This window comes from Pleuronectes platessa, chromosome 1 (genome assembly GCF_947347685.1).
Source record: "Pleuronectes platessa chromosome 1, fPlePla1.1, whole genome shotgun sequence".
Lineage (NCBI taxonomy): Eukaryota > Metazoa > Chordata > Actinopteri > Pleuronectiformes > Pleuronectidae > Pleuronectes > Pleuronectes platessa.
The window spans coordinates 17,384,537-17,440,703 of NC_070626.1; the positions used below are offsets into that span (position 1 = coordinate 17,384,537).

The following is a 56,167-nucleotide window of genomic DNA, read 5'->3' on the forward strand; positions in this document are numbered from 1 at the left end:
CAAGGTTGAAAACATGCAGATTAAAAAGGTGCAATTGATTATTGATTGATAAAAGTATGGATATCATCTCTTCTCTCACCTATTCATGTTATTAATGATATTGGAATTCTTATTTTTGTTGTATACTTCTAACTAGTATCATTACCATTATTGTTTTATTATAAATAAAGATTTTAAAAGTCAGGGATAAACAGACACGTTTCTTGTATGATTGTACAGAAGCATCAGCATCCGCATCATTGGTGGCTGTACAGCAACACTACCACCTCCAGCTCAGCAGGGGGCGGTAGACGGAGCACTTACTATAATCTGGCGGGATGCGATTGGTCGGTTCGTTTGCTTTACTTCGTTGGCGGTTTGTTTGGACTGTTTCTAGTGAGTGGTGTTTCGTTAGGCGGAGCTGCTGGTTTGATCAAACCCATTAAGAACCCTCGGCGCAGCGGTTGGATGTGATCAGGCATCAGAGGGAGAATGGAGGACTCCACCAGACGCGTCCTGCAGAGACTCATCCGCCGGATTCCGACTCCACAGTTAAAAACAACGCTGGAGAAGTGGAGTGGTATGACGGTGGCTCAGCGGGGGTCCATGGATTACACTCAGACCAAATGGGCGTTAACGGAGAAACTGCTGTCTCTCTGTGAGGTACCAGACCCTTAAACATCTCTGTGTTTACCTTAAAGTGTAAAACCTGTGTTTAGAAATGAAATCCAGCGTCCAGCACAACTCTACCACGTTTGGGTTTAACGCCATTTTAAAATATACCGCTACTTTCCACCCAGAATCAACATCATTTGTGTTAAACTGGCTGCTTCGCTCACTGCTTTTCATCTTCACAGGAAAACGACTGGACAACGAAACACATCACAGAGCTGGAGATGATATGTAAGTCCACTGAAATGACTGATCTTATTTGGTTTTGAGTAACAACCATATCCTGCCACCAAACAACTAACCTTTGTGTTCCACTGTCTCTCAGATGTGATCGACAACCCAAACCAGGGGATGTGGCACGGGTTCCAGCTCCTGGACCCCGAAGGTCTGTTTTTAACAACACTTACAGGTTGTACTGGGAGAGAAACCACTATCAAGTATTATTGTAATATTGTTTTCATCAATAGCGACATAGCAAAGGTTCCATGTTAATCCATATATTGCTTCAATCTGTTAAGTAGTTTAACAGATGTTTCCTTGGTCGTACAATCGTCCTGTACCACTGCACTTAACTTATAATATTAATTTTCTATTTGATTTTTTTATTCTATTGCCTTTTTATATTTCTTTATTCTCTTGTCTACCCAATTCTGCTGCTGTAATAACTGAATATCCCCGGAGTGTGGATCAATACAGTTTTATCTGATCTTATCTCTTGTTATTCATTGTGTAGGAGCAGTGAGGAGACACATAATTGATCCTCAGATTTGTAAAATGATTTGCTGTTAACAGTTTTGCTTACTTTTCAATCAGTTAAATAATCTCATTGAAATAAAGGGAATATTATTATTCAACTGATTTTGCTACTCAAACCCATATTGGTATTTAGTTTAGATTTGAAATCTGATTTAGCTGGTTACATTTTTTCTAGTTTTTGTGAGGGTATCACCGGTAGTTGGTATGTGGACCGGGTGCAGGTTAAATTCAAATATTCCCACTGACATTGGCTGTTAATGGAAGTATTTATTCACAAAGGAATTCCAATTTCTGCCCCTTTTACTGTATATTTAACATTTTTGTCTTCTTGTTGCAGATGATGCTCACTCTGTCGAGCTGACACAGTTCAAGGAGCAGTTTAAGTCCCACCTCGGGGAGCTTGTAAGACATGTAAGCCTGATGTATAAAATCCTGTTTTGCTGCAGTGGCATTATTATGTAGTATTTCATGGGCAACTCTGTGTTGAACATTTAATATTGAAAGCCTTCTTTTGACATTGTCTTCAAGGTGTCTGTCAAAATAAAGAAGCACACAGACGAAGCTGTCTGGATTCGGATCGCCTGGGGAGACAGCTTCTCTCGGCCCAATCACCTGAAACCAACATATGTTGTTCACCACCTTCAAACCCCGTATGTCTTTGTGACCGGTCTGACTTCAAAACAAAAGCCCCTGTTATCCCAGGTGAGTAATGAGTTTTATATTGAATCTTGACAATTTATTCAGTTGCCAGGCAGCTGTCTTTCTGTCTTTCTAATGTCCTCAAAGTGAGTGATGTTCTTGCCAGGCCCTGGTTCTGTCCACCAGACATCACACAATTAAGGATGCTAACCTCAGTGGACGGAAACTCACTGCCATCAGGGACTTGCTGATGAAGCAGTACCAACAGGTAAGCATGTCGGGATCACAACAGAACAAGACGTTAACCAGAAGATCAGGGAAGCTGATAAAGGAAGTTACTACACAGAGCGTGTTCCTGTTATATTTAAATGCCTTCTGGCTCGAGTGAAGTCTTCACATTATGATCTCATTAGGATACAGGCTCAAATTCAATTTAGGTGGACTGTTGTCCCACTTCTGATTTTTGACATTTGAGTATCTTGATGTGTTACTCAGCTTTGAAACTGAACTCTGCGATCACGCGCTGGATAGGTTCTGATTTATGTAAAAATTGGTTTAATTTGTGCAATAGTGTAATGAAAAGTATCTGACCAACAGAGGGGAAATCTAAATTGCCATGTTCATCCTTTTTTAACCTAAGGTACACTTAAACCTTAAATATTATGTATTTGATTTCTAAATCTAGCAACTTTAGCAGGAGAGATGTTTCATTAAGGTTTCTGGTTACATGTTGACCTTTGCACTTGGATTCTGTGGGTACGTATGCTGTGTTTGTCGCTTAAAATCCGTTGAGTAGATGATGAGGTTTGGGTAGACATTTGTTGTAACCATGCAAGTTATGTGACGGGGTCAGGTTTGTCATTATAGTACCACAACTTATTAGTCTGAAAAATGCCAAGAATTCTGAACAACAAATCATCAAATTCCCAAAGACTTAACTGTTTTATGTTGTATTTTTTATTTTTCAGTAGAATCTGACTTTTCCTTTCTTTGTCTCTAGGTGTTTCCCACTAACTTCCCCAGCCCTCTTGCAGAAAAGAATGAAACTGTCTCAAGTACGTTAATCAAATCATTCAATCAGGCCAAAGCTATTTTAATATTTTCTGCATGATGTCACACAAATTGATTGTTTTGCTTCATTTATTTGAAGTGTATGTGTAGTTCTGGTGGAATTCTGCATTATCATTGAGTTTAATTAAATTTTGGGGCTTTTATGTGTATTTATAGACCCAAAAATAGAAAGAGAACAAGCTGGACCTGGAGCACACAGACATCAGATGGCCTGTGAGGCCTTTGGTGATGGGATGTTGCCTCAACTACAATCTGCAGTTTACAAGGTACCCTAAAGGCCGACTGGTGTTTTTTAATACTTGCTGCTGAGTAGAGGTAGAATTATTCAAATCAAATATACTTTTATGGTCCCATAGGGAAATTTATTTTGGGCCAAAGTGCTACTGCAGCTGCAGAACAGCTCGTTGAATATCAGAATCAGTATCAGAGATTAGCATCATTCTGTGCTGTGATCATCTAATGTTTTCGTGTTCCTGTCCCCAGCTGGAGACAAAATTCAAAGACCACACCAACAGGACCATGACAGAGCGGGACGAGCCCTTCAAATGCATTGTCAAGTTTGAAAGCACCAACCTCCTGGAGTCACTCAGATACTGTGCAGCATCAGGTACCACTACTCTGCTCGTCACAGCCTGTAACAAAACCAATCATGTGTTTGGAAGTAAATAATATTTACATACAGCAAACAATTTAGAGCGTCATACTACTTGCAATTACATATGTTGACCACAAGAGGGCCACTACACTCTTTTCATTATGGTCAGTGCACTGTAGGCCTTGTTTTCTCGAAAGAAGTTTTTTTTTTACATCTTTGCACCTGAACCTCTCTTCATACTTTTCAACTGACATTGGAGAACTTGTGCACGTTCCCCAATCGAGGTGGGAAGGATACATTCACCTTAATTCCCACAAATGTCTTGTTTTTCTCATAGTCACAGTTCCTCCCATCCATGATACCACTCTAATATGAGTCACGTTTTGTGTATGATGTTTTGTGTAATTACCATTTGGACAAGAAAGTGCTTTTTTGTATATTTCTGCTTTTGTTATTGTCCAGACAAATAACTGTGATCAAATATCATCTCAACAAAGTCAGAAATAATTGTGATTACAGTTTTTTTGTTTGACATCTTAACTAATTTTGTTTTCATATTTTACAGGCATTGCCTCCACCCCTGTCACCCCCCTGCTGTCATCTATTCCTCTAAAAGGAAGGAACTATTTTGTCATCACTGATAATGGCCCCGGTCCCTCCTCGCAAATGCACCAATCACAGAACTGATGGGTGACAGACTCTTGATTTAAAGGACTCACGGTGTAGCTTGTTCTTTATTTCTCCATCCATGGTTTGCTTTTATTTCATTATGGTTCCTGTTAATGTGGCTCTTGAAGATTCTTTACTCCCTGGATTTTAGAATCAGTTATTGTTCCCCTCTTTTTTTTGCACTTGCTGCTTCAAATATATAAATACTGTGCAATGTATACTTGTCATGTAATTATCTTTCATTTCATCTTCGATTTAATGATCTTTTAATTCATTTAATATGTTCACGATGTTGAGTCAGCAGGATTCTTGCAGGTTCTGTTTGAAATTCAATAACTAGAATTTAGTACTTTAAGTGTCTTTAAATATTAGGTCCTGGGTCTTAAATACATCAGGTAGGTCTTAATTATGTTAACCAGTGTTGTGCATGAACGAACGCAAAAGAACGCGCTCATTGAACACGTTCACTTTTATGAGAACGATGAACTGAACGCAAGTCAATGACAAATAATGAATATGAACGGTGAACACGTTCATATTGTAGCGTCCTCGCGTATAGACGACAGGAAACTTCTCTCTTTATGTGTAACTTTATTAAAGTCCAGCGAACACGACACGCTTCTTGATCGTAACTCTGACACTCCTCTCATCCAGCACTATTCTTCACTCCCCTTCCTCATTCACCCTTGATACGCCAACGCATCAGCCAATGAGAGCCTGGCATCCCACAAAACCCTACAGCCATTGGCCTAGAACTGTCACGTGCCCCACCCCTACCTGTTCACTGACCCTCGGGACATTTCAATACTTTCTCCTCAGAAGAGACGCTGTCTAAATCGAATGCTTTCACCATGTCGTTGCTCAGTGCCCGTAAAATGTCCGCGATTTAGCCTAACCGAAACCAACTAACTAGACTTCGCACTACGTTACCCATCACCCATGGCACACATATGCAGACCAAACAAGCAACGTATTCCAAGTGTTTTCTTCTCTGGCCAGTGTCTCGGCTCCGTACCACACAACTTGGTAGAAGGAAGCTTCATGGATCAGAGACTATACGGCTCTATTGAGCCGTATAGTGAATGAATCTGGAATCTTCTCTCAAAAAATATTTCCCCCCCCCCCCACTGGGTTATTCTCTAACAATAGGTTTCATCCAGTATCTAAAAGCCAAATATATAAAAGTAACTTTTAAGTAAGGCTGTCAGATATATGTAGTAAAGTAGAAAATATTTTCTCTGAAGTGTTTATCAAAAGCAGCATAAAATGACACCGACACACACATGATAATTTGTCAATTTAATTAGTGTGCTTAGTTCGGGAGGAAAATCATCATCAGAAGTGGCCTAGTCGGTAAAGCATCGGTCTCTAACAACATCGACCCGCGTTCGAATCCCACTCATTCCCATTTTCAAGCTGGCAATATATTACACTTAAAATTGGCAGGACTTCTTCTATTAATTGCAAAAAAGCTTACACTATGTTAATTTAAATTAATTCAATATAAAAACAGGAAAAAATATAATTAAAAAAAAAAAAAAAAGCTGGCGCGCAATTCCTGCGCATTGATGCAGGATGTGCGCAGTAGGCTTCTGCGCAGGATGTGCGCAATGGGCTTCTGCGCAGAATGTGCGCAGTGGCCTTCTGCGCAGGATGTGCGCGCGCAGTTTTTTTTTTTTTTTTTTCCCATTTAATTTAATAAAAAAATATATAATTCATTTAATTAAAAAATATATATTTAATTTAATTTAAAAAATATATATTTAATATAATTTTATTTTTTTATATTTAAAATTGTTATATTACATTTCATCATCATTTCTCCGCGCTGGTTCAGGGGTAAATAATGCTGGTCTTCACAGGTGACTGACCTACGCAAGCCTGTAGCCGCCACCCCCCCACAGGAGATTATGTGCGTGTGTGTGTGGCCGCGGCGCTTCCTGGTTCTTCCCGGCACTACGCTGCCGGTGCGAACAGCCAAAGTATTTACCATGGGCGAGGAAAGGAGGCGGAGCGCTTTTCACAGCGCTTCTACCTCCGGTGCGTCCCGGGGTTAGAGGATGATGGTGTGACGTTAATGTATTGTTTTACATTGCATGTGTCACGTCATGATAAATCCGTCTCCTATGTCGCCTGTACCAGGAGCCGCCCCTGTCACTGGTTATCTTGGCTCGCTGTCTGGCCGGTAACCAGCCGTCCGGACCGCTCCGTGAAGAAGGAGGAGGAGATGTTTCTTTACTTGGAATGCGGCCATTTTATTTCTCGGATATACAGCAGGAGCAACACTCGCACCACCTCTAGGTGCTCCGTCACTTCTCCTTATAAACACACTTTTAGCGTATTTTCCCACAATACCCTGGTGTACTACGTCACACACTACACACTTTCCTTAAAGGGGCAGGCCATACCTGCAACACAACAGCTCTCGATCTCATATACAGATGGAAAGAGAAAGCAGAGACGCAGACTCAGCAACTACATCCGAGATCCGATGCACCTTATTATTATCTGAGGGATTTTTACACACTGTCTGATAAACATTCCGACAGTAAAGGCAAGGGGTAGTGATGGATAAGGTTTTCTTTAACAAGTTAAGTCTTTCATTCTCACTGTCCACCTTAAAACTATGAAATGAACTGAAATATGAACTAGTTCAGAATTTAAATGGTGAACTATGAACGTGAACTATTCATGTTTACTTGTATGAACTGAACTTTGAACTTGTTCATGAGAGTAGTGAACTTGCACAACCCTGATGTTAACGCTACTTCCATCAGAATTTTAAGTTAATCATAATTTTATGAGAACTGTTTTGGTGGAAGGCAGGATTTGTAATGTCTCTGTTGTGTGTGGTTGCTACAGATATTAGTAAGCTGAATTAAAACTACAACAAGACCAACATGGAACTGATACCTGAATCTACAAACACACAACTTTATTTTAGTGCACTCAGCTGGGCTGTGGCAAAGACTCTGCGACTTCACCATATATTCAATTCTGGGGAAGTGCATACTTCTGGGACTCTGATATTCCTTCAAATCTATCTTACTTGATATAGCTCTGAATTTTCCTTTACTAGTGTAGTGTCTGTTCTGAACATGTCTGTTTGGAATGGGCTGCTTGCTTGGCCTGTGTCAATGCTCCGGAGCCCACTTCAAAATGATGACCTGGCATTAGTGCTCACTAATGCCCTCTAACAGCTTCAGGTGGAATCAGCGTTGCAGACAAATCCAACCCAATTGAAGTAAATGTTGACCACTTTGAGATTTGAGAACCATTGCTGTATAGGGCACACCACACAAAAACCATCACTCACATTGGGCTTTTATCCAGAGAATCAAGTTGGAAAACAAGCGTAACGATGAAATTTAAAATCTTTTATTATGAAAAACGGAAGCGTGTTGATGAGACAGGATGTGACGCAGCCTCGCCCGCCTCCTCGTCCTCAGCTGCAGGAAGCTGAGCTCCATCTCTTCAGGCGGAACCGCGGGACGTAATGCTCTCCCATCGCTGCAGCTGCCGGGGCTCCTGCCTTTCACCACAGAAACATGGCTGCCCCTGCCAGGACCAACCACAGACACCCGGCTCCTGCTGCTGCCGCCGCCGCCACTGACAGTCCGAGCTGCCGCGAGGAGCCACGGGAGATGATAACACCCACCATCGTGGAGCTGACCAAAGAGGTGCGGACGAACATCCTCTGCACCGTGAAGGGATGTGGCAAGATCCTCCCCAACTCACCTGCGCTCAACATGCACCTCGTCAAGTCGCACAGAGTCCAGGTAACCCCGCCTGTTCCTACGCCAACTCACTGTGGAGCAAACACTGTCGTGAAGGGGGGGGGGGGGGCGCAGGTGGTACGTAGCCTCTTGGGGGGAGCGAGCACCAGAGTAGCGATGTGTTGTAAACATCACGTCACAGGTAACTTGAGCTGAAGTTCCAGTCGCTAGCTCTGGTGTGTGTGTGAAGCACCGCGACGAGCTAGCTCCACTGCAGCTAGCTGCTTGTGTCATCAGTTATTGATTAGGAGCGCACGTGATGATCTATGCTTCCTGCAGTCGCCACTCAGACCCACGTCCTATCTGCTTGTCCAATCAATCAGTCCAGCTTTATTTGTATATTCACATATCACAGTGTTTGGGACGAATAAATGCATCTTATCTTAACAAGGGGCGACAGATCCTCTGTTCGTCAACCCCCAACAAGAGTGAAGAGAAACTACACAAACAACTTATTAACATGTGAGGGATCCTCTCCCAGGACGGACAAGAAGTTCAGTAGATGCTGCGTGTAGCTGAACACAACTAAATAAATAAAAGTAATTACAACATTGATTAGAAGAAACAACATAATGGAGACTAGTCAATGTTTCCAGTGTTTGTACATAAGACATTGTCTAATAGAGATGTAGGGAGCAGCAGTGACCATTGAAAGAGATGAGTTATTGCCAGTGATGGTATAGTATGTGAGAGGGCATATAGTATATTAGGAAGTGTTATTGTAATCATTCCATGATCAGCTGCCACCACGAGACAGATCCATGATCTGGTGAACTAGTAATTGTGGCCAGTAACTAGGGACCTGGGTAGTTTTTGATTTGCCTGTGTTATTTTGACTTGTGTGCCTTTTAACTAGCCCTATTGGTTATTTGATTACAAGTCTATGATTAGTTGTAAGTAGTCAAGGAAATGACAGGACACTGATAAGAAGGTTCCAGCTCCGCATGCTATTCCCCCCTTAACCCAAAGGAGGATGATGGCGAGCTGGTTACGGGTAAACAACCAGTCCCTCTCCCTGCTGGACACCATCACAGCACTGGGCAGCTCCTACAGCGACACTGATCCACTCCAACTGTCTGAAGGAGAGGTGTCGCAGGTCGTTCCTAAACAAGCTCTGCAAAACAAGATTTGCAAATCTTCCAGTCATCCACACACGCAAAATCTGGGACCGCACTATAAACTTGGGTTCAAGTCATTTAATTGTTTAATGTAATGTACTCAGTTACACTATATATAAGATAAGATGCACCTTTATTGATCCTCCACAGAGGATATTCCTAATTATCTGTAATCTGTTTCCCTGTAAATACTCTGCTCTCTTAAAGGATTATCTTATCTTAAGTCGAGGCAGTCCAATCATGTGGACTAGATTTCACCTCTGACCCTGGTTCCTGTCTCCTAACTGGACCGAGCTTTTTTTTTCTGAGGGGCCCAGTATTTCACCGTATCCCCCTCCATGAATGAGGTTCTTTACTTGGATAGGCTGCCTCTTGTCCTGCAGCAGACTAAGCTCTTTGTTTAAAATAGGTGAATGTGAGAATTTGAATGAGCTCTTAGGAGAAGTCCCTTTCGCCCAGAGACCAAAGGCTCAATCTGTGGTTTCAACGTACTCTTTGAGGTGCCATCAGGTTCTTCTTTTAAGCTGAAAGTCTTAGTTTTCAGTCAAGAGTCTAAATAAACCTTTAAAAGAAATGGAACACTTTTTATAGCCAATATTTAATTCCTGTTCATTAATGATTCAAAAGATTGTAAATAAAAAAATGATTTACAATTTCGAGTCCTGTGTGTGAAGTTTTTATTCTGCAACCACACTTTGATCAGAGATTGGGCCTTTGGTTGTAGAGTGAGAAGCAAGTGTCAATGCCTCAGTAAAAGATGGAGCATGTTATTTTTAATGCACAGCTCTCCTCAAGTTCTGTCAGAAATAATGACGTGCTGGAGTCTCTCACTGTGCACACTGCAAGACTGAGGCCGGATGTGGAACACCACATCTGTTTATATCACGTCCACTGTCACACCACTGGAGTTCTACTGCAACTTGGACATGCAGCTTTGCATTTTCTCATCATTGATGGTTAATGTTTCCTTCTGCGTAGCCGCTCCCTTGTACTTTCTATTTCGTTTGAGCCTAGCCCAGTTCAGATTAATTTCATGAAGCTAATGTGACTATTTGGTCCTTTAGCTGTCTTCCTATCCTCAACACTTCCCCTAACCGCGAGGGAAAAAGAGAGTTTAGAGACTATTACTCTGTTCCATTTCGACACGGCACAATCTCCCAGAAACAGTGAACAAGCTCAGAGAGGCCATACACAAGACTGTGGACTGACCTTGGTGCAGCAAAGACAGGGAGTCTTGACTCTTTTCAGCTCTTTACAGCCCACGACCAAATAAATGAAGCTGAAGCAAACTACGAGAGCATATTGTTTGCAGAATATGTATTTTTGTAAACCCCTTATGATAAACAAGCTGCAGCTGTTCGACTCCCCTCCAGTGTTTTAGCAGATGGGGGTGACCTTGACCACTGGAAGGCTGGAGCAGAAATGACTTATGGAACGTGATGCTTTATCTTCACACGTGATAATGCACATGACGGTTTTGCAATGTACATTTAGTGTAGGTGCTGTTGTCTGTAAATAGCATCATCGGTATAGAAAACACTTTGATACAATGTGCTCACAGCTGATGTAGCAGGTCGACCATGGGATTGTGAGCGGAGGAGTTACAGAGGAAGTAATACAATCCCAAGTGCATTCATTTCTTTATTTAATTATTTAGTTATTTAAAGAAGAGCTCACTGTACTCATAGATTTTATCTCTTACATAATGTTACATCTGTTATACAAGTATTTACCCACCCTGGCTTAAGAAAGAAAGGCAACGCACAACCATTGCTTTTATTTATAGACCTTAAGATGCAATATAAGTTAAAATGTACATAAAAAACATTAAGTGAGTTTGATGCAAAGCACAGACGACCTCAACGCTGCTTTCAGACATTCACTGTAGACTGGAATATTTTTTCCCTGAAATGCGAGAACTCAAATATCTGCGTCGGTTGCTCCGGACATTTTAAATTTCGATTTACATTTGACTTTTCCTGACAGAACCCTCGTAAAATGTCAGTGAGCTGATGTGAGAATACTGCAGGAAAATTCACAAAGAGCGAGTGGGCTTGCGGATGACCTTTCTGTCACATGACCCATGTGAAACTGTGAAATGTGAAGAATATGAATTTCTGTGGATGAAAAAAGAGGCGTCACACACGTAGAATAAATTAACGAAGATGTCGACAATGAGACTTAAGAGCTTTTGGCATTAAGGGCTGACGCTGGTGATGGTGCGCCGTAAACGGAAACTTTATTTCCATAGTGGAATCCTTACATCATCTCCACCGTCTGCATGTTCTACTTCAGCACCAGCCCTCGCATGAATGTTGCAGAAATATTGCAAAACTTGTCTGAGCTGCTGCGCTCTTCAGAAAATAGTCACAATTTCCAGAACAGTTTGACATGGCTTATGAAATATTTCCTTTCATCAAGAACTTATCGTGGTGATGCATTTATTGGAATGTACAAAAAGAGATGATAAACATTTTCCAGAAACAATGTCTGAAAAAGGGAAATAGCTGCTGGTTTTTCTGTTGGATGCTGTACTCAAATAAATAATGCAATTATTGCTCCCCTTTGTCATCTGTCTTCATCCATCGCTGTCATTGTTGATCTCAGGATGGTATGGTCAATCCCACGGTCAGAAAGGACATGAAGGGCTCTCAGAGGCTGTACTCCTGTCCCATCGAGGGCTGTCCCAGGGGGCCCAACAGACCCTTCTCCCAGTTCTCCCTGGTTAAACAAGTAAGCCTTCCCTCCATTGACCTGTTTGCATGCTAACGTTGGAGTGGAATGTTGGTGACTCAGTTCTGTGAAACAGCTTCTTCTTTAATACTCTGCACCAAAAATGTTCCCAAATCATTTACGTGAATTATGTATAACTGGTAGAAATAAAGAAAATACCAAAAACATACACTGTGAATTAAATGTATCCAAGTATAACATCTTCCACGTTAAAGAAATTCTTTGCGTGTTGTTTCTCATCCACCATTAGCAGTGTTTCTTATGCAGCATCAATGGCTAAAAACACTTGGGATCACTGCCCTCATTTCTTAATTTTGTCCAAATTATACAATTGTGTTTGGATTAACAGACTTAGAGATAGCTGTCATTTTTCCTTCAGGTGTTTGTGTATGTTGTGAATTGTTATTTAAAAGCAATATTGTCTTAAAGATCGAAACAACATACACTGATTAACTCAAAGCCTGGTATACGTTTTAAAGTTGTGGCTGATCGTTGTATGTTAGACAAAGTTTAAGCAATCATATGATATTTATTCTTTGCTCTGTGGTTTGTTTCATTGCAGCACTTTATGAAGATGCATGCAGAGAAGAAACACAAGTGCTCCAAGTGTAACAATGGCTACAGCACAGAGTGGGACCTAAAGAGGCACATAGAGGACTGTGGAAAAACCTACCAGTGTTCATGTGGGTGCCCCTATGCCAGCAGGGCTGCTCTACTCTCACATATCTACAGGACGGGACACGAGATTCCTACAGAACACAGGCATGTATATGCTTAGGCCACGTAAGCTTTTCACAAAAATGTTGTGTTAGGTTTGTCTAAGAGTTGATTTCAATTGACTTTTTTCTGCATCTGTTTTGTTCCTTTTATAGAATTCCTCCAGTAAAAAAGCGGAAAATGGAGAAGCTTTTAAGTGATTCTGAAAAGGTTAAGACCAGAGAGTCAGCCTGTCAGATCATGCCCACAACTATCGAGATGACGGCGACTACTCCCCCCTCTCATACCACCATTCACATCCAAGACTCAGTGAGTCAGAACTCTAACCCTCGTAAGAGCCTCCAGAAGCTGCTTCTACCAAAGCCCAAGATGGCATTGGTTAGTGTTCCAGTGATGCAGCTGGCCCACCTGCCCGTCCTCCTTCCATCCACAGAAAGTGGTGCTCTGAGGTCTGTAGTGCTGGCAGTCGACAGCCAAGGTTCTGTCAGTACCCTCCATCTCCTTCAACAAGCAACCGGAGCAGTAGTCCCCCAACTTGACACTAAGAGTCTTGGTTTCAAGGACAGCATGCAGACTTCCTGTTCTAGCCTGGGGTTTGTTAGCACAGGAGTCCAGGTCAGTCTGGACTCTGTAGGCACTGAGGAGTCACTCGGCAGCCTGGCAGTACACCGGGGAAGAAGCACCTCAACTAACATTCAGACGGACAAATCGTACTTGTCGAAAATGCCCACAGGGGTGGTTGTAGGAGAGGGGATAGGCTTGTGCTCTGTGGTTGAGTCCTCTGTGTCGTCCTGCTCCCAAACAGACATCAGCGTGAGTGCCCAGGTCCTCCTCCCAGTCAATGTTGAAACCCAGACATTCCCTTCCCAAGCCAAAGCCACCTCCTCTATAGCAGCTCAGACAGACGGCCAGTGTCCTAGCTCAGTTCCTTGCTCCTCCTCATCATCTGTACTCCCACACAAAACCAGGCAAACACAGACACACTTTGCGACGCCACAATCAGAGGAGAAGCCTCCGGAGCAAGGTATCATGTGCTCTGACCTATTCGGCAATGACTCCCTGAGCGTCTCTACCCAGACAGCTCTGGACATACATGACACCCTCACTGCTGCAGGAAGCAGTATATATGAAGACTCAAAGTCAGCAGTGGGTATGTGTTTTGGGATGCAGACAGACGAGCTCAACTCAAACAACATGGCTGACAACCAGACCCAAACGATGACCTTGTTAAATGACTTGGAGACTATTCTGTCTAACAGTATGTCCGGCCACCAGGTGCTCACAGAGGCCTCTGCAGCCTGTGGCTCAGGTATGGGATCCGTTCAGGAGCATCACAGTGGCATAGACTTTGACTTTGAAGAGTTCCTCAATGCTGTGCATATTCAGACGCAGACAGAGGAGAGTGAGCTGGGAGGACTGGGCAGTGACACGCCTCTGGAGTCTCTGGACATCCATACCCAGACTGACTTCCTCCTGATGGATGAATTGAACCAAAGCGAGGGACCAAGTCGCACCCAGGTCAGCGATCTGGAGCTATTTGACACACAGACTCAGACTGACCTCAATTTCCTGCTCAACGCCGGAAGCCAGATGCCCCTGAGCAGCATCCTGCGACATTCAAGCTTTTCCATCAGCACAGAGTCCTCAGATACAGAAACACAGACAGATATCCCTTCATTTGCCGCTGGCCTCTCTGCTCAGGCCCCTGTCAGTCAGGGGGACCATGCTAGGCTACTGAACAGCACTGAGACGCAGACTGTGACGAGTCAGGCCGAAGGCTTGGGACACCTCTTTCTGACCAGCAACGAAACACAGACTGTCATGGATGACTTCATGTCTGCAGACCTGGCCTGGAATATGGAGTCCCATTTCAGCTCTGTGGAAACCCAGACATGTGGAGAGCTGTATGCTCTCTTTGAACACACTGAGAAACCCAACAGTTGAAGCCCTCATTGTGAAGCTGCCTACAGCTTTTGCAGAACAGGCTTCTAGTTTCTGCCTCTTCTTACTAGAGGAGTAGTCCTCTGGCAGATACTAGTCTTAGCAGTAAGAAGTCTGTAGAGATATATCTGATCATTCCACTGGGGGCGTCATGTCCAGCGCCTGCTCAGGTATAGACCCTGACTGCTCCGCTGCACTTTAATTCACTCAGTGGGCATGGTTTAACAGCTCCTCTGACAGTTTACATATTTATTTGCACATAAAGTAACATATTTTATGTGTCTTGTTTTAAATGCAAGTTTACTTCTATATTTCAGTGTTTAACCACTGTGACTGGTTTCACTGTTGGGCCCTTCTGGTAGTTTAAAAATAACATTTCATCAATGTTAGATCTGCACTTAAAAGGGATTCCATCTTTTGCTGTCAAAATAAGGATATAAAATAGTTTCAGCTATATCTTAGCCTTCAGACATGCCTAAACTGCATGAACAAATTTTCATCTGTTGTACAGTATATACAATATTGTACAGTTAGTTTATGTATGTTTGAAAAGTGCACTTGGTCAGCAGCACAAACGTGAAATGATGATTCTCAGCTTGTGTATCTGATGGAAAACTCATAAATATCTCCATTAAGGCCTTTAACAATGATCTAAGGTGTTAAAGGCATCTCTGAAATATACCTGTACTCATGCAGATATGGCACAAGTCTAAATTAAATGTTCCCGTCTCGTCGGTTGTTGCACACGTTCCGTTTAAATGTGATTGTGAAGTATGATCTGTAAACTTGTTTTTGTGTCTGGGTCTGTGCAGCTGAGCAGTAAGTCAGTAGGAAAATTAGGGTGTTGCTGTCTTTGACTTATTCATTAGCTGCAGAGTGTAAGTGTATACAGTAGCAGTGCTCTGTGCTTCAGTGATCCGTTTATGTTCACTGTACAGACACATTGTGGATAAGAGCAAGAATTAGCACAGAGCTATTGTTTTTATCCACCATTGATTTTGACTGAAGGGAGACCTGTTGAATATCTTCCATGGAAATCTTTTGGTTCCACCTTTAACAATTTGATAATAGTATTTTAATTTTAAATTCTTTTTTTTAAATAAATTCTCCAAGCAACTAAACTAAATGTTTTTAGTTATGCTGCTGCACTGAGTAACCTCACCAAGCACAGGCACCACGTGGGGACTGTGTTCTGCTAAAGAACAAGAAGCTGTAGGTCTTGTTTGTTTTGTTTCGTTGGTGCCTTAACCCAAGTATTAAGTTCAGTTCTGTTGCACAAAATTGAGTTGCTGCTTTTAGCTAAACTCTTTTTCAGAATTATACAAGAATATGTTTTGGTAAATGACACAAAAGATGTCAGAATCCATTCAGACTTTGCTTTGCATGTGTAATACCTTCTGTTGTGGTATTTTCCTTACTGTTGCATGCAATAATGGAATTTACGTTATCGATCTCCATGGTTTTGTGTAGAAAGATTTGTTCTGTCACATGGAAATGATGATATACAGCATTTTGTTGAAGAGAATTTGTTTGAAGCCATCTCGCCATGTTTGTAGATGGGCGGGTAACGCTGTTGCAGTTCATATAGGTTTGTAGAAGCTGAAGAATGTCCAGAAGATGACACTGTGCCCAAGTCTGTAACATGCTTTGTTTTTTGCACCATATCCTGACATTCAAGGATATTTTCCTGTCGTTTATAACTATTTTGACACTTGTATTTAATTTCAACAGTTCTCGTATTGAGATTATTTCTTCTCATTTGTGGTTCTTGAATACAACATTGCTGCTCCCTGCTGGTTTAGTGGAATGGGGTGGGGAATGCCTTGCTTAAAACAGAACGTTGTGTAGAAGCCTTGTTAGTCTCAAGTGTCCGTTGAAGTGCTTTATTTTTCTCTCTGTGTGGAGTGCATGCAGACAGACATCTTTGTTTTAACTCAATTTGAGTTTTCTTGCCTGTTTGTTTAGAGTGAACGTTGCCTTGACTAATTGCTGAAGCTACACTACAGTTGTTCTTAATAAACTGCTGGAAAACATACATTATCTTGTCAGTTAATACAGAACAAAGGTTAAAGAAAAATAAACAACTTGAATGATGCAAAACTAACAAAGATAGTAAAAACTTGGGTTGCGAAGCAGCACTGTGTGGGATAGAGCACTAACTCTGGACCTGATGCGGGGGAGGGCAGACGGGGACCGGGCTAAACGGCTCTATGTTGCATTGGTTTTGTGCAACGCAGGAAGGATAAAAGCTTCACTTCCTGTGTGCACACCACAAAATGTAATTTAAATCAAATTACTTCCTGTTGCCAGTAGGTGGCGCTATCAATATCACTACATACGGACTAATAGATCTGCTCAGGTCAGGACTCTGATCAAAGGTGAGAATTTTGGGGCCGGTTGGACACTCCACAATGCACAGTGGAGTTAAAAAACTTACTGTTTCGCGAAGAATAAGGAGGTGGTGCTATGACCCTGAGTATATTTACATATGGAGCTGTTCAGGCCAGTACTCTGATCATGTGACAGGATTTTGATGCTGATTGGACAATGCACAGTGGAGTTATGACATTTCCAATTGCTACAGAAAACGTACATTTTTACCAGGCCTCACACGCCTGTGAAGATTGGTGAGTTTTCGAGGATTTTCAAGCAGACAAAAATGAGATTCATTTACCTGAATAATCAAACAGCAATAGGACCTTGCTCGTGGGACTAAAAATTTGTAATTCTGTCACATGTTGTCACAATGAGTTTCCAAAAAGTGCAAAAGAGTTCATGTATCCAACTCAACCAGACTGAAAACCAAAAACAAGCTTGTTCCTTAAGAAAATAGGCAGCTGGTCTGGAGATTGGTTTGGGCACCTGCTGCAGTGCTGACCTGGAGGATCCGTGTGAGGCTCTTACCCAACAAGTAGCGCCCGTATTGCACTGTGTCAGGATTGGAGGACATGGGCAACTGAAACCTTTTGGGAATAGAAACACCTCCTTTATAAGACAAGGGTTTGTTATTGTGACATGTCTGGTGTGTGGAGGTCAGGGATGCTGCGTGAAAGGGAAGCCCAGCGTTTGCAACAGGCTCCTCTCTTTTTCCTCTCCTCCCACTTCTCTTATCCAACATGAAACCTCTTTCCTGCAAGTTCACTCCCCCTGAAGCCTTCCTGCCACTGCAGGTCTGGCCCTCAACCTTCGGATTCAGATGCTGTGGCTTGATTGGTGGTAAGAATGTGTAGGTCTTGATGGGAACCACGGTATTGTTGGCCCTGTGGCTGTGTTTCTGAGGCTTAACAGGCCTTTTCTCTGACACAATGCATTTTGTGGACAGATGATGAGGCCGCCAAGTCTCTACAAGAGTCCTTCCTTCCTCTGTCGTTTCTGGCCATTCTGTGTTATCTAGCTGCAGAGCTTCAACAGCATCGCTATACCAAGATACCCCCAGTTGGTTAAAAAGACCTGGACATGACTCACAGTGCTGCTGTGGGATGCTGGCAGAGCTTTCTGAAGTAACAGGTGTCAGATCTTCTGAGATGTTTGGTTTGTCAGCCTCCTTTGGCTCTGGTTTCCTGTCTTTCTTCTGAGTCAGAAGAATGCAGCTCAATGGAGCAACTCTGTCCCAACCACAGACCTGTTTTAAAATCAATATATATTGTTAAGAATGAGAACAACAGCTTGGATGTGTCTAAACTGAAAATATACCAGAAGTGTTTTATCATTTTGTAAGATTGTATAGAATTGATATCAGAAAAAAGATGAGGTATATCAAAATATGGGAATATATTTCACCAGACATTACCATCAGATATATTGTAAATGTATTGTCATGTGAAAATAAAATATATTGTGTAATTTTTCCACTAAGAGAAAATAATTGAAAATAGTTAGAAGATATAGGATATAAGTAAGACTGGACGATATGACCCAAATTTATATCATGATAAAAAAATTATATTTTTATACTTTAAGAGTTTAAAGACTTAATAATTATTGATACTGTTTTGTATCAATAATTATTGATACTGTTTTGTTGCTCAGCCCTCAGTATAAGCAGTACAGGTTATTGATCGCTAACCCTGAAAAACAAATGTTAACTTACAGCTTCTTCCACACCAGAGTACAGATGATAGTGATATGGCTCCAGTTCTTTCAGGTCGGCCTCCTCACTGAGATCCAACAGGATGTCAGCAGGACTTATACTTCTTCTCCTCATTGGTTTGTGGTAATGCTGCTCCTCCTCCTCCTGTGGTGAGGGGGGCTTATTTGATCCACACACTGTGAGAACCGGTTCTTCACATGTCGCCATCAATCGCCTGGTTTGTGCAGTGAGGGGGGGCGAACTCTAATCGTGGCAGCTGCAGCTCTTATAGGCCTTTTCGGTGGCAAAAGAAACTGCCAGTGATGTGTAGACGCAGCCTTTGAGGACACACTACAGGCAGTGCCTTTGATGGCAAACTGTTCATAGGCACCTGTCCCTCTTAGTTAAATACCCTAACATTATTTGGTGTACAACCTTTGAAAGAGACTTGCACTCCTTCAACTTCCAAATATTTGTTATGAGTTTTAAACTACTATGGTCTAATAGCATCTGCGCATATACTAGACAAATGACAAGCCAATCTGTACACAACAAACAGCTTCTGACCTACTACTTTATAACCAAGTTTTAGTCTTCAGTATTTATATGAATTCAGTTAACTGACGATGACATGGACAGCAATATTGATAACCCAATGCAAACTGAAATAGATGTCCGTTGGACAAAAATGACAAGCGCACACAAACCCTTTACAAACACAAAATATGGCGAATACAGTAAGAAGTCATATGCAATTCTCTAGTTAGATTTGAATAATTAGTTGAAAATTTAATTTCACAAACAATTTACATGTTAAACATTCGAACTGGAGCAGGATGGCAACTTTGGTGTTCTCAGCCATGATAATGTACTGAATCAAATACATTGATAATAGTGGAAGTAACTAACTAGTGAGCTTTCTCACTTCCCTCATCTGTTGAGACTGTACATTAATTATCCACAGCAGAACAATGAACAAAGTGGCACTGCTGACTCGTGGTCAGGTTACTCTAGCTAGATTTCTTAGCTAGCTGATTTTTCCTGCCATTTTTCCCAGTTTGCCTGACTACTCAATATTTGCCCAGCCTATTAAAATGAACGTATGTTACACAAGAGATGTTTTACACCATGACAATATAACTCCCGATCACTCTTTTAGTAACGTCGACATGAAGAATCCACCAGCATCCACCTTCTCTGTTTCAAGCTAGCAGTAGTTAGCATTCACTTGCTGCTAGCCACTGTTCCCAGAAGAGGATGCAGTCACCTAGAATTAAAGTAAAATCTCAGTCTCAGCCAGAAACCTTTTAATATAAGACACTAGAAGTGAAACGCCATCACTGTGGAAACTTTAACTTTAGGTCTCTTACCTTTTGCTGTTTAATTTCCTCTCCTTTTCCCCCGTTGTCACAATCAAAAGGAAGATCCCTTGGCTTTGGAGCAACTTTAGATTATGATGATCAGCAACAGTCTATAAAGTGATTGGTCAATAACTTCACACATGTTACTCAGTTGACAATTTTATTCATAATTTTTTTGACACATATTTTTTATATTTAACACGTGTTGAAATAGTAAAAACACAGAAAGTGTGTTGGATTTGAACACATTCTTCTGAGAGTTCTTGTATCCAAATCGACCCGACTGCAGCTCTGCTCAGGGGAATAACATGCACAGGTTGAACTTCTCTTCAGTTTGCAATTTGTTCTCCTGTGTGAAACCTACAAACTGAGGGACTGAAGGAGATTTGGGTTTACCAACCCTTTCTCAAACTTCTTTATTGCCTCTGTCAAAGGGGTTCTATTTTCCCCTATTTACTTGTTGGTTTGTTTATTGTAAGCAAGATGACACAAACTACTGGAAAGATGATCATGAAACATTGTGGAAGGATTTGGTATAGGTCAGCAAATAACCTAATAAATATTGGTGCTGCTTATTTTTCACTACTTTTACATTAAAGACGTGGAGTTCTTCAATATTTTCAGTTTCCGGGAAATGGAGTTTGATGAAAAACATAGGTACATTTAGGGGAATGATATCTGAGTGTAAAATTTGGTGCAGCTTTGACTTTAAGGGAACTGTTGTGCCATTCTAGTTTATTTAAATTCACTAGATCCAAAAACCCAATAGAACCAGACTTAAATTCACTTTATCTGTAGGTTTCTTTTATTTCACAAGGCAGCTCAATACAAAAGAGGTAGTATAATAAAGTAAACAGCTTTTCACAATGTAAGTAGTAAAGGATTTTTGGAGATCAATGTGAACTCGGTTGATTTAGGGATGATGGTATATTACTGCTCTGATAACCCTTTTACACTGTACACTGACTGGGAAACTGAACAGGTGCAGGAGTTTGGACACAGTTTGCCCATCATATATCGACAGAGGCTACATGTGTAATACCAAAACTGAATTCAATGGAGTTTGAACAGCAGATTGTGAGAGGAAATTGTTGCTAGGCAACTTGAACAGCTGAAGAAGCACTTGTGGGAACTGGTCAGAGGAAAATAAAGTCCCAGATGACATAAAGAGCTCAACAATGGACTTCTATTGTTATGGTGAGTAAGCTCCGGAGGATGAAAAACAAATTATCTCTGCAATTACTGCAATTTCTTCCATCTACAGTGATGGCAACATTATATGATGGAGTGAGGACTTTGTAGAGCCTGAGATATTAAAAGTTGTGGTACCATCATCATCACATGAAATAACAGGTTTTATTGCACAGGCCTCACCCAGCTTGACGACACACAAGATTGCTCCTTAAGAAAACAGGCAGCTGGTCTGGAGATGGGTTTGGGCACCTGCTGCAGTGCTGCCCTGGAGGACTCGTGTGAGGCTCTTACCCATCATGTAGCGCCCGTATTGCACTGTGTCAGGATTGGAGGACACAGGCACCTGAAACCCTTTGGGAATAGAAACACTTCCTGCATAAAACAAGGGTTTGTTATGGTGACATGTCTGGTGTGTGGAGGTCAGGGCTGCAGGGTGATTGGGAAGCCCAGCGTTTGCAACGGGCTCCTCTCTTCTTCCTCTCCTCCCACTTCTCTTATCCAACATGATACCTCTTTCCTGCAAGTTCACTCCCCCTGAAGCCTTCCTTCCACTGCAGGTCTGGCTGTCCATTTTGGGATCTGGACCCGGTGGCTTGATTGGTGGTAAGAATGTGTAGGTCTTGATGGGAACCACAGTGCTGTTGGGCCTGTGGCTGTGTTTCTGAGGCTTAACAGGTATTTTACCTGACACGGTGCATTTTGAGGACAGATGATGAGGCCGCCAAGTCTCTACAAGAGTCCTTCCTTCCTCTGTCGTTTGTGGGAAGTGATGTGATGTAGTTTTCTGCATGGCGTTGACGAAAGGCCATTCTGTGTTATCTAGCTGCAGACCTGCCACAGCATTGATAAGGCAAGATTCTCCTGGTTGGTTACAAAGTCCAGGACACGACTCACAGCGCTGTTCTGAGATGCTGGCTGAGCTTTCTGAAGTAACAGGTGTCAGATCTTCTGAGATGGTTGGTTTTTCAGCCTCCTTAGGCTCTGGTTTCCTGTCTTTCTTCTGAGTCAGAAGAATGCAGCTCATTGGAGCAACTCTGTCCCAACCACAGACCTGTTTTAAAATCAATATATATTGTTAAGTATGAGAACAACAACTTGGATGTGTCTAAACTGAAAACATACCAGAAGTGTTTTATCATTTAGTGAGATTGTATAGAATTGATTTCAGAAAAAATACATACAGATGAGTAATATCAAAAACTGGGAATATAATTCACCAGAAATTAGTCTAAAATATTTTGTAAATAGATGACTAGTTGAATAACAAAATATAACATATATAACTATATAGATATGACATAGATATAATATTACAATTGAGGTACAGTTGGTATAAGGACCACTACTTAAAGGTAACATGAAGTACATCCAGTAAAAGCAGGCGAAGGTTTTGCAGTAGGAATATATCAGCTCAATTTAGATGTTTACATTTGAAAAACCTTTGTTGTCATGACATTCACACGTGTTGCCAAAGCACCATTACAATATAAAAGACATTGCTCAGCGCTCAGTATAAGCAGTACAGGTTATTGAGCTATGACCCTGAAAAACAAATATTCACTTACAGCTTCTTCCACACCAGAGTACAGATGATAGTGATATGGCTCCAGTTCTTTCAGGTCGGCCTCCTCGCTGAGGTCCAACAGGATGTCAGCAGGTGTTTTACTTCTTCCCCTCTCTGGTGTGCGGTGAAGCTCCTCATCCTCATCATCCTCCTGTGGTGAAGGCTCCTCATCTGATCCACACACTGTGACATCTGCTTCTTCACATGTCGCCATCACTCTCCTGGTTTTTGTCAGTTTACTTCACGGTGAGATCTAGACAAACAAATATAGCGTGTGGAGTGCGCATTGTTTGGTGCTTTAGAATGTAGATAAGTTTGAAATGTGAGGTTACAGCAGTTTGTCACAGACATCACTCACCAGGAGGAGGCAGGCTGTATCCCATGATGCGTTTCACTTGTGTGTGTATCGCTGTTCTGTCTTCAGGAAGCAGCAGTCATGGAGGAAGTCCTGCAGCTCTTGCTGGAGGGTTCTCTCCGCTCGACACCATAGACTGTTTATATAAAGCTCGACACAAGCGGAGGCGCTGGATGCCTTCACAACGCTGTCTCCATGACGACCCGTAGAGGAAAAGCGTGACGTAAACAAAAGGGGGGAGGGGCTGATGTTGCGTTCACGTGCTCCTCGGAAGGTCCCATTTCCCGAGTTGTGAAGTTGGTGTGCTCCTTTTATGACTGTTTACAAGGTGTTCAACATGACTGCTCCCCAAAAGTCAACCTAAAGCGTCACGATCGCCATCTGGTGGCTGGCTGCAGTGCAGGTCATTAATCCCAACTCTGTTAATGGAGGGGACAAATAAAAAGTCAATGTATGTTTCACTGCTCTTATACAGTTTTCTCAAAGATGGTCTCTGTACTTTTCAGATAAACCTTATCACACTAAAGCTGCTTTAAGACATTCAATGAACTCTGGATTTTCTCAATGTGACCCAGTGAGGCGCTCTCTGCTCGGCCTCCGGGGCAAAATGTTCAATACAGTAGAAGTCGATTGGTGAACCCAGTAGGGGATCCCCTGGTTTATATGCGTCCATGTGCCCGTTTTAGTTTGGTTGAGTGCATGTATCGATTGGACCTTCCTTCATCCTTCACTCACTTCTGCACAGACTCTGGCTCCAAATGCACAAGATGGCAGCAATCATATGCAGCGTATTTTAGATTCATCTCTGGATATCGGGAGGAAGTGGAGACATGTCGTCCATCATTCAAAGTCCACCTGTTGTTCAACTATAACTAATGTGACTTTATCACTTCTGATATTGAAGGTTACATGTGTTCTGTCATTTTAGGTAGATCTTATCACCCTGCTGTTTGTTCAAGCTTTCATTTGTCTGGTTTATTTGTTCGCATGTGTACGGACAGAACATAAACTATGTGGCTCCGTCCCCTGGTCCCTACAGCACAAACTCTTGCTCCAAATGTGCAAGATGAATGCGTACGTATCCAAGGTATTTTAGATTCATCTCTGGATAGTGGAAGAAACTGGGGGACACTTTTTTCCTTTTTAATTAAAACCCCTTTTCTAAAGTCTATGGTTCATGTACTTTTAAGTTGGTAACATGGACGCTGTAAACAAAATGTGTCAGAGAGCGTCCTGCACATTTGGAGCCAGACTCTTGCAGAAGTGATAGATGGAGGAAGGTCCCATCGATACACCCACTCAACCATTGATCAGTCTCAGCTGCCAATCATGTGACAAAAGTTCACATTAAAAGCTACCCTTTAGAGCTGATTGTTAATTATACTAACAGGTTCGTACGTGATGTCTTCAGCAACTTGGCGACTCCTGAACCATATTTTTTTTTGGGGGGGGGGGGGGTCCTAGTAGTTGAGACTGTAAGTGGTGTTCACATGCATTTCTTCGGTTCTTCCCACACCACGCGAACGCAGCATGACTGCACGCGCTGAACTACTGTCAGTTTCTCACATCTGTGTTATGCAGTTAGCCGGATTCCGCCATATTAAAAAGTAAAATTTAAATATATTCTATTGTAAAAGTCGTTGGTTCTTTTCCGGGGAGCTGTTGGGTCATTGTGACGTGACAGCGTGACGCAATGGGGAAGTTAGCCCGGAGGAACGTTCTGTTCTGCACGTAGAGCTCCGGCAGACGTCAAACTGATCAGCACACATGTGCAGCTCAGCGGGGGGAGGAGGCTGAGCGAGTCTGCTGCGCAGAGAGGAAGAGAGGGGTTCTCGTCTTAGTCTCGTATTGCCTCGTCTGAGAGCGAGATATATGTTCTACTCTCTCGAAATGTAAAGTGGCCGATCAGCAGGGGGAACTGGCACTTTGCTGACGCAGAGCATTTCCTCGGTTTATTGGTCCAGAGCCGCGGAGTGTCAGCGGGTGACGCAGCCGGAGCACCTATCCGCGAGGGGGACACTGACACCTGACGGCTCCATCTCTCCAACCGCCGGTCTCTCCCCTCCAACCCATCACGACCACTTCGGCTCTGCAGTGCGGGGACTGCTGCGTTTTATGGAAGCGGACTGCGCTCGTCCTGCCCCGGTCATGCTGCCCCCGAAGAACTGCCTCCCGAGGAACTACAGCTGCATAGCCGGGCTGTTCGGGAGCCTGGCGGCGGCGAACCCGCGGCTGGACGATGGGGAGGATTATGACATGATGAACGGCACCTGCGAGCCCATCGAGAGCCCGGTGGTGGACGAGAGACCCCGGGGCAGAGAGATCTTCCTGAAGCCCCAGCAAAGTCCCAACCTGCGGCGGAGATGCAAGTCGCTTCCCACGCCCACCGAGAGAGCGAAGTTGGAGATCTCCCGCAGCCGGAGTCCCACCAGTCAGAAGAAAGTCCGCTTCGCCGACTCTCTGGGTCTGGAGCTGATTTCAGTGAAGCATTTCGATGATGCAGATGAACCAGAGGTGCCGGAGCGCATTCTGGCCAAATTACACAAAGCACCCCTGCAGCTGAGCCATTTGGACACAAAGTTCCCTCGCGCTCCTGCGCAGTCGGTGTTCATGGAGCTGCAGTTCACCAACCCGGGCACGCTGCCCGGCTTCGAGCAGAAAGTGAGGGAGGTGAGAGTCCTGCTGGAGACCGTCGAGGCGGATGAGTTCAGCCTCTCCGGCTTTGTGCGCGTGTTAAATCTGGCTTTCGAAAAGAGCGTCTCTTTGCGCTATTCTCTCAACAACTGGATCACGTACATGGACAGCCTGGCGTCCTATGTTCCCGAGCCAAGCGCAGGGGACACCGATAAATTTCGTTTCAAAATCGTCACGCCCACCTACCTCGACAACGGAGGCACGCTGCAGTTCGCGATTAGATACTGTGTCGGCGGTCATGTGTTCTGGGACAATAATAATGGCAACAATTACAAAGTGCGGCGTCACCGGTTCAAGATGTCCCCGCCGCGGGAGTGGGAGAATGGATGGATTCACTTTATCTGAGCTGCGGTGGCACAGTGCGCGCGTAAATGTGCGCGTTAAACCTCTCCGGCCACCTTTATTATGACTGTAGCCTGTTCAAAATGACCTCCCCCTGCCACTGTCCGCTACTTTCATACACACGGACAAGAATTGACCACAACATTTGAAATTTTTGCAGTGCTGTGGTGACAAGCCGAGGGTTAAGATGGGTAAACTGTTGGTAGGTGGCCAGTGTTTGGATGTTAGAACATTTGCCTTGATGTCAGGGATCTGTACAGCATGGTGCCCTTCGGGAGGGCATGCTAGTGTTATGTAATGTTGGCACACGTGCCACGGAAAACGTGTCGGGCAATGCCGACTTGGCGCATCACTGTTTGAGGAGATGCTGTATATTTATCTGATGGCACGGTGGTACCAGAATTAGCGTTTTTGTTTTGCATGTTTGCAAAATAGAAAGAGGAGAGTTTTGACAGTTGTGTGCGTATTATTCCAATTAAATGTATAATTTCCCACTTTCATGCCTTGAAAAATGCCTTTATTTTAAGCCATGCTGTGGGAAGTTTTGCATTCAATGTTATCAAGTGATGTCTTGAATAGAGGAAATGCATTGATCGCCATTAAATGCTTAAAATAAGGCCTATAAGACGAGGGAAATAGTGAGTGCCCATATAACCTGTTGGCTTCAAATCCGGGTTCACCAGCCCACAGAGCTGCCTTTTGTCCATTTACTGTAAATGCACCTGTTAAACGGCAGTTCTATATTTCCCCCTGCATTTATACGAAATTTTCCATATTTTCAAAAAGTTCAATGACAACAAACTCCCCAAAAAAGTTTCCTCCATAAACAATTCCCAAAAATGTTAACTGCATCATGCATATTCCATCAATTCCTACAGGCTGTGTTCATTCAAAGGGGCTTCAACATTCCTGTCCTGAGCTGTTATCTGAATGAACCCCTTCAGTGTGGTTGTTACTCTACTAGCCTTCCAAGGTCAAAATTACCTCAGATTATTGTGGACTTCTTTTCCTCTTCAGGTTGAGCATTAGGAAACAGATTGTTATTTTCTCAGTAATCATTTTCTAACAAATACATTCAAACAGAACGGCATTACTGTACATTTTAAATGTGACAAATATTAATTCTTATGTTCTCAGTTACACCGTGTTACACGTTTTATCAGAGCAGTGTTGTTTGTTGACACAGTAGCTGTTACATGATTGAAACCAGCTTCCCCTTCTCTAAAGGTGCATGCTAGTCACCAGATGCAGGAACCGTGCTGCTCACACATTAGCACAAAATGGCTTGATTCGGTCAGTGGCTCATATTTCCATCATTAAATTGCCAACTATTGTCGGATCAATTCATTTCCATGCCACATGCCTTGATGGATGTTCCACAGTTGTCTTCCAAACCTGATCCAAATCATGCTGGGATGGGTTCATAATGATGAGCTTGTCGTAGGAGTTTAGATGGTGGCGGTTATTCAACTTTTTTTTTTTTCTTTCGTCGTATTATATCAGTATTCTTTCGTGTGCAGAGAGTTGAGTCTCCAGTCCAGTGAGCAGAGCAGGAGGCTTTAATTCCTATCCTCTGACTGTAATCTGAACATCACTTTGGCCTTTGTTTACTTCAACACGGCCTCAGAGGGAGGCTCTCCTATTAATGGGGATGTGGATAAAAGACTATTCCTGTAACCACTTAGCTTTGGAGAAGTTCCACTGAGAATCCATCAGAAAAGTTTATCTGAAACTCTGACATGATTTGAGTAGTTGTGGTGCTGCGCGCTCCCTGATGCTGTTAGACCAGTTTTGCTGAGATGAGAAATGGACGGCTGTCAGATGATATTTGCAGCTTAGCTTCACCATGCGCAGAGCTGGATTAAAAAATAAATAAAAAGGATCTGGCTGTAGCAGAGCTTACTGTGTGTTACGTTGTTAAATCAGTGGGTATTTACATATTGTCTGCTTTGGTTTTTATTAACTATGTTTAAGCATCCATGCAGTGTGAAACCAGAAAGCATTAATTAATCAAGCTGAGACTAGTGATGTGAGCAGGAAGCAACAATACCAATCATCTGCTACCGATGGAGGCTTAGATTCTTAGATTTTAACATATGATCATCAGTATTCTCTTCAACTGTCTACCCATTATTTTCTCTACGTTTTCCACAAAATGTTACTCTGGTTAAAAGTGGGAAAACTGTCAGATATCAGCTGCTCAGGTTTATCCTGCTGCCCCCCCCCCGCTGTTGTTATTGTTGCATCCTGACCTGCGAGGAAACGAAGGGCTTCTGGTTCAGATTCTCACCTCAAACTGCGTATACGTCACCGTTTGTATCAGAGCTCACTGATCTATAGACATGTATGTAAATGTGTTAATGTGTCATATTGAATGTCTCCCTTTTTAACTGTTCATTGTCGCGTGTATTCTGAAGCATTTTTGAAAGTGGACTCGAGAGACGTGAGCGATGAAAAGTTTACCTGACAATGCTGTGAAGCTGGAGGATAGAGTATGAGCCTAAATTAAATTGAAATCCTAAAAGCACACTTATTAATCAAATCTAGGATGGGAATCACCGTGCACAGGGATATTTTCTCTCAAAATGTTTTATATAAATTAGAAGTTGTTGCGGAATCTTCCCTGAAATGTGCAATCGAAACGTGAGCAGTGTATCTGAATGCAATGAGCTATTGGAAACCACATGTGCACGACCACAAGTGTACACTGCCTTACTAAATTATGAGTTGACCATAGAGACGTATGAAAGAGGAGGAAGGTGCTAAGTGATTCTGAAGAAATGAGGTGAATGCAGAGCATGTGAACTGAGGAACGCATCTGGACAAAAAGGGGAAATGCAATGTGGCGTTTGAAACGCTTGCCACGAGCGACTAATGATTGTAGCTGATGCTGAGCAGACTCAGTCAGATCAGGTGTAATGCACTTTGAGTAGGGAAAAGGAAAAGAGGGTGTGTGTACTGAAAGCTTCTCCTGTGAATAGCTACTAACCAAGATGTTCTCCATCCGTTGTCATATTTTACTGCTCTTTTCTCTCACTGTTGAAATCACCTCTGTCTGTTTCATAATCACTGTATGACACTGAGGTTTCTTTCTGGGTTTGCTTTCGAGTCAGTGTTTATTGTTTTCTGTCAATTCTATGCAGCACTTTCTGTTTTAAACTGTACTATGAGATTCATATTTTGAAGTGAATGTTTCACCATAACTGTATTCTTCTTCTTTAGTCTCCTTTTTAATGTAACCTATATTTTTGTTAAAACAATGGTAAATAAAGGCATTTGTGATGATAACCAAACACTCTGTCAGCCCCTTTTGAATTCACAATCACCCAAACCAAACTTGAGTCTTTATTCAGTTTCTGTCGGCCGAAGTTGTGAATATTAAATATGATCTGTTGCATGTTCATCACAGGCACTTTCCCCAAATGTTTCAGCCTCTAGCAAACCTGCACAGTTTATAATTCAAACCCCAAAACGAGTGCGTTTGTGTCTGCAGAGCCGTGCCTGCGTCTGTTCCCAAGGTGTCTGTGTACTAGAGCAGCTGAGCGTCTAACTTGCAAAGAGCTGCTGCTCATTAGGCGACACACTGCAGTGGGCAGCTGCCAACGCCATTGTGAACATGGCTGCAGACATGTCCTTGAATCTATTACAGTCTCATACCACGCCCCCCTGTGTTTATGGAGGGGAGGTGCTGCAGCTTGAAGCAGGAAAAGGTGTGACACACCAAAGAAGATCATGTAAAAGGTAATGATAAAATGGGATGTGTAACCGGCCTCTTTGAAACAAAGACAAAGGGGAGCTGTGGATCAGGAGATAGAGTCGGTTGTCCAGGTTGATGGTTCAATCCCAGGCTCCTACAGTCTGCATGCCAAAGTGTCCTCTGGCAATGGCACTGCTGGCATTGTGTGAGTGATGTTTAAGTGCTGCACATAGACACTGTATATGACTGTGTGTAGATGGATGAATGGAAAAACTGTAAAGAGCTTTGAGTGGTCATCAAGAATAGAGAGGTGCTATATAAATACAGACCATTTATATAGCACCTCTATATTAGTGACATAGTGCTTTTCCAGTCTTTTTGACCACTTTACAGTATGAGGTACTTTAAAGTACAAGTTGCACAAATGCATACACTACGGTGGCCCTGAGAGCTCAACGGACAGCAACTTAAGAAAACACATGCAACTTGACAAAACACAAGCAAAGTAAGAAAACATCTTCATCAATTTCACAACACAACACAACTTGCATGTGTTTTCTTAAGTTGCTGTTCGTCGAGCTCTCAGGGCCACCGTAATACACTGCTTCTATATGCATACACATACAAACACACACACACATTCATACCATTCATCACTCACATAAGGGGCTATTTGAGGTTCAGTATCTTCCCCAAGGACACTGGAATGCTAGATTGAACCATTGACCTTCTGGGTATTGGACGACCCCAACATGTTGTGTAATCAGTGTTTGTACAAACTGTTCTCTAAGATTCTTAATTTATTGGTGGCGTAGCTCTGGTTCATAGTCTGACACCTCGGATGACATTTGGTCTCAGTGTTTTTACTTCTAACAATTATAGCACTTTCTTTCTGAACAGGATTAGTGATTCATTTACAGTAGCCAAGCAGCATTTCATCTAAATAAGGCCACACTGTCTGGAGACCATTCACAGATAATATTATCAGCCACTAAATGGACGATAACGGCAATAGAACACTTACTGGAGGTTCATTTTAGAATAGAATAATTTAAGTGTGTCTAAGTTAAACCTGTGTGTGTTTATGAGAGGTATATATTTTACATGTTGTGTGTGTTGTCTATGGGGGGGACCTCAGTGTCTGACCTGGAATATGATTCTGCTTAATCTAGCTGTAAACCCTGAGGCAGTGACAGTGTTGTGCATGAACGAACACAAAAGAACGCGCTCATTGAACACCTTCACTTTTATGAGAACGATGAACTGAACGCAACTCAATGACAAATAATGAATATGAACGGTGAACAGGTTCATATTGTAGCGTCCTCGCGTATAGACGACAGGAAACTTCTCTCTTTATGTGTAACCTTATTAAAGTCCAGCGAACACGACACGCTTCTTGTTCGTAACTCTGACACTCCTCTCATCCAGCACTGTATTCTTCACTCCCCTTCCTCATTCACCCTTGATACGCCAACTCATCAGCCAATGAGAGCCTGGCATCCCACAAAACCCTACAGCCATTGGCCTAGAACTGTCACGTGCCCCACCCCTACCTGTTCACTGACCCTCGGGACATTTCAATACTTTCTCCTCAGGAGAGACGCTGTCTAAATCGAATGCTTTCATCATGTCGTTGCTCAGTGCCCGTAAAATGTCCGCGATTTAGCCTAACCGAAACCAACTAACTAGACTTCGCACTACGTTACCCATCACTCATGGCACACATATGCAGACCAAACAAGCAACGTATTCCAAGTGTTTTCTTCTCTGGCCAGTGTCTCGGCTCGTACCACACAACTTGGTAGAAGGAAGCTTCATGGATCAGAGACTATATCTAAAAGCCAAAAATATAAAAGTAACTTTTAAGTAAGGCTGTCAGATATATGTAGTAAAGTAGAAAATATTTTCTCTGAAGTGTTTATCACAAGCAGCATAAATGACACCGACACACACACGATAATTTGTCCATCGTCTTAATGTGCTTAGTTCCGGGTAAAAACCATCAGCTGAAGTGGCCTAGTCGGTAAAGTGTTCGGTCTCTAACAACAGCAACCCGGGTTTCAATCCCTTTCATTCCCATTTTCAAGCTGGCAATATGTTACACTTAAAATTGGCAGGACTTCTTCTATTAATTGCAAAATATCTCACACTATGTTAATTACAATTAATTAAATATAAAAACAGGAAAAAATGTAATAAAAAAAAAAAAAAAAAAAAAAAAAAAAGCTGCGTGCGCAATTCCTGCGCATTGGCCTTCTGCGCAGGATGTGCGCGCGCAGTTTTTTTTTTTTTTTTTTTTCCCCATTCAATTTAATTAAAAAAATATATATTTAATTTAATTAAAAAATATATATTTAATATAATACATTTTTTAAATATTTAATTTTATATTAAAAATTGTTATATTACATTTCGTCATCATTTCTCCGCGCTGGTTCAGGGGTAAATGATGCTGGTCTTCACAGGTGACTGACCTACGCAAGCCTGTAGCCGCCACCCCCCCACAGGAGATTATGTGCTTGTGTGTGTGGCTGCGGCGCTTCCTGGTTCTTCCCGGCACTACGCTGCCGGTGCGAACAGCCAAAGTATTTACCATGGGCGAGGAAAGGAGGCGGAGCGCTTTTCACAGCGCTTCTACCTCCGGTGCGTCCCGGGGTTAGAGGTTGATGGTGTGACGTTAATGTATTGTTTTACATTGCATGTGTCACGTCATGATAAATCAGTCTCCTATGTCTCCTGTACCAGGAGCCGCCCCTGTCACTGGTTATCTTGGCTCGCTGTCTGGCCGGTAACCAGCCGTCCGGACCGCTCCGTGAAGAAGGAGGAGCAGATGTTTCTTTACTTGGAATGCGGCCACTTTATTTCTCGGATATACAGCAGGAGCAACACTTGCATCACCTCTAGGTGCTCCGTCACTTCTCCTTATAAACACACTTTTAGCGTATTTTCCCACAATACCCTGGTGCACTACGTCACACTACAAACTTTCCTTAAAGGGGCAGGCCATACCTGCAACACAACAGCTCTCGGTCTCATACAGATGGCAAGAGAAAGCAGAGAGGCAGACTCAGCAACTACATCTGAGATCCGATGCACCTTATTATTATCTGAGGGATTTTTACACACTGTCTGATAAACATTCCGACAGTAAAGGCAAGGGGTAGTGATGGGTAAGGTTTTCTTTAACAAGTTAAGTCTTTCATTCTCACTGTCCACCTTAAAACTATGAAATGAACTGAAATATGAACTAGTTCAGAATTTAAATGGTGAACTATGAACGTGAACTATTCATGTTTACTTGTATGAATTGAACTTTGAACTTGTTCATGAGAGTAGTGAACTTGCACAACACTGGGCAGTGATGACTGAACTGCGTTTAACTTTTCTTACCTAGAGCTGTGCAGGAGGCGACCTGACTCTGAACGCTGGCTTAAAGGGATAGTTCACTCAAAAATGAAAATGGAGTCATTATCTACTCACCACTATGACGATGGAGGGCTGGGTGAAGTGTTTGGGTCCACAAAACACTGTAAATTACGTTTTTTCGAGTCGAATTTGAATTGCGGGGCTCTTGGGCACTTGGATGACACTACAGAACCAGTATGGAGGCATTTTCCCTCTGTGGACTCACCTCCCCCCTCCATCAGCATAGTGGCGAGTAGATAATGAGTGAATTTTCATTTTTGGGAGAACTATCCCTTTAAAGCTTCCTGCAGCCCTTCACTGTGAATCCATATGGTACAGACAATGAAAGCCTGCTGTAAAATTCCTATTTAATTCCTCGATACGAGCTACTCAGCAGCTCGCCTCGAGTGGAAAATCACATCAATCCGCAGGAAACACACAAAGGCAGATTTAAAATATCCAATGTCAGTGAGTGATGAAGCAGAAAATTAAGACGTGCTGTTTAATTGAGCTGAAGAGTGAAACATTTGTCTTGTCTTGGTCTTATTTTATTTCAACATCAGCCAATCCCCTCACAACAAAGCTCACTTCTAGCATCAGCAAAGTGTGTTGTACGCTTGTCTGTGTAATCACCACGTGATGGTAATCAGCCATCATTGTCATGCTGTGTAACAACAGCTGCTTACGTAACTGCTGTGTTTGTGCGGTGATGACGTTCTGATGGCTCTCTCCCTCAGGGCGTCTGGCGTTATTAAACAGCAGCCGCCGCAGATCCACGGCCATTTTCATGCCACCTGTGCTGCCTCTCCGCCCTCATACAAAGCTGGCCCTTCAGCTCTCATAACCTGGCCGGGTCAATCCCCACATATAGTTTTCATGATCTCAGTTTAAATCATTTATGTGAGGCATTCAGGGAAATTGTGCACTGAGATTAATCCAGACTCGGCAGCAGCAGACGAGGCTGGAGAGCAGGGATACGACCATAACCTTGTCTCAGTGAGCACCGGACCTGAATTATTAATTGGATAAATGCTCTTTTACAATATATGGAAAATCCGTTATGTTGTTTTGGAGTGTCTGCTCGCAGAGTTTACAACGACTGTGTCCCTATTGCTTTGACCTCAGCTGTTTCTTTTCTAATATTTTTCTTTACACGTCTAAGGGGTATCATCCATCACGTTGCTTTCCCCAAAACACCTACCGAACTGAGAAAATGTGTGTGCTCCATGACAAAATGTTACACTTACAGTTTACACTTCACATATACTCACTCGCTGAGGGGTTCAAATCAGGTGAGGCAGGAGTCAGATGTAATGATTGTCAAACAAGCTTTTGTTACCGGTTTCCTTCTCTAATCTTTCTTTCTTTCTTTCTTATTCATTACTGGAAAACCTTTGTATTTGTCTCACTAATTTCTATAACATACCGTAGATTTGCTTTGGTCTTTCATTTGTTCCTTTGAACTTAAAAGTGTTGTGTATTTTTTGTCCTTATACTGTTGAAATTTTATTTAAAGCCCATAACTTAACATTTGACATGTGAAATGTCCTAAAATCAAACTGTATGAACCTAAATGTGTCCTTTGAATTTATAGTGAAATGTCCAAAAAATCACATGTAACTTTAAATGTCACAGGTGATGAAGTGACAGTTTTTATAGTTTTACAACAGTGGGATGTTGAAGAATGGACAGTGAGTCTCCACTTCAGAATCAGAATTCGTTTATATGCCGAGTACATTTTCACATACAGGAAATTGACTAGGTTTGGTTGTTGCATAGAACAAACAACAATATATACAAGTAGACTGTTCTCCCACTGTCCAGAAGGGTAGGTAATAAAATGTTAACATCTCACTGGCAATCATACCTGTCTAAACAAGCTCATCTGCATCACTACTTTACAATGCAAACTTAGACAAGCAATCCAATTAGAGCACACACACACACACACACACACACACACACACACACACACACAGCCCTCAGTGGAAGTTTCTCAAAAGGATTGCATGAGAAGGAAGGATAACTTGTTTCCTCACACACCATGTTTGGACAGGATACAGGAACTAGGTTAGAGTGATATTATAGGAAATACTTTCCAAACAATATAATGACCATGTGCTATAAACACGCCTCACGGTTTTAGCAGATAAGCTCATTCGTGATTTATAACACATTGAGCCTCTAGGGAAAATAAAATTACACCCATGTGTAGTTTTACTGTGTGGTAATGCTGTCGAGACTTGACTGACTTTTATTTGAAATTATATTATTTGGGCCTTTCATGCCAACATATTGTAGACAGAGCACTGCAGTTCAACTAGGCACAGGCAAAGCTACTTAATGGAAATAATAAGTTGGTCGCAGTGTAACATCTTCCATTCCCACATTGTTCAAAATGTGAGCTGATGTCAGGTAAGAGAAGAAGTCAGTTTAAAGATCTGAAGCGATAAAGGTAATAATTTCCCTATGAATGGCAGATACAGATCAGGGATTTAAGCCGAGTTTGTTCTCACTGAATGAGTGTGTGGAAGCTGAAACTTTTTTGATACGAAAAATGTCATTTATCTTAGGGTACACTGTCGCGTGACAGGAATTAGGTTCCCAGTTTGAATCCCCTATTCCTGGTTCTTCCTATGTCCAAAGACATGAAGTTTGAGGTTAGTGATGGTAAATTGATTGCACGTGATGTGAATGGTTATTTATATGTTGGCCCTGCGATACGCTTGTGACCAGTCCAGGGTGCTACCCCGCCTTTCAAACATATCAGCTGGGATTGACTCCAGCCTCCTCAATGGCCAAGTGTAGATGATGGATCTTTATGTTGCAATGGTTGCTGCGAACAGTTGGTAAAGCAACTTCAGCTGGATCCTTGGATAAAAATAACGTAAATGGTCTTACATTGTTTTACTTCACCTGCTGTTAGATGTCAAGCGGTTCAACATTTTCACATTAGCTATAACAATTAACTGTGTATTTAAAATGATTGCACAGTCCTGGTGCAGATTTTCACATGAGCAATCATGCTATACGATAGGCAGGCTATTCAGTAACTGATTCAGTAAATGGATTATTTCTGATTCCAATGTCCCCTGAGAAGTTGTAGTCTCGTCCATTGTGTGTGGATCCATTCCAGAGAGTGAATCTTAAAAGCTGAGCAGCCCGTTCCACCATCAGTGACTGTTTAGTATGCTGCTCATCGTCTTCTTTAGACCTGCAGGTCTACAGGACCTCATATACAACAAATACCAAAGTTCTGTTTTCATATGAGCAGAGCAGGAATTATTGCACCCTACTGCTCTGAATAAAACAAAAGGCACAGCCATTTACATTTTCCATCCCTTTGTTTTTCTTCCATTTTCCATTTCCATTTTTTTATAAACAATACAGTTTCTTATCTGTTTCTCATCCTGGACACTTGCTGATGTTTCTTTATCTGTTCTTTTCTTCACTCTCCTCTTCCTCCCCTCCTTCCTCACCTTTTTCACTTTCTTCACTGTTATTTCAGTAACACAGTGATAAGCATTACAAACCACTGCAGACACAGTAAATTTCTTACATCAGGGATGAATTCTGGGACAGATGCTAACTCATAAATAATCTACTGATCCAGAATGTTTCCATTCTGTCTCATCCGCTCTCCATTATTTCTGTCTGAGCGAAGATGGATAAACAGAAATCATCATGCTGACAAACTGGTGGAGAGACATAGCTTCACAGGCACTTACATAAAAGCTCTGAATGGCCATTGGAGAGAGGAGATCATCTAAAATCGGCCCGTCTGTCATGCCAGCAGCTCATTTATTGAAGATATTGGAAGGATTTTCTCATCAGTGTCACACAGCTACTGGTCTGTGTGGTGAAACTGGAAGAAACTGTGTCATGGTGACCACACAAGGTGCTATTGTGGCTGAAGTTCATATACAGCCCCATGTGTCCTATGGGGTAATTGATCTACTTGTAGAACAATCAGTTATGCTTAACAGATGTCAAGGATCCATGAAAAATAATAAAAGCTAAGTGGTCAGAAGTACCAGAAAATGAAATCCCATGTGGTCAGTCACCAGAGCATCAGAGATGTTGACTGATGTTCGCTCGTTGGTCCAATTTGTCCCACAGGTGTTTGACGAAGTTGAGGTGAAGGCTCTGTATAGGCCAGGAAATCCAGCCACACCAAATTCAGAATAACACTTCTTTATGAACAGTGATTTTTGTGCATTTTAGGTTTTTTTGCAACGCGCACGATTGTCCAAAATGCACTTCAATCAAATAGCATTAATATTTCCCTTAGAGCCAAGGCGCTAAACCATAAAAAGGCAGAAGACCACACATTGAGATGTGGCGGTTGGAAAGGCGGTGGTAGGATGTCAGATAAAAGTCAAAGGAGCAGACAAAGTTAATCGGGCAGGAGACGCCGATGTTAAATTAATAGAAGGAATAAAGAAAGTCAATGAGCAGACAGGAGCCAAGACGTGTGGCTGAGATGTCGTCTGGAATTAATAAATCGAGGAAAGCGAGTAAAATAACCTTGACTGAGCTTTTCCTGAGCTTTTTAGAATATTAAAGTGTCCAATATGGTTGAGCTGTGACTGGTTTGACGATCATGACGTGTGACTGACCTGCCATAGAAGCATTTCACTGTGTGCTTGTGTCTTTGTAAGTTTAGGATGTACCACAGAGAGGGAGACAGCACTGAGCGAATGCTTGGAAAGGACACAGCCAGACACATCAGCCTGTGTCTCTCTAATGGTCTGTAACAGCACCCAGAGATGTTCGCCTGTTTCTCGCTGCGCCCCCCCTCCCCGTTGGAGTGAGTAAGAAACCCCATTGCTCCCTCCTCAGCCTTGTCAACCTTACAGAGGTGCCACGGGCACTTTGTCACAGGAAGTGGTGTCATTGACTCCCCCTCCCCTCACTTCCAAATAAAAAACCCTGTCTGATGTTTGGGAGCAGGGCCGGGTGCGTGAGTGATTCAGCAAAAACATGACTGCTGTCAGACAAATATATATTAGCATGTTAGCTCGATAGCGGCCCTGCACAGATGGGTCCTGGAGATGCGAGATGCATCAGACATGGATGTGTGGTCGTGTGTGTATATTTAGGTCGTCCTATCCCTGTGCGTCTGTCCTATGGTAACCTGAAGCCTATCATTTTCACCCTGGTGGGTACATCTCCACAGGCGCTGTTGCCTTGGGCTGCAGAGCGCTCCCAACAGGTCTCATGAAATAGTGATGTTGCTGCACTCGCTCACACTGCATGTGTCTGGCTCCCGGCCCAGATCCCTCTCTTGTGTCTCCCTGACTTGCTCCTACAGACAGGGGGCGAGTCACATGGAGTGAATGTGTGACCTGAGGCGCCATAACCCACCTCAGACAGTGACCCTGAGCTCATCCGCTGATACACCCCCATCCACACACACATTTGAGTCTCAGATATTTAATGTAGATTCAATCAATTTATTTGATCAATCTACAGTTTTATTTTATCATGTTTTTTGGAATAAAGTTTTGTCTCACTATTGTACAATATTTCCTGTTACAGCCTCATCTTGTTGTATATTGAAATGTGCAACTGTTAAAAATAAAAGTATGATGATGGTGGTGATTATTCCCTTTCATATTTCCTTGAAGTACTCACAGCAGAAAAGGTAGTTATACAGACAGCGAGTCTACAGATAGTAGGTGTCTCACAGAAAAAGGCTGACTTGTCATGTGAGATTCTGATCTTTGCATATTAGATTGACTTAATTTGACCATATATACAGTACTCTCTGTGTCCTTCATAGCTGAGGTAGGAATCCCACTGCTCCACCAAAGACATTCTCTCTCTTATCATGTGCTGGACAAGTTTTTGTTTTGGCAGCACGTGCACACGTGTAGGAGAAAGTGCTTCTGTGTGATGAACCGACGGGGGTGCACTGCATGCATGTGTGCACTGACACTCTGGGGTCTTCTATCTACTCCTAAGGTATGAAACCCACTCTCTGCTGCCCTCTTTTGTGCAAAAATGTTATTACAATAATGAAGAAGACACTTTTAAGTTTATTTATTAATAAAGTTAAAAGTGGCTCCTACACTATATATTATTGATTGTAGTTTTTCATTTCTGTTTGAAAGCATGTGCCCTCCTCCCTCCTCAGGAGTTGAGGGTGGACACTGTTCTATAAGTTTGATGACGCAGGCTGCCACAGCAGAGACCATCATTGACTTCAGCCTCAGCAGTAGCAGACGTTAGTCTTTTCATTTCCTTATTATTTCGTTTTCTTTGTAATAAAAGGCAAACAGTAAATCTGACAGCTCCATGGATTTATTTGCTGGATGCCAGACAGTGAGTCGGAGAAACTTCCCTGCACTCCACATGTGGTGAATCAATAGGACATTGGGGAAAAGGGGGTTACAGGTCAAACCCATTCTTAATATATTTGACCACTACACAATAAAGCAGTGACACTGTCTTTTTGGAGACAGTTGATAATCTGTCTGTTTAAAGGTGATCTGATTCGATTTTGGTGGTCAAGGTCACTGTGACCTAACAAACATATTTTTTAACGTCTTGAACAAGATATCTGAAGATTGGATTTTGAGAATTTCTTCAGATTTGGCACCAATGGTCACCTGGACTCAAAGATGAGCTGAGTGTTTAAAAGTCATGTGGACCTTATATGAATCTGGAAAACAACCTGTTATTTGTATAATTAATAAGGCATTCATTTAGTCTCAGAATTAAATTAGCTAAAAACATTCTAAATCATTTGTCATTGGTGCTCCTTTCATCTCGCTGACTTTTTCTTGTGCACAAATACCTTACACACACTTTTCCTTTGTGTTACAAGATGTTTCTTTTAACCAATGTTATAAATACAGTTATTTAGTTGATGTGTTCAGCTACATGCAGCATTTATTGCCCCCCTGTCTGTCCTGGGAGACGGATCCCTCACATGTGGCTCACTGAGGTTTCTGCGTCCCCCCCCCCCCCCTTGTTAATAAGGTTTTTTGGGGTCGTTTCTCCTCACTCTTGTTAAGGGTTAAGAACAGAGGAACCTTGTTAAGCCCCGTGAGATAAATTATGATTTCTGAATATAGGCTATACAAATACAATTTGATTGATGAACTGATTCTAGTTAATCCTACATCACTCTCAATATAAAAAATGCCAGAGACACAAGCATGCACACTCTCTCTCTCTCTCTCTCTCTCTCTCCCTGTCTCTCTCACACACACACACACACACACACACACATTCTGGTGTAAATCCTCAGTTTAAGTCATGTTAATGAATCAGGCTTTGCTCGTGCCCCCTCTGAAGCCCTGTGTTTCGGCTCACAAGCCTCTGAATGTGAGTCATCTGTCTGGATGCTCCACAGGTTATCAGATTAAAGGGAACAACAAGCCCAGAATATGAGCTCGCTGGCAGCAGAGGAGGAGACACAGGCGATTGGCCCTGTCTGTGGGGCCCAGTCGTCAGCAACAGCATCACTGCCTCCATCTGTCTGAAGGACTGCACCCTCTCTCCTCTTTCTCACACTCCATCTGGTGTATTCGCTCCTTTTCGTGCGTGTGTATGTGTGAGACTGAGAGTGTGAATGTGTGTGTGTGTCACAATGACCATTATCACCAAGAAGTGTGAGGGCAAATCACATTCAGTCTGTCAGCACTGTGCTCTAGTGCGTGTATTTGAAGTAGGACTTCTCCTCTGGCTCCCGCATGTCATAGTAACATGACCGCAGACAGTTCACACAGTAGTGATGTAGACATGTTGGAGTGCACTCCTCTCCTCACGCACCGGGGGAGTCCATCTCTCTCCTTCTCCCCCGTTTTCTCATTTGCCTTCAACTCTCCAAAGACTGTTGCCATGGCAACGCGGTCTTCATCATAGGTGAGACCCCAATCCCCCCGTTCTTGTGCCAGGTGAATCGATGGTAATAACAGCAGAATAACCACTCTCATGTTCCTGACCCCAATTTTTCTGCTCCCAGAAAACAGTGCATATGTTGACTCAAGCAACTCTGTTGCTTGAGTCAACAAAAAAGAAAATCTCATATAATTCATCACAGAAGCTGCCAAACATCGCTGACACTTATGATTCTGGCAGAGCTGTGCAAGTGTGTGTGAGTGGATAGAGCGAGGCTTTTCAGTGTCCTCCACTCGGTGTTGTTTCAGCTGCGTAGCCTCAGGGACAGTGGGGCGGGATCCAGAGGGAGAGATTTCAGTAACACACAGCACAGACAGAGACAGACGGACAAGTACAGAACTATATCTCAATCCTACCGTAACAGCGCCTTTGCAATAAATATCAGTAGATCTTTTTCTACTGTAGGTAAAATAATAATCTACAATATGTGTGACAAAGTGAAACTAATGATCTCATTCAAACTTCAAAGGCTCTGCTGTAAAATATTGATTCATTCTTTCAATTTTTATAAGCCTGGCTGATATTGTATATTGCGAGTTTCTGCTATGGAGAAGATTATTATATATATAAACTGGAATATTGTCATTGTTTCATACAACAGACACATTTGACAGCTGCGTCATAAAACGCAGCAGGATTTTTTCCCTTCCAAAGTCTCTACCACCTTTAGAAAAAAGTTATGCAAGAATATGTCCTTTGCCTATGGGCTGTTAATCCCAACCCTAACCCTAATTGCAACCCTAACCGTAGAACTTCACAAATTGTTTTTTTCCCTTCCGGAGGTCGTAGTATCTCAGGGATGGTACCAATTGATGGGGAGTGCCCGCAGTAGTAGGGGTAGAGCTTGCTCGCTAGTCTCTATGACCTTCTGTAATACATAACCCTAACCTTAACCCTAACCCTAACCCTAATAGCATCACTAACCATAACACTTCACAAATTGGGTTTTTCTCTTCCGAATGTCGTAGAAGCTCGGGGATTGGGCCAATCGATCAGGATTGCCTGCATTAGAGGGGGTAGAGCCTACTCGCAAGTCTCTAGGCCCTTTTTATCCATAAACCTAACCCTAGCCCTTAGACCCTTACCCTAACCCTAACAGCAACACTAACCCTAACACTTCACAAATTTGTTTTTTCCCTAACCCAAGGTCGTAGAAGCTTGGGGAAGGTACTAATCGATCAGGAGTGCCCGCTTTAGTGGGGTTAAAGTCGACTCACAAGTCTTTATGACCTTCTTATACATAACACTAACTCTAACCCTAATCCTAACCCTAACCCTAGCCCATAACCCTAACCCTAATTGCAACCCTAACACTTCACAAATTGGGTTTTTCTCTTCCCAAGGTCGTAGAAGCTTGGGGTTGGTACTAATCGATCGGGAGTGCCCGCATTAGTGGGAGTAGAGGCTACTCACAAGTCTCTGAGACCTTCTTATCCATAACCCTAACCCTAACACCAACCATAGCCCATAACCCTAGCCCATAACCCTAACCTTAACCCTAACCCTAACCCTAACCCTAAGTGCAACCCTAACACTTCACAAATTGGCTTTTTCCCTTCCGAAGGTCGTTGAAGCTTTAGGATGGTACCAATCGATCGGGCGTGCCCTTATCAGTGTTGATGAAACCACTTTCAATGTTCTCCTCCTTCAGAAAAAAAGATAGTCAAGAATATCTCCTTCGCCTATGTGCTATTAACCCTAACCCAATAGAAATGAGCTGGCACATCGTGGAAGCTCGTGGAGGCACTTTCGGTGGCCACTGATTTGTAAAGTCTGTTGCCGTGATATGAGGCAGCTGTCAATAGCCTTTGCTGCCAGACTTTCTGAGAGCAATATAGCTGTGTCTATGCATGTATCTGGAATTGTAAACAGCCAAATTCCCAAATAAATATCTTCTCTACTAAATATCCAGATGTATTCCCTGATTAGGGGTTAAGTTAAACTTTAATAAGATTTATTAAGCATTTTAAGGGTCCATGCACTGTCAATTATTTTACGTTTGTCTACTGATTATTTATAAGATGTGCCTGTGCCACACTCCAGACTCCTGCAGCGACACAGAACAAATAACAGTAACATATTATTTTCAAAGCCAAAGAATTCCGTTCTCCATGAAAATAAATTAACTATAGAGCACGTAGTGTAGATGAACCTTGGGCGACCCCCATTAGGTTTCCCAAAAGATCAGGGAGAACAAGGTAAAGTTGTTTGCTTTTTCTCTTAAGTACTGTGTCCTCATATTGCTTCATAGTTGTGTTTTTTGAACTGCATTTAAAAATCAAGCGATATTACTACGCTACAATATGTTGGATTCATATTAATGTCGATTTAAAAACATTTCAATGTGCGGCATGTCTTTGTAGCAACAGAGGCAGCTGCCTTTGGACAGCCAGGCCTCAAAGGTAGCTGCCATTAGCTAACCGTTACAAGTCGGTGTCCCTGTCTGTTGACAACGGAAGTGTTTCTACTGGCAACCGCGTCCACCACCCTCACAGCTCCTCACTGAAGAGTCGAGCAGCGGAACTCCGCCACGTTCACTCAATAAAAGTTGTTTACGAGTGTCAGAGTGGAGACGATTTAACTTAACCACGGCGGAGTCGAAGGAACGTCCCCGCCAACATGGTAAGTCCTGGCTGGGAAACCGACGTTAAGAGTTAGCTCGTGTGCTACAGACCGAGCGCTCACTGCTCGTGATGCTAACGCTTGGGTTTTCTCCCCGGGACAGAATCAGTGGGACAATCGGAGGATCGTAGCTCAGCGCCGCGCTCAGGAGCAGCAGAAGCAGGACGACGCCAAGTTTGTGGCCAGAGACAAGCATGTCCTGGCCGGCCTGAGGGAGGAGGAGAGCTGGGGGAGGAGGAGAGAGCTGCGGCAGGAGCAGGAGGAGCTCAGGGAGAGAGAGATGGAGAGCGCTCTGCTCAAGGTGGGCGATCACGAGTATGATTGTAACACACGACCCCGAACCCACCAGCACAGACTTTATCAATAAGTGATTAAACCATTGCTCAAATGACAGAGGGGAAAACAATGTGAGCCCAAAGGTTAATTCATATTTAAAGCAAACCGTTCTTCTTCTCGAGGAGTAGGAAGAAAACACAACAGATATATTTCATAGGTAAAAGTAGCAGGATTTAATGAACTCATATACACGTGTTTAAAAATTCAGATGGGAAACTAATGTGAAATCTAGATTTGTAGCTGTCGTTTTAATATCGGTTGCCAGGGGACAGTAGTTTGCCTGCTAGCTGATCAGGACCAAAGATTATTATTTCTGTTGTCTTAGTTCTGTCTCAGCTCAAACCCTTATGGTCACATTTTTTGACTCCGTTAATCGAACATTAACAAATCCTCAGCACAAGTGTGGTCTGTAGAATGGAGAACAGTATATGATAGGCTCCTAAAAGGATAACTTTAACATCTGTATTCTGTACACAGAGAAAGTTTGTGTGCCAACATGTTGGCTTGTATATACATTTTACAGCTCTCACGATGTAACCCAGATATCTTACTTCGTTTAAATTTAATTTTAGTTTTTTTTATTTACTCTTCATGCAGAAAAATACCTAATATGTACAATATAATTGAATAACTGAACAATATGGGCTACAGTTTGAGAGAGTGTGAGAGTAGCTTAAAATCTTGTATTATGATGAATCAATTAAAGGGGTTATACAAAAAGATTTAGAAGGAATATTAAGTAGAGTTAACAGAAATGCAGTATTTACTCTTGACAGTGAATGTTTGTTGCGCTGTAGAGTCAAGCTTCTCACTTCATCATTGATGGAAACATTTTTTGAGTCAGATTCTTAATCGGGGGAAAAATGGTCCCTTATTGAGGAATATTGTATGTAATGTCTGTTTTATTGAAAAATCACCACAACGCCGAAGTGGACCAGGATTCAAACTTTGAAAAGCCTTGTTTTACATAACACTTTGCTGTATCATTAAGGTGTGAACTGTTACCTAATCAATGCAGATGGGCATAACTGAATTTGACTTGCAGGCAGACGAGGACAGAATAAACAGGGACAAGCAACTTGAACAAGAGGAGAGAATGGCTAAAGAGCTGGCTCGCATCAACTTTGAAACACAACGAGATGAGAAAATGAGGCAGCACATCAAAGAGAACAGGTGAACACACCCACGTACTATCGAACATGCAGCAATTGTGCTTTTATACATTCTCTCTCTGCTTTGGTCTGTGTAAACCCTCCTTTGGACTATTTTCAGTCTGGAGCTTCGAGAACTGGAGTCCAAACTGAAATCTGCGTATATGAACAAGGAGAGAGCTGCACAGATTGCAGAGCATGAGGCCATGAAGTCTGAGACCTTGGTGAGCACCGTCCCTGTTCATTTCAAGTATTAAGAACTATGCTGAAAAATGTTTAAGGATCCTGTATATATACTGTGTATGTCTTTTTGCTTTCACTAGCGTGAGAAGGCGGACTGTTCTCGCAAAATGCACTGCGAAAGAGAGCGAGCAGCTGTGGAGCAGCAGAGGCTGGAGCAGAAACGCCAAGAGGAGCTGTTCCAATATCAGAGGGAGCTAGAGCAGCAGGTCATGGAGAGGGAGCACAGACGACAAGAGGCTTACGAGGAGTTCCTTAAAGAGAAGCTCTTGGTGGATGAGATTGTCAGGAAGGTTTATGAGGAGGATCAGATGTGAGTTCATCATTCATTCCTTAACACAATCAAACAATGAATTAAGGATGAGCAAGAACTTGACTTTAATTATTTGATTAGCCTGTTCAGTTAAAGAGAGAAGAGTCATGTTCAGTTGTGTATCTAATATTGAAGATATTTTAAAGGGGACATATTATGAAAATTCCACTTTTGTAGTGTTTCTACATGTTAATTGGGTATCTGGCATGTCTACCGTCCCCAAAACTCTGGAAAAAAACAACTCCCGCGATTTGTTGTGGTTCCTCTATGTCAGAAGCGATACTCTAGAGTGCGTCGAATGGGATTACGACCAAAATAAACGTCATAGTCACACCATGCCCATGTAGGGAGTCTCGCTCCACCGGCCCGGTTAGCTCGCGAGCTAACGCTAGCCGGGGAGCCCCTAGCTTACCGGGCCGTTGGAGACCGGCTAGCGTTAGCTCGCTGCTGCTACCCGTCAGGCATTTAAGTGGCCGCATAAATAAGGGACCCCCGGGACACCTCTAAACGTTGACCCAACAGTGTGGAAGGATGCTGCTTCTGCGCCAGCTCAAGCTCCCACGGCGCCCACTGCAGGGCTGCGCTGGGGAGCTGGGGTTCTCGCAGCCAGGCTCACCGGGGGTGAGGGGGGCGGGGCACTCAAAACAGGTCAATCTGAGGAGGGCTGTTCTAGACAGGGTTAAAAGGTGCTGTTGTAAATGATCCTTGTGGTATTTTGACCAAAATATGTTACAGACATTTCATTAAGACCCAAAGGAACCATATCAACTGTGGTAAAATGGGCATAATATGTCCCCTTTAAATCACTGGATTTGTGTGGGTATGTATTTCAAAAACCGAATCTACAAGCACCAGTTTCTCTCTATAGAAAACATAAAGACTGTGGAAGACTTATGGCTTTACTGTAAACTGTTGTTGTCTTGGTGAAGGGAGAGACATCTGAGACTGGAGAAGGTCAGAGCCACTCAGCAGCACATTGAGGAATTCCACAGGCAGCAGGCCGAGTGGAGACGCATAGAGAAAGAGAGGATGGAGGCCGAGAACAGGTGCATCATGGAGTTTATGAACCAGCAGCAGCACATGGAGGAGGACAAAATGGCCAAGATCAGAGAGACGGAGGATGCTAAAGAGAATCTTCATAAAATAGTTGAGACAACGTTTTTCAGTCAACAACACATTTCTGCATCGGGTACCAACTATCACTAACATCACTCCTCTCTCCTCTCTAGCTGTGTAAGAGGATGGAAGAGGAGATGCAGAAGCGTGAAGAGATGGAACAAATCCGTGAGGAGCTTTGCCTGGAGGAACAAGAGGAAGCGAACAGGCAGAGAGAAATTGTAAGGATCATTACTGCTGTTATACCCGAGTGTGGATAGTTGACCCGAGCCTGTCAGGACCCGTCATGACCCTAGGAGTCGTGCCGGGTTCAGACAAAAAATTTGATAATCTGGTTGGGTCGAGTTTTGTCGCTTTGGCCGGAATGTCTACATGATTGTTTACTGCCTGTAATCAGAGAACGCCTCAGGTACGAAAAGGTTCGGACACACAAAACAGAATTCCTGTCAGGTTCGAGTCAGGTTCGGCTGATTTTCTCTCAGGCTTGTTCGGGTTTGGACAGAAAATTGCGGACCGAGCAGCACTCTATGTTATACGTCCATGTTCAGCGCAGCTCTAGGCTTTTAGCTTTAGGCTTAATAAGTAATTGACTTATTTGCTGGTGTTGTGGCACTATAATAGCTAAGTTGTGATCATATCATGTTTTACTATAATTTTTTAGCTATTACCTAAATGACCCCCCCAATATCTGCTCTAACAGGAAGAAATGGAGAAAAAAATCAGAGAGCGGCTGACGATGCAGCAGGCCTGCCAGGAGCACGTGGCTTTCAGAGAGATGAAGAAGAAAGCGGATAAAGAGGAAGAGGAGGCCTTCAGTAAGGCAATGATGGCTAAGTACGCAGAGGACGATCGGATCGAGCAGATGAATGCCCAGAAAAGACGCATGAAGCAACTTGAGCACAAACGCGCGGTGGTGAAAATGATAGAGGACAAGAGACGACAGCATCTGGCTGATGTGGTACGTCCCGGACTCTCTGTTTCCGTAATTACATCAATAATAAGGTGGTACTGGTGTAGCTTCACTGTCTGATGATTTACTGCTCATGCTGAGCGCCTGTTCTGGCTCTGTGTAACTTTAGGGAGTGGGTACGATCTCCTGTGAGAAGTGTGGAACTGACTGAAAGTTGAATCAGGTCCAGCAAGTTCACGAGTAATGCTGAACTGTAGATCAGTTAAAAAGACTAAGGATCTTTCAAAACCCATGTTTATCTCCAATATATATTGAGGAACATTTTTAGGATAAATATTATTCTGAACAGGGTTTAGTGTCGGCATGTGTGGCTCCAGAGGGCGCTGTTGCCTCAGTAGAGGTTACGTAGTGTAACTTTCATGAAAGTAGACCGGGAAAACAATATTTATTTGATCTACGCAAGTGAAACACATAATGTAAAATACATGGTTTGTCTGTGTCAGCTTCAGATTATCATGTCAGTTTCAAACAACCTGATTTGATCATAACACGTTCATCCCTCTCCTCAAGGAACTGGAGGCCAAAGAAAGAGCGATGGAGCAGGAGAGGGAGGCGCAGCGGAGACAGATTGTTGAAGAAGAGAGAAAGAAACTTCTGAAACGTCACGCGGCTCAACTGCTGGGATACTTCCCGAAGGTATGAGACAGTGTGTGAATCATCAATCATTTTACACAGCTTCATATCGTCTGTGCATCGAACGCCTGTCTGATCATCAGTGTATCTCCATTCAGGGTTTGCTCCGTGAGGATGACCTGCAGCACTTTGATGAAGACTTCAGAAATAACTTCAAACCAGTAGCTTCTGAGGACAGCTTGGATGGTGACGCTTAAATGTGTTTCTGTCAGTCTGCCACTAGAGGGCATTACTGTTAAACCAGTAATGCATTTCTAAAAAAACTGAATGTGAGAATAACATGATCAGGAAACCAATATTCAAATCTAAACTTTATTAGTAAAACTAATTGGATTCTGAAAGATTCCAAAGTTACAAATTTAACTTAACATCACACAGGAATTTATTTAGAAATGTATAAATTGATCTCGACACCTTGAACCAAAAAAATGTAATGCTGAGTCTGTCAGTGTTTACGACTTCCCCCAGTCCAGAGCTTTCAGGAACTCGTCTTCCGTGAACGACAGCAGCTTGGCAGCCTCAAAATGCATCTGCACGCACACAACAATAAAACTCTGTTAATTGTATATTTAATTGAACACTATAAACAGGGTTTGTATTAACAGGGTCTGAAGGATTCACTGACCTTTTGCCTTTTGAGAATGTCAATCAGTTTGAGCTGCTTCTTGAAACCCACAACGAGTTCTGCTTTCTGCTTTTTCAGGATTTTGTTTTCAGCAATTATATTCTCTTTGCTCTGATTGTCCGTGCTTATGTTGTCCTTAACAAATAGAAGGTAATAGACTGAATTAGTACAAGCCAGACAGAACTTGCATTACTTCTGCAACAGGTAAGATTCATGCAACATAGTAAAATTCATTTGTAGCTTTAGTTAAATGTTGCTGCTTAAAATTCAGCTACATTAATTGAAAGACTTCTGTTCTCCACACGTTCAGTTTTTTAGTGTTTACTGTTGAGTTTCATCACTGTGTGAGTTGATTATCTCTGTTTTGAAGGAATCGTCTGTTTATTAATAGGATGAATTATCTTTTTTACTTAAGAGATGGTGCACATTAGTTCACTTTAATCATAATTTTTCATTCTAAAGGTAAAATGTTGTGACACTCAAAATGGCTTATTTTTATTATTAAAATAAAGATATAGTTCTTTATTCTGTTGTTTTAAGATTTATTCATTACGTGTTTGATTTATGTTTGATTCTTTATTAATTTCTAATTTTTAAATCTCTATCATTTCACATTATGTTGATTGTAAACCTGCTTCTGTTTTGATTAATAAAAGTCTGCTCTTCAAATACTAAAATGTGTTGGTCGTCAACAACCAAAATAAAAGCCATGTCAAAAAGAAAAGTCTGGTTCAAGTTCTCTAGTGAAGACCAGGTGGTGAAAGTCAACCACCTTCAAGTAGCTCTCATGAAATGAGGTTCAACAAAGAAGGAAATCACAATTAAAACAATTTATAAAAAGATTAATATTAGCAACTGTAAATAAACCATAGATAAAGTTCAGAAACTAATATTAGCCAACACTTTCTGCACAAAAACTTTGCAATAATCAAAAACACCACATTTGAATACCTACAGTAATTAAACCTAGATGATGTTTTTATCAGCAGGGACAGCAGTGGGATTTACTGGTTACCTTATTAGTCTGTTTCATCTGGTTGAGCTGAGTCTTTAACCTCTCCACCTCCTCCAGAGCTCTGTTCAGACGAACCTCTGCGGCGCTGTGGACGGCTCCTGCTTGTTTGTTGGACCTATTCAGATTTTCTATTTCCTACACAGAGCAAAGGGAGTAAATACAATGGATTTATCTCACACGAGTAGGAAGACGGTGTCAGATTTATTGGTTCGTTATTGAGTCTGTGCCGTCTCTCACACTGTTTGCAGTGACACAAACCTTTTTTAATCCAGACACTTGCAGTTGAAGATCATCACATTTTTTGGTTGACTCCTCTGCTAAAGCTCGGTGCTTCTCAATCTGTTTTTGCTGAGTGCTTGTGGTCTTCTGTCCTTTGGCTCGGTCCACCTCCATCTCCTTTATCTTTGCACTGAGTTCAGCATTTTGATTATCCTGTAACAACAGAACAATAGAGTTAAATCTATATAATTTTTCTCAATATTTGAGTTGAAAGTCATCTATTAGAAGCAGCAGTTAAACACAAGAATGTAACCATCTAATGGATAGGTGTCAAATTTGTGTACTCCTAAGGGTCCGCCCCTCTCTCTAGACACTTCTAGTTGACTTATTGTTCATGTACAAATTTCACATTACCTTCTTGTAACATTCACACGAGAGTTGATCCAGTTCTTCATGCATAATCCGTAGCTTTGCATTGAGAACCCGCATCTGAGCTTCTGAAACGGCTTAAAAAAACAGAACAATGAGCATATTTAAAAAACCAGAGGAAGTGGTTTTCACTCACGGTTCACGTCGTGGCAAAAACAGATCATTTCTCTTATTTTGCTTTAATTTAGGATTTTCAAGTGACAAAAAATACAGAATTTCCGATCCCGGGTTAATCTAAACACTATTAGTTTTTTGGAAAAGGTTTTAAAAACATACTAAAACATTTATTGTTTTAAAATGATAGACTTCTTTTAAAACAATTAATAAAACAGAACTTGCATATCATAAGTTCTTACAAAAAGATGATGATTGTATTAAACTTTGTAACAGTTTGCTGCTTTTTGGCATGACTTTTATAAGTATTTGCAAATTTTGTAATTTATTTATAATTAACTGGAGTTTACATTACTTAAAGTGATATAAAGATTTACCTGATCCAACATTGTCTCCAGCATTAAGTACATCGTGGTCGTCCCCAACAACATCATGAATGTCCGTGTCCTTCATCTTCTCCTCCATGCCATGAATCAACTTTGCTAGAAATAAATCCCCTGAATCTTCACCATCTGCTGACTCATCTGCACGAGACAGGCTTCTGCAATCGAGCAAGCAACAATCAAATATCAGAATATTAATGTCAATGATATTCTAAAAAGTCATGACCTAGAAATTGTTGCCTAATGAACTAAATAGTTTGGAATGGATTTAGAAACTACGTCAAATCCAACTTACGCTCTTTTACAGTCAGACTTTTTTCCTCTTGTTCCAGGACGCATGATGCGCGATATTCTGTGGATGAACAGATAAATAAACAGAAAGACAAAGAGGAAATAAGTTATTTGAATAAGTTATTTTTCTTTCACTGACTTAGTTTGTAAAGTTTATCTCTATTTAGAGGCTGGTCTTTTTAACTGAAATAAATTTAAACTTTTGAAGAGGTGGTCAGTGAGAAAATTAGCCTCTAAGAAGTCTACAACCGTGTTTGTGGTCCTGAGCCTGAGACATTTCTTACCTTGAATCCTCTTCATCTTCATTGTCTGAAATCAGGAGGGTGGATAACGGCTTTGACGGAACTTTACTCTGTTCTCTCTAAAATAAAGAACAGCAAAAAGAAGTTTCAGTTATACCGCAAGTCCGGTCCTAAAGATTCACATTCGACTTTCCCCATCAGTTGAGCTACTGTTGTGACAGATTTAGTTAAATGATGCAAACGGGTGAATAACTTACCATGAGCTGTTCGGCCTGCTTTACTAGTTCGGTTGTTTTGACTTCTAGCTCTGCATTTAAGAGTCTGATGGGGGAAAAAATGATGGACAAACATTATTTTATCATGACCATGGACTTATGTGTTGTAGAATTCAACCACTTTGTTTTGTAGGAAATTCTCTCTTTAAATGTTGAAGGAGAACGGTAACAGTGTTACATCTCTGAACACGACCCCAACACTTCATCCCACATTTCAATATCATATCTACTCTTGTGTGGCATTATAATATGTACCACCATTATTTTTGAAACACACCTTATTAATTGTATTTTTTCAGCATTAACCAAGATAACATAACAACAAAAATCTATTTATTTAATTTATAAAAATGTTGTTTTTGATGTAACTTGTCTAGTTGATCCTGAGTAGGTAACAGTTCAGTCCATGTTGACAGCTCTTGTCACGAGTGTGTGAAGAGTTTTGAAAATGTAAAAAAGGAGATTTGAGTGAGTAATTATAAAAATCAGGAAAAAGTCAAGGTAAAGTCATGTATGTCCGTTAAATACAGGTCTACAGTACACCTGAAGAGTTTCTCTCTAGGTTTGATGAAGAAATCTACTCCATGTGAAGGAGTACAACCAGTGTACAAGACACATAATGTCTCAAATACACACTAATTCTGTGTTAATTATAATAATATTAAAAATTATTATAACTATTCAAGTGAGATTCAAGTGTTAATTAATCAGAAGGGGTCATTTGATGATCCTACACATGAATGAATTCATGAACAAAATGATCCGTAACCAAGCAGAAGAAAATCTTACTTGTATTTTTCTTCCTGAGCAAGCAGGTGACAACCTGTTTGCTCACCCGTGAGCTTTTTTGGGGGAACAGAAGCAGATTGGGGTCTTACTTCAGCTCTCTTAGACCTCTCACTGGTCGAGCTGGAGGATGGACGTCTCTGTTTCTTAACAATAAAACAACACAGAGCAGATTTATTATTACAATAATCCCCTATACATACAGTTTTACTACAAGATATGATGTTTCATATTTCACCGTGATTTTGCCTCAAGTTTTAAGAGTGGATATATTCTATCCATGATGGATATCACCTAACGCATGGTTTAAGTCACCCATATTTTACTTGTATGAGCTGCTGTATGCGCATACATTTGTTTTGATCTGATGGTTGTTGTGTTACATGTTGTTTGAGACACGTGTTTGTGGATAAAACCAGGACCACATGTCAGTGTCTTGTCCATCTTTAACCCTTTGAAACGCAACATGGTTTAAAAGTGACCCGGCTCAGTTTTTATAATCTGTATCTTTGCAGTGAATGAATTTCATTTCTCAGTATTTCAGGGATTCCCCACTTTACTTGTTTTTGATCATTACAAATGTGTATTTAAATTTTCCCTTTATTACTTTTGGAATAAAAATCATTTGTGTATCACAACCCTTTAATGCACAACATGGGTCAAAACTGACTCGTAGTCATTACTTGTGTTATTTTATTTATGAGTGTTTCTCTGCTATATTTTTTTTAATAAACGATTTTATCATTTAATATTGTAAGTATTCATTAAATATCTTGTTTTTGATTACCTCAAATCACTATTTTCCTTTTCTCCTTTCTTACTTTGTAAAGCAAAAGTAAATTTTGTATATCTATATCACTTTTACACACATATACACCAAGTATTCACTAGGGAACACCTACCATCAATTTCACACAGCTGCTTTTGCACATCTGATGCATGTGATTCTTATTTTACAATCCATTACTAGTGAGAAAGACAAATGTGTACAATACTAACTACCTGTTAGCTAGCTAGCTTATTTTCTGGCTCGCTAACTATAGCTAGATCAACAAATTAAAACTTGAAATATAACAGTATACACTTATTAGACTGATTGATATACATTTGAAAATATGCTTTTGATTTTATTCATCCAGAGTGCTAGTACGGCTGGTCGTAATAATTTCTGACTTATGGTTGACATGTTCATAAATATGCTGAATGAGGAAGATGAGGAGGCAAATCTAGGTCTTGATTCTGAGTCTGAAATCTCTGATGCTGAGGACCAAGACTTTGTTCTACAAGATCAAACTGGAGTTGTGGGTGTGTCTTTGAATCCACCTCCCCTTAATGGAGAAGGCCCCTTTAATGACATAGAAGTTGAGTCTTCTATGACATCAAAGGAGCCTTCTCCAAAATGAAGAAGGAAGAATAAGCTATAAAAAAAGGAAGAGCCTTCTCCCAAACGAAGAAGGAAGAATAAGCTATAAAAGAAGGAAATTAATACGGGTCGCTTTTGACCCATGTTGTGCATTAGAAGGGGTTTGCGTAGCTTGTGCATAAAGGGGTTAATAACACCTGGTTAGAATAATGCATGATGTTCTACTGCGGTCAGAGTTAGACTGATATGCCTGTGTTCAGGATCTCTCTGACTACCTACATACTGAATATTAAACATTTTCACTCTATAGATTAAGAGATTTTTCAAAGTAAAGTCCAACATGTGTACAATCAAATCAGTCCATTTCTGGATATCTCAAAGTTCTATAAAAACCCTTTGCTCAATAAGTTCAGAATGAGACTGATATGCCTGTGTTCAGGACCCCTCTGACTACCTACATACTGAATATCAAACATTTTTACTCTATAGATTAAGAGATTTTTCAAAGTAAAGTCCAACATGTGTACAATCAAATCAGTTCATTTTTGGATATTTCAAAGCTCTATATAAACACTTTGCTCAATAAGTTCAGAGTGAGACTGATATGCCTCTGTTCAGGACCTATCTGACTACCTACATACTGAATATCAAATATATTTACTGTATAGATTTATAGATTTTTAAAAGTAAAGTCCAATATTTTCACTGTGGAATAGATCATTTCAGGTTATTTCAAAGTACTGTAAAAACACTTTGCTGAATAAGTTCAGAGAGAGACTGATATGCCTGTGTTCAGGACTTCTCTGACTACCTACATACTGAATATCAGAAAATGTTACTGTCTAGATTAAGAGATTTTTCAAAGTAAAGAGGACCTTGACTTTGTTCTACAGGATCAAGCTGGTATTGTGTCTTTGAATCCAGCTCCCCTAAATGGAGAAGGCTCCTTTAATGACATAGAAGTTGAGTCTTCTATGACATCATAGGAGCCTTCTCCCAAATGAAGAAGGAAGAATAAGCTAAAAAGAAGGAAGTGTATACGGGTCACTTTTGACCCATCTTGTGCATTAGAAGGGGTTTGCATAGCTTGTGCATAAAAGGGTTAACAACACCTGGTTAGAATAATCCATGACGTTCTGCATTAGAGTCCGTGCTAAAGGACGGTTAGCAGTCCCGGTGTGTGAGAAACCTAATCAGTTAAAAAACAACTGATCCGGTTTAAATTTACGATGGAAGCATAAAACCACATGTGAGAGATTAAGATGTAAACCATAACAAACCTGTGAACCGGCGGACTGGGCCTTTTTATTCAAACCTCTTTCAGCCATGGAGACGAAGAGAGCGGAAGCAAACGCAGGTCCGGTTGCCTAGCAACTACTCTCTAGTACGGTAGCCCTTGAAAGACATTTTAGGTGGATGTCGTTTTTTTCATACCTTACCATAAGAAGTGAAAGTCGAGTGTTTAACGTATACATGTCTTGATTTAACAAGATGCCACGGATGGACATTTGCTTTACAAATGAAGATTTCACGTTCAAAACTCATAACGAGTTTATTGAATATGATGCTTTGTAAATACAACTTGATATAAAACATTTAAAATTGATTGATTTGTCAATTGATAGAAAATTTACTTGAGCTTTTTATAAATAATGATCTTATCCTTACACTTATACATGTTTCGTCGTTTCCACCTCTCAAATGGAGAGGGTATGCTGCATTCCTTGTATTTATTCTGATAATAATTTTTTCATTATAATTATTAATATTACAATGATCATTA

The 56,167-nt window shown here is 41.8% G+C and overlaps 6 protein-coding genes across 7 annotated transcripts; 4 read left to right on the plus strand and 2 right to left on the minus strand.

Moving 5' to 3' along the window:
* The first annotated feature begins 327 nt into the window (after positions 1–327).
* cenpn (centromere protein N) lies at positions 328–4,969 on the plus strand. The gene is made up of 10 exons (XM_053421014.1): positions 328–642; positions 837–882; positions 977–1,036; positions 1,745–1,818; positions 1,936–2,109; positions 2,213–2,314; positions 3,047–3,101; positions 3,274–3,383; positions 3,601–3,724; positions 4,278–4,969. The coding sequence occupies exons 1-10, from the start codon at positions 472–474 to the stop codon at positions 4,397–4,399; spliced, it is 1,038 nt and encodes a 345-aa protein (XP_053276989.1). The 5' UTR covers positions 328–471; the 3' UTR covers positions 4,400–4,969.
* Positions 4,970–7,869: 2,900 nt separating this feature from the next.
* Positions 7,870–16,699, plus strand: atmin (ATM interactor). Its single transcript, XM_053428018.1, has 4 exons — positions 7,870–8,160; positions 11,883–12,008; positions 12,571–12,770; positions 12,881–16,699. Exons 1-4 carry the CDS (start codon positions 7,930–7,932, stop codon positions 14,667–14,669), a joined length of 2,346 nt encoding a protein of 781 aa, XP_053283993.1. The 5' UTR covers positions 7,870–7,929; the 3' UTR covers positions 14,670–16,699.
* A 4,179-nt stretch (positions 16,700–20,878) lies between these two features.
* Positions 20,879–23,656, minus strand: LOC128445434 (uncharacterized). Its single transcript, XM_053428132.1, has 3 exons — positions 23,213–23,656; positions 22,856–23,107; positions 20,879–22,341 (listed from the first exon to the last, which is right to left on the minus strand). The coding sequence occupies exons 2-3, from the start codon at positions 23,066–23,068 to the stop codon at positions 21,499–21,501; spliced, it is 1,056 nt and encodes a 351-aa protein (XP_053284107.1). The 5' UTR covers positions 23,069–23,107; positions 23,213–23,656; the 3' UTR covers positions 20,879–21,498.
* Positions 23,657–24,894: 1,238 nt separating this feature from the next.
* On the plus strand, positions 24,895–29,538 carry LOC128445496 (protein phosphatase 1 regulatory subunit 3E). The gene has a single exon (XM_053428257.1). It carries the CDS (start codon positions 25,325–25,327, stop codon positions 26,246–26,248), a length of 924 nt encoding a protein of 307 aa, XP_053284232.1. The 5' UTR covers positions 24,895–25,324; the 3' UTR covers positions 26,249–29,538.
* A 14,166-nt stretch (positions 29,539–43,704) lies between these two features.
* On the plus strand, positions 43,705–49,972 carry mns1 (meiosis-specific nuclear structural 1). The gene is made up of 10 exons (XM_053419339.1): positions 43,705–43,883; positions 43,987–44,184; positions 45,265–45,392; positions 45,492–45,594; positions 45,694–45,923; positions 46,853–47,069; positions 47,153–47,260; positions 47,740–47,997; positions 48,520–48,645; positions 48,741–49,972. The coding sequence occupies exons 1-10, from the start codon at positions 43,881–43,883 to the stop codon at positions 48,837–48,839; spliced, it is 1,470 nt and encodes a 489-aa protein (XP_053275314.1). The 5' UTR covers positions 43,705–43,880; the 3' UTR covers positions 48,840–49,972.
* Positions 48,941–55,772, minus strand: tex9 (testis expressed 9). 2 transcript variants are annotated; one of them, XM_053419360.1, is made up of 11 exons: positions 55,665–55,772; positions 53,025–53,167; positions 52,218–52,281; positions 52,003–52,079; positions 51,723–51,779; positions 51,422–51,585; positions 50,916–50,998; positions 50,541–50,714; positions 50,283–50,417; positions 49,268–49,402; positions 48,941–49,172 (listed from the first exon to the last, which is right to left on the minus strand). In XM_053419360.1, the coding sequence occupies exons 1-11, from the start codon at positions 55,710–55,712 to the stop codon at positions 49,095–49,097; spliced, it is 1,158 nt and encodes a 385-aa protein (XP_053275335.1). In that variant the 5' UTR covers positions 55,713–55,772; the 3' UTR covers positions 48,941–49,094. The 2 variants fall into 2 exon arrangements, with proteins under 2 accessions (XP_053275335.1, XP_053275327.1); XM_053419352.1 differs by having other exon boundaries at positions 50,916–51,007.
* Positions 55,773–56,167: the final 395 nt, after the last annotated feature.

Bases quoted from the DNA above. Each gene is read 5' to 3' on its own strand.
- cenpn (XM_053421014.1), top strand. From the start codon at position 472: ATGGAGGACTCCACCAGACGCGTCCTGCAGAGACTCATCCGCCGGATT. The intron at 1,819-1,935 runs GTAAGCCTGATG...ATTGTCTTCAAG, and splicing joins TCGGGGAGCTTGTAAGACAT to GTGTCTGTCAAAATAAAGAA. The intron at 2,110-2,212 runs GTGAGTAATGAG...TGTTCTTGCCAG, and splicing joins AAAAGCCCCTGTTATCCCAG to GCCCTGGTTCTGTCCACCAG.
- atmin (XM_053428018.1), top strand. From the start codon at position 7,930: ATGGCTGCCCCTGCCAGGACCAACCACAGACACCCGGCTCCTGCTGCT. The intron at 8,161-11,882 runs GTAACCCCGCCT...TGTTGATCTCAG, and splicing joins TCAAGTCGCACAGAGTCCAG to GATGGTATGGTCAATCCCAC. The intron at 12,009-12,570 runs GTAAGCCTTCCC...GTTTCATTGCAG, and splicing joins AGTTCTCCCTGGTTAAACAA to CACTTTATGAAGATGCATGC.
- LOC128445434 (XM_053428132.1), bottom strand. From the start codon at position 23,068: ATGGCGACATGTGAAGAAGCAGATGTCACAGTGTGTGGATCAGATGAG. The intron at 22,342-22,855 runs GTAAGTGAATAT...ATTTTAAAACAG, and splicing joins ACTCTGGTGTGGAAGAAGCT to GTCTGTGGTTGGGACAGAGT.
- LOC128445496 (XM_053428257.1), top strand. From the start codon at position 25,325: ATGGAAGCGGACTGCGCTCGTCCTGCCCCGGTCATGCTGCCCCCGAAG.
- mns1 (XM_053419339.1), top strand. The intron at 44,185-45,264 runs GTGGGCGATCAC...TTTGACTTGCAG, and splicing joins TGGAGAGCGCTCTGCTCAAG to GCAGACGAGGACAGAATAAA. The intron at 45,924-46,852 runs GTGAGTTCATCA...GTCTTGGTGAAG, and splicing joins GTTTATGAGGAGGATCAGAT to GGAGAGACATCTGAGACTGG.
- tex9 (XM_053419352.1), bottom strand. From the start codon at position 55,712: ATGGCTGAAAGAGGTTTGAATAAAAAGGCCCAGTCCGCCGGTTCACAG. The intron at 52,080-52,217 runs GTAAGTTATTCA...TCTTTATTTTAG, and splicing joins AGCAGGCCGAACAGCTCATG to AGAGAACAGAGTAAAGTTCC. The intron at 49,403-50,282 runs GTAACCAGTAAA...CTATTTGTTAAG, and splicing joins AGATGAAACAGACTAATAAG to GACAACATAAGCACGGACAA.